The 71,025-nt window shown below is 45.2% G+C and overlaps 5 protein-coding genes across 7 annotated transcripts; 3 read left to right on the plus strand and 2 right to left on the minus strand.

Moving 5' to 3' along the window:
* Positions 1-7,317: 7,317 nt before the first annotated feature.
* On the plus strand, positions 7,318-8,073 carry LOC147970335 (uncharacterized). The gene is made up of 2 exons (XM_087523405.1): positions 7,318-7,336; positions 7,430-8,073. Exons 1-2 carry the CDS (start codon positions 7,318-7,320, stop codon positions 8,071-8,073), a joined length of 663 nt encoding a protein of 220 aa, XP_087379531.1.
* Positions 8,074-28,070: 19,997 nt separating this feature from the next.
* LOC125507940 (uncharacterized) lies at positions 28,071-33,082 on the plus strand. Its single transcript, XM_048672472.2, has 13 exons — positions 28,071-28,416; positions 28,536-28,672; positions 29,290-29,328; positions 29,415-29,507; positions 29,614-29,730; positions 30,297-30,392; positions 30,999-31,112; positions 31,292-31,345; positions 31,773-31,820; positions 31,942-32,092; positions 32,238-32,403; positions 32,490-32,559; positions 32,643-33,082. Exons 2-13 carry the CDS (start codon positions 28,604-28,606, stop codon positions 32,898-32,900), a joined length of 1,275 nt encoding a protein of 424 aa, XP_048528429.1. The 5' UTR covers positions 28,071-28,416; positions 28,536-28,603; the 3' UTR covers positions 32,901-33,082.
* Positions 33,083-33,660: 578 nt separating this feature from the next.
* LOC147970336 (uncharacterized) lies at positions 33,661-34,303 on the minus strand. Its single transcript, XM_087525551.1, has one exon. The coding sequence runs from the start codon at positions 34,212-34,214 to the stop codon at positions 33,939-33,941; it is 276 nt and encodes a 91-aa protein (XP_087381677.1). The 5' UTR covers positions 34,215-34,303; the 3' UTR covers positions 33,661-33,938.
* Positions 34,304-47,403: 13,100 nt separating this feature from the next.
* On the plus strand, positions 47,404-48,485 carry LOC125555669 (HVA22-like protein e). Its single transcript, XM_048718544.2, has 3 exons — positions 47,404-47,596; positions 47,707-47,856; positions 47,962-48,485. Exons 1-3 carry the CDS (start codon positions 47,550-47,552, stop codon positions 48,221-48,223), a joined length of 459 nt encoding a protein of 152 aa, XP_048574501.1. The 5' UTR covers positions 47,404-47,549; the 3' UTR covers positions 48,224-48,485.
* Positions 48,486-51,189: 2,704 nt separating this feature from the next.
* On the minus strand, positions 51,190-57,004 carry LOC125507941 (RAF-like serine/threonine-protein kinase 20). Of its 3 annotated transcripts, XM_048672474.2 has the most exons (9): positions 56,641-56,997; positions 53,709-56,337; positions 53,542-53,625; positions 53,236-53,388; positions 52,567-52,730; positions 52,338-52,485; positions 52,100-52,222; positions 51,930-52,017; positions 51,190-51,777 (listed from the first exon to the last, which is right to left on the minus strand). In XM_048672474.2, exons 2-9 carry the CDS (start codon positions 56,145-56,147, stop codon positions 51,593-51,595), a joined length of 3,384 nt encoding a protein of 1,127 aa, XP_048528431.1. In that variant the 5' UTR covers positions 56,148-56,337; positions 56,641-56,997; the 3' UTR covers positions 51,190-51,592. The 3 variants fall into 3 exon arrangements, 1 of the variants encoding a protein (XP_048528431.1); XR_007283150.2 differs by lacking the exon at positions 52,338-52,485 and having other exon boundaries at positions 51,614-51,777; positions 56,641-57,003; XR_007283151.2 differs by lacking the exon at positions 51,190-51,777 and having other exon boundaries at positions 51,989-52,017; positions 52,338-52,495; positions 56,641-57,004.
* Positions 57,005-71,025: the final 14,021 nt, after the last annotated feature.

Raw genomic sequence — 71,025 nt, forward strand, 5'->3', positions numbered from 1 at the left:
TAGTACCACATACTTGTGGCACTGCAATTTGAGTCATATTGGTATAAAACACATGAAGAAGCTCCATGTTGATAGATCTTTGGACTCACTTGATTTTGAATCACTTGAGACATGCAATTCATACCGCATGGGCAAGATGACTGAAAGGCCTCGTTTTTCAGTAAGATGGAACAAGAAAGCAGCTTGTTGGAAGTAATACATCTTGATGTGTACAGTCCAATGAGTGCCGAGGCATGTAGTGGATATCGTTGTGTTCTTACTTCACAGATGATTTGAGTATATTTACTTGATGAATCACGAGTCTGAATTATTGAAAGGTTTAAGTAATTTCAGGGTGAAGTTGAAAGATCGTCGTGACAAAAGGATAAAATATCTATGATATGATCATAGATATGAATATCTGAATTACGAGTTTGGCACAGAATTAAGACATTGTGGAAATGGTTTCACAGCTGATACAGCCTGGAACACCATAGTGTGATGGTGTGTCCGAACATCATAACTGCACCCTATTGGATATGATGCATACCATGATGTCTATTATCAAATTACCACTATAGTTTATGGGTTAGGCATTAGAGACAACCACATTCACTTTAAATAGGGCACCACGCAATTCCGTTTGAGTCGACACCATATGAACTATGGTTTAGAGAAACCTAAGCTGTCTTTTCTTAAAAGTTTGGGGCTGCGACGCTTATGTGAAAAAGTTTCAGGCTGATAAGCTCGAACCCAAAGCGGATAAATGCATCTTCATAGGATACCCAAAATAGTTGGGTATACCTCCTGTCTCAGATTCGAAAGCAATAGGGATTGTTTCTCGAATCGGGTCCTTTCTCGAGGAAAAGTTTCTCTCGAAAGAATTGAGTGGGAGGATGGTGGAGACTTGATGAGGTTATTGAACCGTCACTTCAACTAATGTGTAGCGGGGCACAGGGAGTTGTTCCTGTGGCACTTACACCAATTGAAGTGGAAGCTTATGATAGTGATCATGAAACTTCGGATCAAGTCACTACCAAACCTCGTAGGGCGACAAGGATGCATACTACTTCAGAGTGGTACGTAATACTGTCTTGGAAGTCATGTTGCTAGACAACAATGAACCTACGAGCTATGGAGAAGCGATGGTGGGCCTGAATTCCGAAAAATGGCTCGAGGCCATAAAATCCGAGAGAGGATCCATGTATGAAAACAAAGTGTAGACTTTGGAAGAACTACTTGATGGTCGTAAGGCTGTTGGGTACATATGGATTTTAAAAGGAAGACGAACCATGATGGTAAGTATCACCATTAGGAAAGCTCGACTTGTCGTTAAGATTTTTTCCGACAAGTTCAAGGAGTTGACTACGATGAGGCTTTCTCACTCGTAGTGATGCTAAGAGTCTGTTGGAATTATATTAGCAGGTACTGCATTATTTATGAAATCTTGCAGATAGGATGTCAAAATATTGTTTCCTTGATGATTTTCTTGAGGAAAGGTTGTATGTGATACAACCAGAAGATTTTGTCAATCCTGAAAGATGCTAACAAGTATTCAAAGCTCCAGCAATCCTTCTAAGGACTGGAGTAAGAATCTCGGAGTTGGAATGTACGCTTTGATGAGATGATCAAAGATTTGGGTTTGTACAAAGTTTATGAGAAACTTGTATTTCCAAAGAAGTGAGTGGGAGCACTATATAATTTTTGATGAGTATATGTTGTGAACATATTGTTGATCAGAAATGATGTAGAATTTCTGGAAAGCATATAGGGTCATTTGAAAGGTGTTTTTCAATGGAAAACCTGGATTAAGCTACTTGAACATTAAGCATCAAGATCTATAAGGATAGATCAAAAACGCTTAATGGTACTTTCAAATGAGCACATACCTTCACATGATCTTGAAGGTGTTCAAGATGGATCAGCCAAAGAAGGAGTTCTTGCCTAAGTTGTAAGGTATGAAGTTAAGACTTAAAGCTCGACCACGGCAGAAGAAAGAGGAAGGACGAAGGTCGTCCCCTATGCTTTTGTCATAGGCTCTATACGGTATGCCATGCTAAGTACCGCACCTGATGTGTGCCTTGCCACATGTCTGGCAAGAGGGTACAAAGATGATCTAGGAGTAGATCACCAGATAGCGGTCAAAATTATCCTTAGAGGAATAAGGATATGTTTCTCGGTTATGGAGGTGATAAAGAGTTCGATGTAAAGAGTTACATCGATGCAAGCTTAACACCTATCCGGATAGCTCTGAGTAGAGATACCAGATTCGTATAGTAGAACAGTTATTTGAAATGGCTCCAAATATAGCGTAGTAGCTGCATCCGCAAGATGACATACATACGGATCTGAATGATGCAGACCCGTAGACTACAACCTCTCTCACAAGCATAACATGATCAAACCCAGAACTCATTGAGTGTTAATCACATAGTGATGTGAACTAGATTATTGACTCTAGTAAGCTCTTTGGATGTTGGTCACATGGCGATGTGACCTGTGAGTGTTAATCACATGGCGATGTGAACTAGATTATTGACTCTAGTGCAAGTGGGAGACTGTTGGAAATATGCCCTAGAGGCAATAATAAACTGGTTATTATTATATTTCCTTGTTCATGATAATCGTTTATTATCCATGCTATAATTGTATTGATAGGAAACTCAGATACATGTGTGGATACATAGACAACACCATGTCCCTAGTAAGCCTCTAGTTGACTAGCTCGTTGATCAATAGATGGTTACGGTTTCCTGACCATGGACATTGGATTTCGTTGATAACGGGATCACATCATTAGGAGAATTATGTGATGGACAAGACCCAATCCTAAGCCTAGCACAAAGATCGTGTAGTTCGTATGCTAAAGCTTTTCTAATGTCAAGTATCATTTACTTAGACCATGAGATTGTGCAACTCCCAGATACCGTAGGAATGCTTTGGGTGTACCAAACGTCACAACGTAACTGGGTGGCTATAAAGGTACACTACGTGTCGTGGAATTGTCACGGCAGATGTCCTCTTGCAAGGACTTAGTCGTGGAGCCATCGCAACTAGGAAGCTTAAAGGGGTTAATCGGGACAAAGGACACGAGAGGTTTATACTAGTTCAGCCCCTTACGGTGAAGGAAAGCCTACGTCTAGTTGGGTTGGTATTGCTTGAGGTTTCGGTGACCAGGGAGCGAGATACGCTATGCCTGGCTCTCGATCAGTTGTTTTCTTTCCCTTAAGCCACCGACGGGTCGTCCCCTTATATAAACGGGCTGACGCCCTGCGGCCTACAGAGTCCCGGCCGGCTCATAGACAGTCTCCGACTCGGTGACTAGTTAATTCTACCTTATGATACAAGTCATGCCATCATGGCGGTTTACCACTATGGGCCTTAAGTCGCCTGTGGGCTTTAGACCCTTTATTGAACCGCCATCTTCATGCTTGATCTTGGGCTTCTTCTGATGAGTCCCTCTTTGCGTAACCCGGCCCCTCCTGGGCGGCTTACACAAATAGTTATATCCCCAACATTAGGCCCCAGATTGATTTGAACCGGTTCATGTCAATCTTAAAATACCTTAAGAAACAAGCCTTTAGTCTTCTTGTCTGCGCAAAGGTTTTAACCCGCCATGACGTCATCTTCTGGATCCGTGTTAACCCGTCGTGACATCATCTTCAATTAAATTCATATTTTACTCCATCATATCTTCCAACGGATCTTTTCCTTTACTGACCATTCCGAAAAACGAGGTGTCAGGGTCACTGGATAATGATGTTCGGTCCCCTCGTTTCTCGCGCCGTCTCAGTCGGCCCTTCCTTATAAATAGGTGCGACCTAGGTCTTTCCCATTCTCCTTCCTCGGTTGTCTTCCTCCTCGCACTGTTTCTCTGCCGCTCGAGCTCTGCCGCCGCCGCTGCCGCAGATTTCCTCGTCTTCTCCAACTCAGGCCGCTGCATCAACCTGACTTGACCAGAGAAACGCGACGGAGCCCTGCAAAAGCTCTGCATCCGTAAGTCCTTTTCCTTCCCTGCTTTTAGAACTGCATTGCGGCCTCCCGAGTTCGTCGGTGTTCATCGCCGCCCGTTGCAAACCCTTGATAGTTTTCCTCCTCAGTGCTCCTTTTTGATCTTTAGACAGTTAGAACTACTACAGCGGCTGTTCCGCACCCATCTTGAATAGAAATAGATCTCATTTCCCTTGTTTAAAGGCCTCTTTCGAGTGTATGAACTTCTCTGCACTGGTTTTAGGTCTAGAAATTTTTCTTTTCAGAACGATCGTTTGATCCAAAATAATAGCTGCAACTTGTGAAACCTGTTTGTTCCACACTTAGCCAAAAAAACGGCATATGTCGACTCTGTTTCAGCCATAGTAGTTCATGTGACCGGTTTAAGATAATACTGACTGTCAGCACTGCCTGCTTTTGGCGACTTAAGACAATTTTCATCATCGTTAATACTTGCAGCTGTTTAAACATTATCACACAACCACCTGTATTATCATTAGGCCCCTACTTAAGCCGCCATCTCAGACAACCCAATAATACTTATTCTCCGGGTTATAATAAACCGGAAAATTTCCTTTATCTTGTTGTAGGCTTCAATTTACTCAATGGCACCCAAAGCTATTAAACCTCCGATTACCTGCAACTGGGTCCCATCCATTGTTACGGAGAGCAAACTGACAGAGTTTGTGAAGTCCGGCCATCTGCCCAAGAAGGACGTCATGTCTTATCGTGCTCCTGACCCATCTGAAGAGAAACCTCAACCCAAGGAAGGGGAGGTGATCATTTTTACCAATCACATGAGCCGGGGATTTGCTCCTCCCGGTTCAAAATTCTTTAGAGACGTTTTGCGCTTCTTTGACTTAAGACCTCAAGACATCGGGCCCAACTCCGTGTCAAATATCTGCAACTTTCAAGTTTTCTGTGAGGTTTACCTTGGAGAAGAACCCATCCTACTCCTGTTCAAGGAATTGTTCTATTTGAACCGGCAGAATGAACGGGCCAACGGGCCCAGTCTGGAGCTTGGTGGCATATCAATTCAAAGGCGGAGAGACTGCCTGTTCCCTTATGCTGAATTGCCGAGTCATCCAAAGGACTGGAACCAGACATGGTTCTACTGCCAAGATACTTCTCCGGCTGGCGAAAATCCACTGCCCGGCTTCCGTGCATTGCGCCTTGAACCTACTCACCCGCTGCCGGATAAGTTGACAGCTATTGAACGCCTGCCACTCACCCCCAAAATCAAGAGGATTAAAGCTCTTTTAGGGAACGGCTTAGATGGCATTGACTTGGTCAGAGTCTGGATTGCTTGGAGAATAATTCCGTTAAGCCGCCGCCCCGGCTTAATGTGTAATTATTCAGGCGAGAAGAATGACCCTCAACGTCATAACCCTGACGACTTACCAGATGACTTAGTGGAAGCTACAACTCAGTCCTTGTTGAAAGAGGGCATAGTGAATAGTAATGCCTTCGGCTTACTACCTTTTTGCCAGAAGAACCCGGCCCCTGCAGTAAGTTTCCAGCCATCGGGTTATGTTTTATCATGTTAGGCTGTATTCTTACGCATAACCAGTTATAACCTTTTACAGGAAAATGATAGCTTCTGGAACATGCAATATGATCATGAGGTAGCCAAGAAAGCCAGGGCGGCCAAGAGAGCCGAAAAGAAAACCACCAAGCCCACCACCTCAAGGAAAAGGAAGCCAAGCGCCTCTGAGCTGTTTCAGCTTGATGATACTGATGATAATGAGGAAGAGGTAACCTTTGAAATTCCCTTTCTCCTTTATTTCTACCTTACTGATGCTAACCTTCTTTCAGGAAGACACGGGCAACAGCCAACCCGTCGAGGAAGAGGTAATTGTAATCTCCTCCGACTCCGAGCTTCAGCCGCGTCAGAAAATTTGAAGAGTAACCCAGAAAGTAAGATTTTCACATCCTTTGGCTTACCAAGATCCTGACTTTCTTTTGAAGCAACAGAATTATGAGAGCCAGAGGCAGACCCGGACCAGCAAAGACGCGGAACTCTCCTCCGGCTTACCTGATGTGACCAGGAAATGCCAGACTGAGGTTATCTCCGATTTACACCTTCTTTTTCCTTTGGCAGGCTTCATTTGTTAGCCTCTCAATTATTCTGACTCTAACTATCAGGATATTTCACCTTCCTCCGGTGAGTCTATGCAGTCCAACATGCCAGCCTTCAAAACTGCTCCCGGGTAATACAAACTTGTTGTACCTTATGCTTTATTTTACTCATATTTGTTGTATTTAACTTGTCTACCTTTTCCACAGTGTGCAAGTAAAGCCCAGCAAAAGGGCAAAAAAGAATAAGCCGCCCCAAGAGCCGGTTGTGACTGAACCGGAGTTGGGCACGGCTACTCCTGATGCCTCTGCTCACGAGCCGCCGCCTCAACCGTCTCATGATGTTCCTATATCTTCCTCTGACCCGCCTACTGAACAAACCCTCAACGATTCTGGTAACCCGGAGGCTCCTAGCCCCGCCAAGGCAAATGATCAGGAAGTTGAAATTCTCAAGACTCAGTTTGTTGAGCCGGCACAGCCGTCTGCACTTGCCAAGTGTTCTAAAAAGGAATTGGTGGAACGCCGGAAGGCCAAGCTGGATGTCGCTGACTATACTCATTTGAGTATTGGAGAGATTGTCTCCGGCTATATCAATCAAGTACAAAGCAGCCGTGACCTGAAAATTGACATGGTGAAGCAGATACAGCAAAAATCTAAGGTATAACTTATACTAGCTTACTTTCAATCATACTTACTGTACCAGCCCCCAAGTCTATTGCTTATGAATAAATATGCTGTAGACTTAGAAAAATTGTTAGATCTACTTATCCGGCTTAAAGAAAAAATAATTGAACCGGGTGTAACACAATACCTTTAACTTGCGATATACATTAGCCCCCAAGTGCCAAAAATCTTTGCTTGCAAGGTATTTGGGACTTAATATTCAAGACCGGCTTAATAATTTAGAAAGCTTCGGTATACATTAGCCCCCAAGTGTCAAGTATCTTTGCTTGCAAAGTGCTTGGGACTTAATAATACTTACCGTAACTTTTACTACTATCTGGTGCAATGCAGGCCACCATAAGTAAATTTGAATTGGAGATTGCTGATTTGAAGAGTTGCCTGGCAACCCAGGAAAGTGAAATTGAAAAGGCCAACTCCAAATTTGAATTCAGCGTCTCTGAACAAGAGAAGTTGAAGCAAAATTTTCAATCAGAGAAGAAAACTTGGGCTGATGAAAAGGCCGCACTGGTGACCCGGGCCGAGACAGCAGAGGCATCGCTTGCGGAAGCAACGGCTGAACTGTCCGACTTAAAGCGCCAGATATCTCGCATGGTTTCAGCAATCTTCGGTGAGTGACTTATCCAAACCTTAAACACTGCAAAACTCCTTGAATGACCATTTCAGTTGTCTCCTCTGGCTCACCTTATGTTTAATAACGCAGGCCCCAGGAACACAAATCTTAAGCAGAACATGGTGATCAAGCTGAAGGCGGTTTATACTCTGGTGGAACAACTCTACACCGGGTCACAACGTGCTCTGGCCGTTGTGGCTTTATCAAACGATGTTCCTTATCTCCTGCAAGATGTGCTGAAGCGGCTTGCTGTGCTACCTCAGCAAATCCAAGAGTTAAGACGAGTATCTGCAAGAGCCGGAGCTATAGCCGCATTGAGCCGGGCCAAGGCGTGGCTTCCAGAACTAGACCCCGCTGACATTGCTCTTGGGTATCCAAGTTTAAAGGAAGATGGCACCGTATTTAATGATAAGGATTTCACCGCCTGTGTGAAGGATATACGTCCGGTGGCTACTCTTATTGGGAACGATACTGACCTCACCAAGTGGCAGCCGGGTTACGACAAGGAGAACCGGAGAATCCCCATGCCACATTACGACGATGTCAGCTTGATCCCTCCAACCCGTAAGCACACCTTTGCTCCTGAAGTCGACCCAACCGGTTTAATAGATGATGAAGCTGAGTTTGAAGCCTTGAGTGGCATTGACTGGGCCTCATCATCCTTCCAGGACAAAGCAGCCGGCGGAGAGATGGAGAAGGATAACCCGGGGGCTTCAAGTCAACCCCAAGAGTAGCTTGTCAGGCACCACCTGCTTATGTCATCGTAGAAAACAATGCATCATTCAGAATCGGGGAGTCTTGTAACAAAGTAAAAGATACCTTGAGTTTTGCTGTGCCTTTACGCATGCTTATGGCCCTTAATACTTGCATAAGCCGCCGCCATTATTCTCTTTGTAGTTTGTATGAATCTTTTATGTCCTTTGCAAAAATACCTTGCATTGCCCTGTAGTGCTCACAGCTGTTTTTTCCGGCTTATATAAACCAACCCCTGAGGGTAAACTTAACTCCTGAAAACTGGCACATATAAGTTCACCTGGTTCTTAACAACCTGATGTAACTAACATTAATTTTGGAAGACTGTAATGTATTCCATTGTATTTTCAAGAGGGTCACAAGATACCTAATGTTGGCACTTGTAAAATATGATGAACAAAATTCAAGGGTTTCTGATTCGAATACGATCAGTGACCCATTCCAAAGGGGTTGAGCTAAGATTCGGATACGATCTGTTAGCCCCCAGTGGCTGTGGCGATGCCAATCAAGTGGGTATCGACAGCTATGTTCTCTTTGGTTCGAATACGACCTATGTTTGAACAGGAAGCCCCCAAGTAACCATAAGAGTTGTTTAATGACGCTGATTCGAATACGATCCACGTCAGACCCAAAAGGAGTTAAGCTATGATTCAGATATGATCAAGAAACCCCCAAGTGGGTTTGGCAGTATGCCGATCAAACGGGTATCGACAGCTATGTTCTCTTTGGTTCGAATACGACCTATGTTTGAACAGGAAGCCCCCAAGTGATCAACGGCTAGATTCAGATATGATCATAAGCCGGACCAAAGGAAAGCCGGATTCAGATATGATCCGCTTCTCCTTGGTTATCTCCACCACCTGTCAAGGAAAAACACATAATCCTTTTTTGGGAGTGGAAAAAAGGACAGAGGTCCTGCTTTATTGCTTTATATAATATACATAGTATAAGTATATACACATTAGAGCTGACGGCTCAAGTATAATAAGGCCGAAGATGGGCGATATTCCACGGCCGACGGGTCTCCTCCTCCGACTTACGTGAGTCTTTATGCTCTCGAACGTCGATAAGGTAGTATGATCCATTGTTCAGATTCTTGCTGACCACAAAGGGTCCTTCCCAAGGAGGGGATAGCTTGTGTATGTTAGATTGATCCTGGATGAGTCGGAGCACTAAGTCGCCTTCCTGAAAGGTTCTGGATTTAACCCGGTGGTTGTGGTAGCGACGCAGGTCTTGTTGGTAAATCACCGAGCGGGTTATTGCCAAGTCTCGCTCTTCATCCAACAGGTCAAGTGCATCTTGCCGAGCTTTTTCATTGTCTTCCTCAACATAAGCCGCCACACGGGGTGAATCGTGACGGATGTCACTTGGCAGGACCGCCTCTGCTCCATACACCATAAAGAAAGGCGTGTAACCCGTAGATCTGTTAGGGGTAGTATTGATGCTCCAGAGTACAGAAGATAACTCCTCCACCCAACAACCCGGCGTCCGCTGTAAAGGGACCAAGAGCCGGGGCTTGATACCCTTCAAGATTTCTTGATTGGCTCGTTCTGCTTGGCCATTTGATTGAGGGTGAGCTACAGCTGAAACGTCAAGCCGGATATGCTCTCGTTGACAGAACTCTTCCATAGCTCCTTTGGAAAGGTTAGTACCATTATCAGTTATGATGCTGTGTGGAAAACCAAAGCGAAAAATCACCTTTTTCATAAACTGGACTGCTGTGGCTGCATCACACTTACTGACTGGCTCCGCCTCCACCCACTTTGTGAACTTGTCAACTGCCACCAAGAGGTGAGTCTTTTTATCCTTAGATCTCTTGAAAGGCCCGACCATATCAAGCCCCCAGACTGCAAACGGCTAGGTAATTGGAATCATCCTTAACTCTTGAGCCGGCACATGGGCTCGTCGTGAGAATTTCTGACATCCGTCACATTTACTGACTAGGTCTTCCACATCAGCATGAGCCGTCAGCCAATAGAACCCATGACGGAAGGCTTTGGCCACAAGAGATTTTGAGCCGGCGTGATGACCACAATCACCTTCATGAATTTAACGAAGGATCTCCTGACCCTCTGCAGGTGACACGCGACGTTGAATCACTCCAGTGACGCTGTAATGATGTAACTCGCCATTGACAATTGTCATGGACTTGGACCGCCGGACGATTTGTCTTGCCAAGGTCTCGTCCTCTGGCAACTCTCCCCGGGTCATGTAAGCCAAATAAGGCACTGTCCAATCCGGGGTAACGTGGAGAGCCGCCACCAGCTGTGCCTCCGGGTCTGGTATTGCCAGATCTTCTTCTGTAGGTAACTTAACAGAAGGATTATGCAAAACATCAAGAAAGGTGTTAGGCGGCACCGGCTTACACTGAGACCCCAGCCGGCTTAAGGCATCCGCCGCCTCATTCTTCCTTCGATCAATGTGTTCCACTACGTAACCCTTGAAATATCCAGCCACAGCATCGACTTCACGACGGTAAGCCGCCATGAGGGGATCTTTAGAGTCCCACTTGCCTGACACCTGTTGAGCCACAAGGTCTGAGTCTCCTAAGCATCTTACCCGGCTCAAGTTCATCTCTTTGGCCATCCGGAGACCATGGAGCAGGGCCTCATACTCAGCTGCATTGTTAGTGCAAGGAAACATAAGCCGGAGCACATAACAAAATTTGTCACCCCGAGGGGAAGTTAATACAACTCCGGCCCCCGAGCCTTCCAACTGTCTGGACCCATCAAAGTGAATAATCCAATAAGTGTTATCAGGCTTCTCCTCAGGTGCCTGTAGCTCTGTCCAGTCGTTGATGAAATCCACCAAAGCTTGGGACTTAATGGCAGTGCGCGGCGCGTACTTCAGACCATGAGGCCCGAGCTCGATGGCCCATTTGGCGACTCATCCTGTAGCCTCTCTGTTCTGAATAATGTCTCCCAAGGGGGCAGAACTTACCACAGTGATAGGGTGACCTTGGAAGTATTGCTTCAGCTTCCGGCTTGCCATGAACACCCCGTAAACAAGTTTCTGCCAATGAGGATATCTTTTCTTTGACTCGATGAGTACCTCACTGACATAATAAACCGGCCGTTGAACCGGGTGTTCCTTACCAGCCTCCTCGCGCTCTACCACAATCGCCACACTGACGGCTCGTGAATTAGCAACCACATATAACAGCAAAGGCTCTTTGTCAGTGGGAGCCGCAAGAACCGGCGGTTCAGATAACTGCCTCTTCAAATCCTCAAAAGCAGCATTAGCGGCATCACTCCAGACAAAGGTGTCTGCCTTCTTCATTAATTGGTACAGCGGTAGGGCCTTCTCACCTAACCGGCTTATGAACCGGCTCAAAGCGGCAACACGACCCGCCAATCGCTGAACATCATTAATACATGCCGGTTTAGCCAAAGAAGTGATTGCCTTAATCTTCTCCGGATTAGCCTCGATGCCCCTGTTTGAGACCAAGAATCCCAAAAGCTTGCCTGCAGGCACACCAAATACACACTTCTCCGGGTTAAGCATCATTTTGTAAACCCGGAGATTGTCAAAGGTTTCTCTGAGATCAGATATCAAGGTTTCCGCCTCTCTGGATTTCACTACTATGTCATCCACATAAGCATGAACATTGCGCCCAATCTGATCGTGAAGACAATTCTGTACACATCATTGATAAGTCGCCTGGGCACTCTTGAGCCCAAACAGCATAGACACATAGCAGAAGGCTCCGAACGGGGTGATGAAGGCCGTTTTCTCCTGGTCCTTAACTGCCATCTTGATCTGATGATAGCCAGAATAAGCATCCAAAAAACTCAAACGCGCACAACCTGTCGTAGCATCAATGATTTGATCAATACGGGGGAGAGCAAAAGGATCAGCCGGACAAGCCCTATTTAGGTCCGTGTAATCCACACACATTCGCCAGGTGCCATTTTTCTGAGTACGAGCATCGGGTTAGCCAACCATTCTGGGTGAAAAACTTCAACAATAAACCCAGCCGCCAAGAGCCGGGCGACCTCTTCTCCTATAGCTTTTCGTCGCTCTTCATTGAATCGCCGCAGAAATTGCCTGACCGGCTTATACTTCGGATCAATATTAAGAGTGTGCTCAGCGAGTTCTCTCGGTACACCCGGCATGTTAGAAGGTTTCCATGCAAAGATGTCCCGGTTCTCACGGATGAACTCGATGAGCGCGCTTTCCTATTTAGGATCCAAGTTGGCACTGATGCTGAATTGCTTAGATGAATCGCCTGGAGTGAAATCAACAAGCTTAGTCTCTGCAGCCGATTTAAACTTCATGGTCGGGTCATGCTCCGTAGTCGGCTTCTTGAGAGAAGTCATATCTGCAGGGTCAACGTTATCTTGATAAAATTTGAGCTCCTCCGCTGCACAAACAGACTCGGCATAAGCCGCATCGCACTCTTCACACTCCAGGGCCACCTTTCGGCTTCCATGCACAGTGATGGTACCCTTGTAACCCGGCATCTTGAGCTGTAGATACACATAACACGGCCGTGCCATGAATTTGGCATAGGCTGGCCGCCCGAACAAAGCGTGATATGGACTCTTGATTTTGACCACCTCAAAAGTTAACGTTTCCGCCCTAGAATCATGCTCGTCTCCGAAGGCCACCTCTAGCTCAATCTTCCCCACAGGATACGCCGACTTACCGGGCACCACTCCATAGAAGACGGTGTTGGAAGTCTTTAAATTCTTGTCAGTTAAGCCCATGCGCCGAAAGGTCTCGTAATAGAGGATGTTGATGCTGCTACCTCCATCCATGAGCACTTTAGTAAACTTATAACCACCAACTTGCGGTGCCACCACTAGGGCCAGTTGACCCGGATTATCAACCCGGGGAGGGTGATCCTCCCTACTCCAGACAATAGGCTGTTCCGACCACCTCAAGTAACGAGGGACTGCCGGTTCAACAGAATTCACAGCCCTCTTATGAACTTTCTGATCACGTTTACACAAACTTGTGGTGAACACGTGATACTGCCCACTGCTTAACTGTTTCGGATGGCTCTGATAACCCGACTGCTGCTGCTGCTGACCTCCTTGATCAGACTGCTATTGATTATAACCACCCTGGCTTCCCTGAAAACCGGATCCTGAACCACCGCCCGGGCCATGAAAGCCGCCGGCTCTTGAACCGTCGCCTGGGCCTTGATTGCCATCAAATGTGTTAGAATTCTTGAAAGCTTTCATGATTGCACAATCCTTCCATAAATGAGTCGCTGGTCGTTCCCGGGTACCGTGTTTCGGGCAGGGTTCATTGAGTAGTTGCTCGAGAGACAGACCTGACCCACCAAACCGGGGTGGCTTTCCCTTGCGCTTCTGATTGTTACCCTGTGCATTGGCCACAAATTCCGGGTTACTGTCTGCCTTACGCTTATTACCTCCTTGACTCGTCGGGTTATGCTGCTGACCCTTTCCATTGCCGTTCTTCTTTCCCTTCCCTGTCTTTTCCTCATCAGACGCGGGATCCTTGGTACTATCAGAATCGGCATACTTGACTAAAGCCGCCATCAGCGTCCCCATATCGTTGCAATCACGCTTAAGGCGCCCCAGCTTCTGTCTCAGAGGTTCAAAGCGGCAATTCTTCTCCAGCATGAGAACTGCTGAGCCGGCATCCATCTTGTCAGACGAATGTATTATATCCTTGACCCGGCGCACCCAATGAGTCGTAGATTCACCTTCTTCCTGCTTACAATTTGTCATATCCACAATTGACATAGACTGCTTGCAAGTATCTTTGAAGTTCTGGATGAAACGGGCTTTTAGCTCCGCCCATGAACTAATGGAGTTGGGTGGCAAACCCTTTAACCAAGAACGGGCTGTTCCGTCCAGCATCATGGTGAAATATTTAGCCATCGCCTCATCACTAACCTCTAGCAGCTCCATAGCCATCTCATAACTTTCAATCCATGCCCCAGGCTGTAAATCGGCAGTATAATTCGGCACCTTCTGAGGCCCCTTGAAATCCTTGGGCAGACGTACATTATGTAAAGCCGGTACCAGACAAGGAACTCCTCCGGTTCTAGTAGCAACCCCCGCTTCAACGGAAGTCGTCGGGTAAGCCGGTGAGTTCTGTTGGGCTGCTAGCTGAGCCGCCCGCTCGTCCTCCTGACGTATCCGATCCTGAACCGGGTTATGCCCGTCGGGCTGGTTCCGGCGCTGAGCGTTACTTGACAAGGCCTCTGATTCCATGTTCCTACTATAACTCGGGCTCCGATTTTGATGAGGCGGAGCTAACCAGGGCGGAGGAGTCGAGTGAATCCTATCCCGGCTGTAGGAGTAGGTCTCTTGCTGAGCCAGGGCTGTTTGGACAAGTTCTCTGATCTTCCGGGTTTCCACCGCTGTCGGATCATTCCCATCTACCGGGAGAGCCGCCAAGCGTGCTGATGCTGCAATTAAGTTCTCCATGGGGTTGGAGAAGTGACCCTACAGTATTGGCACGTAATTGGGCGGTGCCATATTGTCGTGAGGCGGTGCCATCCCCTGAGGCCAGACTGGACCTCCCGCTCCGGATGTAATAAGCTGATTCGCACCTGGCGGGTTACTTGGGCCGGCCCCAGGTGTAGTAAAGAGATTCCGAGGATCATAATTCTGAGGTAAACGGGACTGAGTTTTCAGATGTCTCCTCCTCATTACCTCATTAGATGCGTTCAGGCTCAACGTGAGCTGCAAGGCCTCTGCCCGAAGTTGCTGCGCCCGTACGTCCAAAGCCGCCCGCTCTGCTGCTAATCTAGCGTCCTCAGCTGCTAAGGTTTCTTTGACCCGGGCGATCTCGTCGCGAACCTGTGCCACCTCCGCCTCATGCTCAGATTGGTTCGGAGGGATGACTGTAACAGTTAACAAAGTCGTAAGCTTATCCATGAGATCCATCAACACCTGAGCCGGTGAGTGCACAGGGCCTCTCGCCCCGGCTGCTCCTAACCCGGACATTATCGCCGCTGAAGCCGTAGAATTTTGGCCGGGTTGAGTACCAGCCATGAAGACTCCTGCCCGGTTTGGCGACTCTGAGAGGTCCGGAATAGTGCTGCCATCGGAACAGCCCCCAAGCACGCCATCTTGAACTTGATATAGCAAATCTGTTGAGCCGGCGGATGAATTATCGTCAGAGAGGACGGCCGGCTCACCATCACCTTCCGATCCTTCAGGAAGTTCACCTCCATGGATGCAACCCACAAAGGCACGCTTCACGACGGGTTGAGCTCGGGCGGGTTTCGCACGCTGAGCCGTCTCGACGAGGTCGGTGCAGCTGTCCGGCTCAGGGCCCGGCTCACCAATCCGGCCGATGAAGACGTGAATTCCGCCAAAGGGGACCTGGTAGCCGTACTCAATTGAACTGGCGTCAGGGCCCCAGCCTTTGTCGTCGATGTAGATCTTGCCGCGACGACTCTTGGTCATCCGGCCAACTGCGTATCCCTCGAGCCCTTCGAAGCTGCCCTTCAAGAACTCGAATCCACCGTGCACTGGCCCCACGGTGGGCGCCAACTGTCGTGGAATTGTCACGACAGATGTCCTCTTGCAAGGACTTAGTCGTGGAGCCATCGCAACTAGGAAGCTTAAAGGGGTTAATCGGGACAAAGGACACAAGAGGTTTATACTAGTTCAGCCCCTTACGGTGAAGGAAGGCCTACGTCTAGTTGGGTTGGTATTGCTTGAGGTTTCGGTGACCAGGGAGCGAGATACGCTATGCCTGGCTCTCGATCAGTTGTTTTCTTTCCCTTAAGCCGCCGACGGGTCGTCCCCTTATATACACGGGCTGACGCCCTGCGGCCTACAGAGTCCCGGCCGGCTCATAGACAGTCTCCGGCTCGGTGACTAGTTAATTCTACCTTATGATACAAGTCATGCCATCATGGCGGTTTACCACTATGGGCCTTAATTCGCCTGTGGGCTTTAGACCCTTTATTGAACCGCCATCTTCATGCTTGATCTTGGGCTTCTTCTGATGAGTCCCTCTTTGCGTAACCCGGCCCCTCCTGAGCGGCTTACACAAATAGTTATATCCCCAACACTACGGGTATCTCCGAAAGTGCCTGTTGAGTTGGCAAGAATTGAGACTGGGATTTGTCACTCCGTGTGAAGGAGAGGTATCTCTGGGCCCACTCGGTAGGACATCATCATAATGTGCACAATATGACCAAGGAGTTGATCAGGGGATGATGTGTTACGGAACGAGTAAAGAGACTTGCCGGTAACGAGATTGAACAAGGTATCGGATACCGACGATCGAATCTCGGGCAAGTACAATACCGCTGGACAAAGGGAATTGTATACGGGATTGATTGAATCCTCGACATCGTGGTTCATCCGATGAGATCATCGTGGAACATGTGGGAGCCAACACGGGTATCCAGATCCCGCTGTTGGTTATTGGCCAGAGAGTTGTCTCGGTCATGTCTGCATGGTTCCCGAACCCGTAGGGTCTACACACCTAAGGTTCGGTGGCGCTAGAGTTGTTATGGGAAATAGTATGTGGTTACCGAAGGTTGTTCAGAGTCCCGGATGAGATCCCAGACATGACAAGGAGCTCGGGAATGGTCCGGAGGTGAATATCGGTATATTGGACGAAGGGTATTGGAGTCCGGAATTGTTCCAGGGGTACCAGGTGATGACCAGCGTGTCCGAAAGGGGTTTCGGAGGCCCCGGCAAGCGTTGGGGGGCCTTATGGGCCAAGGGGAGAGGGCACATCAGCCCACTAAGGGGCTGAGCGCCCCTCCCACCCCATCTCACATAACTAGGAGAGGTGGGGGCGCCACCCCTAGGGCAGCCACCCCTCCCGGCTTGGGGGCAAGTTTCCTAGGGGGCGGGGGCGCCCAAACCCATCTAGGGTTTCCCCTGTGGCCGCCGCCCCTCCCCTAGGGAACCCTAGGGTGCCTCCCCCTCCTCCCTTCCCCCTATATATAGTGAGGGAGAGAGAGGGCAGCCGCACCCTTCCCCTGGCGCAGCCCTCTTCCTCCTCCAACACCTCATCCTCCTCCGTAGTGCTTGGCGAAGCCCTGCCGGAGAACCACGAGCTCCATCACCACCACGCCGTCGTGCTATCGGAGTTTTCCCTCAACTTCTCCTCTCACCTTGCTGGATCAAGAAGGAGGAGACGTCTCCCAACCGTACGTGTCTTGAACGCGGAGGTGCTGTCCGTTCGGCGCTAGGATCATCGGTGATTTGGATCACGACGAGTACGACTCCATCAACCCCGTTCACTTGAACGCTTCCGCTTAGCGATCTACAAGGGTATGTTGATGCACTCTCCTTCCCCTCGTTGCTAGATTACTCCATAGATTGATCTTGGTGATGCGTAGAAAATTTTGAATTTCTGCTACGATCCCCAACAATTTTTTGTAGTTTGCAAAAACACCCAATTAATGCTCGTGTTTTCCTTTAAAAAATATGTTTACAAATGCATTAATTGCAATGCATGCATGCATAAAGTGCATGCATTGGTCAGTTTTCTCTTAATACTTGCATGCAATGATGTAATGCACCTTGAAGTCTGAACATGTGATGGGGAACAACCAAATTGAGCCTTATAAAATGAAAAAACTAAAATTTTGAGATAAGCCCTATAAACCGGAAAGGAGGGAGTAGCTAAGTTACTACAACCACCTCTCTCCTCATTAACTCATTGCCACATAAGCAAATTTGCTGAGTTGGACTCGATGTTACTACTGAAGTTACTCTCACTGTGTCTAGTCTATGCAAGCTAGGCAGCAGGACGTTCACGTAGCTCCACCATTCGAACATGTACGGCGACGGCGGCGGCCAACTAATAACGAACGCATGACATCAATGCATACAACTTCTAATTATCTGGCACCGACTGCTCCGATTAGTTTTCTCCTCCATCCGAAGCTCTTTTTCTATTTATCTTAATTAGAAGATGATAAATCATGATGAGATGCTCTTTTAGTTCACAGAAAATGCCTCTAATTTTAATTTTTTAATGTGAGATTTTCATCAGTTATGCAATAGTGTTTCAGGGTCTGGCTACACAATTAGCTGCATAGGATCATCTTATGTGCATGTATCTGTTGTGCCATCGTAAGCATTTGTTTATCCAAAAGTCCAAAAGTACCAATGAGCATTTTCTATAAAGAATTTTTACATCGCTCTTTGCTCTATGTGTATGTGTGTATATAAAAGAAGCAGCTACGAATTTTTGGATTGTGTTATTGTGCAGAAATTTTGAGCTATTATGCATAATTTATTTCTCTACAGAATGTGGTATTGAGGATTGTGCTTCTTTTACTTAAATGTTGTAGGTAAAACAAGTACTCTCTCTGTAAACTAATATAAGAGTGTTTAGATAACTAAGTAGTTATCTATGTTGGGGAATGTAGCAGAATTTTAAAATTTTCTACGCATCACCAAGATCTATCTATGGAGTCATCTAGCAACGAGGGAGAGAGGAGTGCATCTACATACCCTTGTAGATCATGAGCGGAAGCGTTCAAGCGAACGGGGTTGATGGAGTCATACTCGTCGTGATCCAAATCACCGAAGATCCTAGCGCCGAACGGACGGCACCTCCGTGTTCAACACACGTACGGAGCGAGGACGTCTCCCGCGCCTTGATCCAGCAAGGAGGAGGGAGAGGTTGAGGAAGAGGGCTCCAACAGCAGCACGACGGCGTGGTGGTGGTGAAGCTGCAGTACTCTGGCAGGGCTTCGCCAAGCTCTTACGGAGGAGGAGAGGTGTTCGGGAGGGGAGGGGTCGCGCCTTGGATGTTCTGTGCAGCCCTCCCCTTGCCCCTCTATTTATAGGGGAAGGAGGAAGGGGGCCGGCCCCCTCTAGATGAGATCTAGAGGGGGGCGGCGGCCAAGGGGAGGGGGCTTGCCACCCAAGCAAGGGGGGCGCCCCCTTTAGGGTTCCCCCCCCCAACCCTAGGCGCATGGGACCAAGGGGGGATGCGGCCAGCCCATGTAGGGCTGGTTCCCTTTCCTCTACAGCCCATTAGGCCCTCCGAGAGAGGTGGCCCCTCCTAGTGGACCCCCAGAACCCCTCCGGTGGTCCCGGTATAATACCGATATGCCCCCGAACCTTTCCGGTGACCGTATGAAAACTTCCTACATATAAATCTTCACCTCCGAACCATTCCGGAACTCCTCGTGACGTCCAGGATCTCATCCGGGACTCTGAACAACATTCGGTAATCACATACAAGTCTTCCTAACAACCCTAGCGTCACCGAACCTTAAGTGTGTAGACCCTACGGGTTCGGGAGACATGCAGACATGACCGAGACGACTCTCCGGTCAATAACCAACAGCGGGATCTGGATACCCATGTTGGCTCCCACATGCTCCTCAATGATCTCATCGGATGAACCATGATGTCGATGATTCAATCAATCCGTATACAATTCCCTTTGTCAATCGGTACGTTACTTGCCCGAGACTCGATCGTCGGTATCCCAATACCTTGTTCAGTCTCGTTACCGACAAGTCACTTTACTCGTACCATAATGCATGATCCCGTGATCAACCACTTGATCACATTGAGCTCATTATGATGATGCATTACCGAGTGGGCCCAGAGATACCTCTCCGTCATACGGAGTGACAAATCCCAGTCTCGATTCGTGCCAACCCAACAGACACTTTCGGAGATACCTGTAATGTACCTTTATAGTCACCCAGTTACGTTGTGATGTTTGGCACACCCAAGGCACTCCTACGGTGTCCGGGAGTTGCACAATCTCATGGTCTAAGGAAATGATACTTGACATTCAAAAAAGCTACAGCAAACGAACTACACGATCTTTGAGCTATGCTTAGGATTGGGTCTTGTCCATCACATCATTCTCCTAATGATGTGATCCCGTTATCAATGACATCCAATGTCCATAGTCAGGAAACCATGACTATCTTTTGATCAACGAGCTAGTCAACTAGAGGCTCACTAGGGACGTGTTGTGGTCTATGTATTCACACATGTATTACGATTTCCGGATAACACAATTATAGCATGAACAATAGACAATTATCATGAACAAAGAAATATAATAATAACCATTTTATTATTGCCTCTAGGGCATATTTCCAACAGTCTCGCACTTGCACTAGAGTCAATATTCTAGTTACATTGTGATGAATCGAACACCCATGCAGTTCTGGTGTTGATCATGTTTTGCTCTAGGGAGAGGTTTAGTCAACGAATCTGCTACATTCAGGTCCGTATATACTTTACAAATCTCTATGTCTCCATTTTGAACACTTTCACGAATGGAGTTGAAGCGACGCTTGATATGCCTGGTCTTCCTGTGAAACCTGGGCTCCTTGGCAAGGGCAATAGCTCCAGTGTTGTCACAGAAGGGAGTCATCGAGCCCGACGCATTGGGTATGACTCCTAGGTCGGTAATGAACTCCTTCACCCAGACTGCTTCTTGTGCTGCCTCCGAGGCTGCCATGTACTCCGCTTCACATGTAGATCCCGCCACAACGCTTTGCTTGCAACTGCACCAGCTTACTGCCCTACCATTCAAAATATACAAGTATCCGGTTTGTGACTTAGAGTCATCCAGATCTGTGTCGAAGCTAGCATCGACGTAACCCTTTACGATGAGCTCTTTGTCACCTCCATAAACGAGAAACATATCCTTAGTACTCTTCAGGTACTTCAGGATATTCTTGACCGCTGTCCAGTGTTCCATGCCAGGATTACTTTGGTACCTTCCACCAACCTTACGACAAGGTTTACATCTGGTCTGGTACACAGCATAGCATACATGATAGACCCTATGGCCGAGGCATAGGGGACGACACTCATCTTTTCTCTATCTTCTGTCGTGGTCAGGCATTGAGCCGTGCTCAATCTCGTACCTTGCAATACAGGCAAGAACCCCTTCTTTGACTGATCCATTTTAAACTTCTTCAATATCTTGTCAAGGTACGTATTCTGTGAAAGACCAATGAGGCGTCTCGATCTATCTCTATAGATCTTGATGCCTAATATATAAGCAGCTTCTCCAAGGTCCTTCATTGAAAAACACTTATTCAAGTAGGCCTTTATGCTTTCCAAGAATTCTATATCATTTCCCATCAACAGTATGTCATCCACATACAATATGAGAAATGCTACACAGCTCCCACTCACTTTCTTGTAAATGCAGGCTTCTCCATAAGTCTGCATAAACCCAAACGCTTTGATCATCTCATCAAAACGAATGTTCCAACTCCGAGATGCTTGCACCAGCCCATAAATCGAGCGTTGGAGCTTGCACACCTTGTCAGCATTCTTAGGATCGACAAAACCTTCTGGCTGCATCATATACAATTCTTCCTTAAGGAAACCATTAAGGAATGCCGTTTTGACGTCCATTTGCCATATCTCATAATCATAGAATGCGGCAATTGCTAACATGATTCGGACGGACTTCAGCTTCGCTACGGGTGAGAAAGTCTCATCGTAGTCAACCCCTTGAACTTGTCGATAACCCTTAGCGACAAGCCGAGCTTTATAGATGGTCACATTACCATCCGCGTTTGTCTTCTTCTCAAAGATTCATTTATTTTCTATGGCTCGCCGATCAACGGGCAAGTCAGTCAAAGTCCATACTTCGTTTTCATACATGGATCCTATCTCGGATTTCATGGCTTCCAGCCATTTGTCGGAATCTGGGACCGCCATCGCTTCTTCATAGTTTGAAGGTTCACCGTTGTCTAAGAACATGATTTCCAAGACAGGGTTGCCGTACCACTCTGGTGCGGAACGTGTCCTTGTGGACCTACGAAGTTCAGTAGCAACTTGATCTGAAGTTTCATGATCATCATCATCAACTTCCTCTCTAGTCGGTGCAGGCACCTCAGGAACATTTTCTTGAGCTGCGCCACTTACCAGTTCAAGAGGTAATACTTCATCAAGTTCTACCTTCCTCCCACTTATTTCTTTCGAGAGAAACTCTTTCTCTAGAAAGGACCCATTCTTGGCAACAAAGATCTTGCCTTCGGATCTGAGGTAGAAGGTATACTCAACAGTTTCTTTAGGGTATCCTATGAAGACGCATTTTTCCGACTTGGGTTCGAGCTTTTCAGGTTGAAGTTTCTTGACATAAGCATCGCATCCCCAAACTTTTAGAAACGACAGCTTAGGTTTCTTCCCAAACCATAATTCATACGGTGTCGTCTCAACAGATTTTGACGGAGCCCTATTTAAAGTGAATGCGGCAGTCTCTAAAGCATAGCCCCAAAATGACAGCGGTAAATCGGTAAGAGACATCATAGATCGCACCATATCTAATAGAGTGCGATTACGACGTTCGGACACACCATTACGCTGAGGTGTTCCAGGCGGCATGAGTTGTGAAACTATTCCACATTTTCTTAAGTGTGTGCCAAATTCGTGACTCAAGTATTCTCCCCCACGATCTGATCGCAAGAACTTGATTTTCCTGTCACGTTGATTCTCAACCTCACTCTAAAATTCTTTGAACTTTTCAAAGGTCTCAGACTTGTGTTTCATTAAGTAGACATACCCATATCTACTCAAGTCATCAGTGAGGGTGAGAACATAACGATAGCCACCACGAGCCTCAACACTCATTGGACCGCACACATCAGTATGTATGATTTCCAATAAGTTGGTTGCTCGCTCCATTGTTCTTGAGAACGGAGTCATGGTCATTTTACCCATGAGGCATGGTTCGCATGTGTCAAATGATTCGTAATCAAGATACTCTAAAAGTCCATCTGCATGGAGCTTCTTCATGCGTTTGACACATATGTGACCAAGGCGGCAGTGCCACAAGTATGTGGGACTATCATTATCAACCTTACATATTTTGGTATTCACACTATAAATATGTGTAGCATTACGCTCGAGATTCATTAAGAATAAACCATTTACCATCGGAGCATGACCATAAAACATATCTCTCATATAAATAGAACAACCATTATTCTCGGATTTAAATGAGTAGCCATCTCGAATTAAACGAGATCCTGATACAATGTTCATGCTCAAAGATGGCACTAAATAACAATTATTGAGGTTTAAAACTAATCCCGTAGGTAAATGTAGAGGTAGCGTGCGGACGACGATCACATCGACCTTGGAACCATTCCCGACGCGCATCATCACCTCGTCCTTCGCCAGTCTCCGCTTATTCCGCAGCTCCTGCTTTGAGTTACAAATGTGAGCAACCGCACCGGTATCAAATACCCAGGAGCTACTACGAGTACTGGTAAGGTACACATCAATTACATGTATATCACATATACCTTTCGTGTTGCCGGCCTTCTTGTCCGCTAAGTATTTGGGGCAGTTCTGCTTCCAGTGACCACTTCCCTTGCAATAAAAACACTCAGTCTCGGGCTTGGGTCCATTCTTTGGCTTCTTCCCAGCAGCTTGCTTACCGGGCGCGGCAACTCCCTTGCCGTCCTTCTTAAAGTTCTTCTTACCCTTGCCTTTCTTGAACTTAGTGGTTTTATTCACCATCAACACTTGATGTTCCTTTTTGACTTCTACCTCTGCTGATTTCAGCATTGAATATACCTCGGGAATGGTCTTTTCGATCCCCTGCATATTGAAGTTCATCACAAAGCTCTTGTAGCTCGGTGGAAGCGACTGAAGGATTCTGTCAATGACCGCGTCATCCAGGAGATTAACTCCCAACTGAGTCAAGCGGTTATGCAACCCAGACATTTTGAGTATGTGCTCACTGACAGAACTATTTTCCTCCATCTTACAGCTGAAGAACTTGTCGGAGAATTCATATCTCTCGACCCGGGCATGAGCTTGAAAAACCATTTTCAGCTCTTCAAACATCTCATATGCTCCGTGTCTCTCAAAACGCTTTTGGAGCCCCGGTTCTAAGCTGTAAAGCATGCCTCACTGAATGAGGGAGTAATCATCAACACGTGACTGCCAAGCGTTCATAACGTCTTGGTTCTGTGGGACGGGTGCGTCACCTAGCGGTGCTTCTAGGACATAATCTTTCTTGGCAGCTATGAGGATGATCCTCAGGTTCTGGACCCAGTCCGTATAGTTGCTGCCATCGTCTTTCAGCTTGGTTTTCTCTAGGAACGCGTTGAAGTTGAGGACAACGTGGGCCATTTGATCTACAAGACATATTGTAAAAATTTTAGACTAAGTTCATGATAATTAAGTTCATCTAATCAAATTATTCAATGAACTCCCACTCAGATAGACATCCCTCCAGTCATCTAAGTATAATATGATCCGAGTTAACTAGGCCGTGTCCGATCATCACGTGAGACGGACTAGTTAACATCGGTGAACATCTTCATGTTGATCGTATCTTCTATACGACTCATGCTCGACCTTTCGGTCTTCTGTGTTCCGAGGCCATGTCTGTACATGCTAGGCTTGTCAAGTCAACCTAAGTGTATTGCGTGTGTAAATCTGGCTTACACCCGTTGTATTCGAACGTTAGAATCTATCACACCCGATCATCACGTGGTGCTTCGAAACAACGAACCTTCGCAACGGTGCACAGTTAGGGGGAACACTTTCTTGAAATTATTACGAGGGATCATCTTATTTAAGCTACCGTCGTTCTAAGCAAATAAGATGTAAAACATGATAAACATCACATGCAATCAAACAGTGACATGATATGGCCAATATCATTTGCTCCTTTTGATCTCCATCTTCGAGGCTCCATGATCATCGTTATCACCGGCATGACACCATGATCTCCATCATCGTGTCTTCTTGAAGTTGTCTCGTCATCTATTACTTCTACTACTATGGCTAACGCTTTAGCAATAAAGTAAAGTAATTACATGACGTTTATGTTGACACGCAGGTCATAAATAAATAAAGACAACCCCTATGGCTCCTGCCAGTTGTCATACTCATCGACATGCAAGTCGTGATTCCTATTACAAGAACATGATCATCTCATACATCACATATATCATTCATCACATCCTTTGGCCATATCACATCACAAAACACTTGCTGCAAAAACAAGTTAGACGTCCTCTAATTGTTGTTGCAAGTTTTTTTTACGTGGCTGCTATAGGATTCTAGCAAGACCGTTTCTTACCTACGCCAAAACCACAACGTGAATTGCCAATTTCTATTTACCCTTCATAAGGACCATGTTCATCGAATCCGATCCGACTAAAGTGGGAGAGACAGACACCCGCCAGCCACCTTATGCAACTAGTGCATGTCAGTCGGTGGAACCAGTCTCGGTAAGCGTACGTGTAAGGTCGGTCCGGGCCGCTTCATCCCACGATGCCGCCGAATCAAGATAAGACTAGTAACGGCAAGCAAATTGACAATATCGACGCCCACAACTACTTTGTGTTCTACTCGTGCATAGAAACTACACATAGACCTAGCTCATGATGCCACTGTTGGGGAATGTAGCAGAATTTTAAAATTTTCTACGTATCACCAAGATCTATCTATGGAGTCATCTAGCAACGAGGGAGAGAGGAGTGCATCTACATAGCCTTGTAGATCACGAGCGGAAGCGTTCAAGAGAACGGGGTTGATGGAGTCGTACTCGTCGTGATCCAAATCACCGAAGATCCTAGCGCCGAACGGACGGCACCTCCGCGTTCAACACACGTACGGAGCGAGGACGTCTCCCGCGCCTTGATCCAGCAAGGAGGAGGGAGAGGTTGAGGAAGAGGGCTCCAACAGCAGCACGACAGCGTGGTGGTGGTGAAGCTGCAGTACTCCGGCAGGACTTCGCCAAGCTCTTACGGAGGAGGAGAGGTGTTGGGGAGGGGAGGGGCTGCGCCTTGGATGTTCTGTGCAGCCCTCCCCTTGCCCCTCTATTTATAGGGGAAGGAGGAAGGGGGTCGGCCCCCTCTAGATGAGATCTAGAGGAGGGGGGCGGCGGCCAAGGGGAGGGGGCTTGCCCCCCAAGCAAGGGGGGGCGCCCCCTTTAGGGTTTCCTCCCCAACCCTAGGCGCATGGGCCCAAGGGGGGATGCAGCCAGCCCATGTAGGGCTGGTTCCCTTTCCTCTACAGCCCATTAGGCCCTCTGAGAGAGGTGGCCCCTCCCGGTGGACCCCCGGAACCCCTCCGGTGGCCCTGGTACAATACCGATATGCCCCCGAACCTTTCCGGTGACCGTATGACAACTTCCTACATATAAATCTTCACCTTCGGACCATTCCGGAACTCCTCGTGACGTCCGGGATCTCATCCGGGACTCCGAACAACATTCGGTAATCATATACAAGTCTTCCTAACAACCCTAGCGTCACCGAACCTTAAGTGTGTAGACCCTACGGGTTCGGAAGACATGCAGACATGACCGAGATGACTCTCCGATCAATAACCAACAGCGGGATCTGGATACCCATGTTGGCTCCCACATGCTCCTCGATGATCTCATTGGATGAACCACGATGTCGAGGATTCAATCAATCCGTATACAATTCCCTTTGTCAATCGGTATGTTACTTGCCCGAGACTCGATCGTCGGTATCCCAATACCTTGTTCACTCTCGTTACCGGCAAGTCACTTTACTCGTACCATAATGCATGATCCCGTGATCAACCACTTGATCACATTGAGCTCATTATGATGATGCATTACCGAGTGGACCCAGAGATACCTCTCCGTCATACGGAGTGACAAATCCCAGTCTCGATTTGTGCCAACCCAACAGACACTTTCGAAGATACCTGTAATGTACCTTTATAGTCACCCAGTTACGTTGTGACGTTTGGCACACCCAAGGCACTCCTACGGTGTCCGGGAGTTGCACAATCTCATGGTCTAAGGAAATGATACTTAACATTCAGAAAAGCTACAGCAAACGAACTACACGATCTTTGAGCTATGCTTAGAATTGGGTCTTGTCCATCACATCATTCTCCTAATGATGTGATCCCGTTATCAATGACATCTAATGTCCATAGTCAGGAAACCATGACTATCTTTTGATCAACGAGCTAGTCAACTAGAGGCTCACTAAGGACGTGTTGTGGTCTATGTATTCACACATGTATTACGATTTCCGGATAACACAATTATAGCATGAACAATAAATAATTATCATGAACAAAGAAATATAATAATAACCATTTTATTATTGCCTCTAGGGCATATTTCCAACAATCTAAACACTCTTATATTAGTTTACAGAGGGAGTACATGTCTAACAGTTTGCCCATAACAAAGCAGCCCTTACAATGGAATCGAATGCTTGTGACTGTGTGAGCATCGACGACGGTGGGCATGGGAGTTTTTGATAGAAGATTTGGAGCACTAGCACGTAGCTAGCCCTTGAGTGAGCTGTCAATGGCAATGCAAGGGTGCTCGATTATGAAGCCGGTGTTGTTCATAGATTTACATCGAAGTCGTTAGGTGAGGGGGGGGGTGTCAACCAACGAACTCGAGTACATCGGGTTGGGTCGAGTGTGTAGTAAGTTGCTCAGATAGCCTCTCAATGTAGTTTCCCTTCAAAATTGAAATTGCCACCTCTTATCCATTAGAGATAATTCTATAGTTAATGTTGATCAGTCAAATTAATTTACTCGGACTCATACCCCTCTCGAGCTCACACCACGATTCTCAAATGATCCATCATTTTTTGTTAGTAGCAACCATTCTTTCACGACACTGTTCCTTGACCCGGCCAATCTTGATTGACAGGAATCATTATTTTTTCCCGTTGCAACGCACGGGCATTTGTGCTAATATAAGGTAATTCATGGTCAGAATCTGATGAACATTTATTAACACAATCATATTATTATTAACAGATAAATCACAAACTAACGTACTAGAACATTTATATCCTATTAGAACGCACATACATTGTTCTAGTACTATTAAATCTCGAGCGAGAAAAAGATCGCACCAAGCACGTCACTGTAAGCGCCCGTTCGCGGCGGAATCTAGATCCGCCGGAAGTACCATCCCCATATGCCCTACACCGCAGGACGCCGGACGTGTCAACTCCCACGTTCCTTCCGTCTTCCAAGCCAAAGAACAGCAACAGATCATCACGGAATAAAGCACTCCTCTACCACCACCACCACCAGTGCTAAAGTCGATAGAAAATTCAGAGATCCCCCGTGGTTCGCCTACACGTCAAGCTCCAAGTCGGCGCCTCCCTCCCTCACCTTCCGCGCGCCCCTTTCTCCCCTTTCTCCCCTTCCTACGGCTTCTCCTCCCCCTCTTCAGTCTTCACCCCTGCCCACCCTCGCAGATCTCGCCATTCCCTGCCACGCCGCCGCCCGCCCGCCCGCGCGCCCCGTTCCGGCGGAAAGCCTCCACCTCTCCCGCAGCCTCCCCGGAGAGCTGGAGGGGCCTGCGCCAATCCGACGGACGGCACGGCTCCTCCCTCCTCCCCTGCTGCCCCGGCCGGCCGCGATACGGGCTGTCGATCCTCGGTGAGCGCCTCTGCTCGATCCGATCAGCTTCGGCTCTCGTGGACTCCGTCGCCTGCCAGCCTGCCTGCTATTGCGCTGATGCAGCAGCGAGGCTGATTCTGTTCTGCTGCCGTGCGCAGGGTTCGTTCGAAGACGCAGGCGCCTGTGCGACCGAGTGCGCGCGCGGAGGGTCAGGGCCGGCGCCGAGATGAAGGGCGTGTCGGCGATCCCCGCCGTGGCGATCATCCCTTCGCCGCTCTTCCTCTGGCGGGTCAAGGTAGCCTTCGCAGCATTTCGACGGGCGCTACATGCCTAATTTACTTTCTGATGTGTCGCAAGTGTGCTGCGTGCGGCCGCCGTTATGCGCATTGTTTGCAGCGGATGCCATGTTTGTAAGGAAATTAAGTGACAAGCCAACGCATCTGACGCCCCCCTCTCGATTGCGTAAACTTTGTAATAGTGACAAAAATCATGCCATGTGTAAATCTCTACTACTCTAGGATATGCCTTTGTTTTACATGATGATACTTGAACAGTTGAACACGTGAACACTACTTTGATGTTAGCGTCTCGATATTTGATAGTATTTCTCAGTACATGTCTAGGAAAAGCCTTCTAGCTTAGTCACAGAAGATAAAGTGGCCTTTTAGCATCACCATTTTGAGTTGGAGCTGCTGCTTCTTTTTACTTATTTACCCTGTAATTTACTCCAAGAGACACTAACATATTTACCTGTCCATATCTAATTCTATTCTGTGGCATCATGTATTTTATTGCTCCTTTATTCTGTAACCACTAACCAATTGTACTCAAATTACCCTGTTCTCTTGATTCCTCATCTGCCTGATCTACATTTTACTTCTCAAATTGCTTACGAGTATGTCCCTTTTCCAGGTTATATTGTTTCTCCTATGGGGTTTGTGCTGTTGCAAGGTCAGTGTTACTCAATCAATAGCTTTTGTAATGTACGAATTCAGCTTCATGTGGTTTGTTAATCGTTTATGCTCTTGGAACTGCAGATAGGGTGGGACTCGGTTATGAGAATGAGTGTTGATCTGCGAGACTTATTTTTATACGAGGCTTTCTTATACTATAATCCTCTCCTTCTAGTGGTGGGTTTCTTTTTGTTGTTGTACATGTGGCATACTCAACTCTTAATAACCGTGTATGCAAAATAATTAGTCATGCATGTAACTGTGCTTTGTGTTCCTATTGTAGGCACTGATGATTTGGTTATGGGGAGTAAATTTGTGGGTTTTCGCACAATCATCAGTAAATTATGCGAAGGTGTTTGATCTTTCACAGACACATTTATCACACCGAGAAATATGGAGGGTATGCCTATTTATCTTGTTTGCGATATCCATTTCATCTCCTGTTTGAATGCATTTACATTGACATGCCTATCCATAGCCTATAAGCTTTATGGAGTATTGATCCATATAGCGTTTGCTGCATACAGTTTTAAGCAATGTCTACGGCATATGGTTGTTACGGTAGCGCGAAATTTATGGATGGTGGTGTTAAGCTCTCAACAATACTTGTAGTTCCCAGTCCATTATATTTTTGTAGTACAACTATACATAACATTTCTAAGCAACCGTGTTTATCTTGCTTTCCAATGTAAGTAATATATATATAATCCCCACTTTAGTGTCTGGATGAACATGCGTCACCAGAATATTTATTTTGAGAATAGGTTAGTCTGTGCCTATTGCACTTTCTAAAGTCGAGTACTGATGGGCTGGTGTTTTGAAGTTGGCTCTCTTTTCTTTAAACTGTATCGTGTTTTTGTCCTGTCCATTTCTTTTATGCTGACATAATATTGTATAATTTTTCATGTTACATGTACTCTGGCATATTATTCTGCTTAAGTAACACTTATTTTCCTCCATTGGCAGTGTGCTACTTGGCTGACTTTAGTTGTTCCAACAAGTATGACAGCTTACCTATATCTGTATTCACATGGTGAAGTGTCTCTTGCTGCATCTCAACCAGTGTAATATCTTGAGCTCATTAAGTTGTTAATTCTATGATTTGCTCATGGGACCTTTTGTTCTGTACATTACTCTTGGTTATACTTGTGGTGGTGCTTATCAGTTATCAGTAATCAAGTTCGGACATAAATATCCCCAGAGCTCTCCCAAGGAACAGTATAATGATAAGATAATTGTTGACATACTAAAATGGATGTCTCATTGTGTATCTCTGACTCTGTTGTGTTAATTGATGAATTGAAACATACATCCTGTCGCAAGATCAGAACAGTAGTATATTCATTATACATTTTGCTAGCAGCGAATGTTAATGCAATTGCCACTTTTACCTTAAAGTTATACCTATTCTCCTGTAATCGAATAAGTGGAACTGCCCATCTTAGTACAATACTATTATATGTTAACCATCAATTGATGTACGTGCACACATAGATACGGATGGTTTCTTTGTAACACTGAAGGGCTCTAAAGTTCTGCATGATGCACAATCCACTTACTCCCGCTTCCCCTTAGGAACAATAAACCATGCAATTTATTCTACTCTGATGCATTATTACTTTTTAAATGCTGGGTTATGAATTGACATATCATTCTGCCTGTCTGCAGGTCCTTTTGTATGCTATCCTTCTGATGATCCTCCTTTCTCCTTTTGATATGTTTTATTTATCATCACGCTTTTTCTTTCTGAGGACCATGTGGCGTATAGCACTTCCATTACAAGTAAGTTGTAAAAAAAATCAGTAATGTTAGATAGGTTTTGCTTTTAGCTATGCTATAGACAAAACAAATTATTTTGGTCTGTGGTGGCTATTATATATACCTGATTGTCCTTGCTTGCGGAGCCAGTAAATCTGATCAAATAACATTTTGAATTGATTTAATGTACTCTTGTTCCGCAGGCAATTACATTCCCTGACTTCTTTATGGCGGATATTTTTACATCCATGTCAAAGGTATGCAGTCATTTTTGGTAAACAATTGGAGACAGTTTGCAGTCATTTATTTAAAGTGTTTGCTGCCCATTGCTTTGTTTTAACTAATTACTGCTATAGATAGTATGACATGGTTTTTTTGTTTAATACTCTTTCCGTCCCAAAATAAGTGTCTCAACCTTAGTACAACTTTGTACTAGAGTTAGTACATAATTGAGACACTTATTTTGGGACGGAGGGAGTATGTACTATATTATTTTCTGTTCTCATGTTGGCTGTAATATACTGTAGTTTATGTAAGAAAAATTATCTCCTAACTACGTGAGCATCTGCAATGTACTATTTCCTAGTTTTGTAGAGAACTGTTTCTAGCTTCTAGACTGTCCTGAGTGGACATTTTCAGTTTGATCTTTCTAATATGTTGCTCAATTGATGCATTTGTTTGCAGGTGTTTTCAGATTTGGAACGTTCAGGTTGTCGCATGGTCCATCGTCAGGTTAATCTCTCCGTTTCTCTTGTTCTATGCACATATTGTCTTCTGCAGTATCCATACTGCTTGGTTTACTTGACGATTGCAAAGTATTGCAAAAAGTAATCGTTATTATGATATTTTACAGGTCGCGACAATTGCTTGGTTTGAAGCAGATTCAATTTGTGGTAGCCACTCTGTAGCTATTCCTCTAGTTCTGGTACTCCCTTATTTGTGTCGTTTCTTCCAGTGTCTTCGACAGTACAAGGATACAAAGGAGAAAACTTGTCTTCTCAATGGTATTTAATCACCACCATATTGCAGCTCTAATTGTTTATTTCTTATACATGTTTAGAATCCTAGAAATAGAACAAGTTGTAGCTTGTGATCATATGTTTTGTACCTATTTCTGGACACTTACCAACATCTTTGTACCAAATCCAGCACTCAAGTACTCGACAGCAGTCCCTGTGATCTTTTTATCAGCTCTCAAGTATCATGTATTTCCCGACGTATGGATTAGCTTTTACCGCCCTCTGTGGCTTATTTCCAGTGTTGTGAATTCACTGTATTCCTTCTACTGGGATATAAAGCGTGATTGGGATTTGAGGTGCCGTTCTCTACAAAAGTTTCTTTTCTACTCTGTCCTTACGTATCAATTGTTGGTTGCTAACAAGACTTTCTCTATAATTGCAGCATTTTAACCAGGATTTTCATGTTCAAAAACCCAAGTGCATGGAGCAATCTTCTTTACGGGCGTAGCTGGGTATACACTCTTAACACATACATGGTTTTAGCTAGTACACCTTGTTAATTTTCTGAACTAATCCTTACATGATTGCTCTACAGGTATTTTATTGGGTGTTAGGTAGCAATCTCATTCTCCGGTGTACATGGACATACAAGCTTTCGGCGCATCTTCGGCACAACTACCTGACAGTGTTTGCGATAACAGCTCTGGAAATGGTGAGGCGGTTCCAGTGGGTCTTTTTCCGCGTCGAGAATGAGTGGAACAAGATGACAGCCAAGCAAAATTTTGAATTGTCATCTGATATGCCGCCTTCAGAATCAGATAGGCTACTGGATTCTAACAGCCATAAAGTCTAACCCTACACTCAAAACAATCTTATAGCATGGTCCGTATGAGGTTCTCTCTCGTAATATCTCTAGAACTCGGAAGGCCAATTGTACAAGATAGATTTCCACACGAAATGAAGTTGTTGGCACATGTGCCATATGTAACACTCTTGAATCCAGACAAATGATAGTGATACCAAAAATTTTTATGATTTGGCACCTTTACAAAGATAATCTGCTTAGCTGATCTGCATATCAACAATCTGAGTTTGATGCTTTATCCTTTTGTTTCTGTTCAACTTGCAACTGTTCAGATGCATCTGTAATCATCTTGTGCAACAGTACAACAACTAGTGCTCATGCACAAGTGCAATGGGTGTGAATTGTATTTGTTTGCGTCATCGCAAAGTTTGGTAAGTTGCACTTGAACAGCACATTGTCAAGAAAGTCATGATTATCTCGTCTTGTTTATCATATCATTGGCTGAAGCAGACGAGATTGATTGTCACAAGCAGAGTATTTCCTGCTGCCAGATAATGGCTGGGCCCGGATGAAGTAACGGTTACCCATTGGAACAGTCTAGAAACAACTTAGTTTAATGGCTGTGGTTTCTCCAATCAATCTATATACCCACCCACAGGGTTTCTTAAGCAAGTTGCAACTTGGATAATGGAATCGAAACCAAAATGGAGCCCTTGTCTGGGACAAAGGAGGGAGCTGATTTTTATTCTTGCCATTACACCTGACATTATTACTCCTAGGTAAATAATTTGAACAGAAACAGACTCGGTTACTCCTTTGCATCCATGCAATAATTAAGGGACTTACACACTGAATTAGTAGTAGTACCACTCCTACACAAATACACAAACACACAAACACAAGTATACTACTAGTACAGTGGTACCATAAAAAGAAAAGCATGGGACACATCAATGCTCATCGAATTCGCAGCCGCCCGTGGTCACCGTCGAACGTGCGTGTGCGAGGCAGCAGCGGTACACGAGGCAGAGTGTGCGCCACGGAGAGGGAGGAGATCCAGAAGGTCCGGGGGGTTTCCGCGCGCGGCTACGGAGACGTGAAGGCGTCCTCCTGCTCCGGCGCCGTGGGCTGCTGCTGCTGCAGGACGAGGAGCGAGCGCAGCGTGTCCCGGAGGCGGTTGGCGCGCCTCCGGTGGCGGATGCGGCGGAGCACGGCGTCCTTCTCCAGCGGCCCCGCGCCGGGCCCGGGCCTGTGCAGGTACAGCCGGCTCGTCACCCGCACCGCCGCCGCGTCCCCCTCGTCTTCTTGCGCCGCCGCCGGGGGCGGAGACGAAGGGGGGCTCTTGGACACCCTGGAGGCCATGGCAAGATCGATCGGACTTCTTCTTGAGAGCTTCGTGTGCGGAGCTGAGTGAGCGAGCGATGGATGGGCGAGTGAGGGGAGTGTGAAAGGTGGCGAGGCAGGGGCCATTTATAGGCGGTGTCGGGGAGCTAAATTATTGATTTTAGTACCCCGGGTTGCTGTTTATTACGGAAACGGGTAGCCGGAGGACATGGTTTCACGTGTCAGCGCCGCCTTTTTGTCTTTGTTTTTTCCTCTCGCACGCACTGCTCACGCACAGATGGTGATGGGAGATTTTTCTTTTTTGAGGGGTGTCGATGACGACCCGAAATTAAAATTTGGGTTTGTGCCCTAACTTTGCCGGTTTCGGTCTGAAATCAACTAGCTCAGCCGCAGTTTCTAGAGAGAGAGAGAGAGGGGGACGGTAAAGAAGATTAGTAGTGGCGCAAGTCCTCTGAAATTGACTAGGAGTGACAGTGAAAGGTTAGAATCTGTTCTCCGTGAGCCAGCGACCAGTTGGGTGAGAACACATTTCAGCTGCCACGCCAGGAAAACACCACCTTTGATTCGGGCGACGCCACTTCACACTCACAGTTTGCCGTGGCTGCCTAAGAAAGTTGTACACTAGGCTTGGTAATTAAAAGACTTGGACTGTATTAGTTTGGTCAAGCTAATTAATTTGGAGACGCTTGTGAGCACTGAGCACGCAAGAACTAAGCTAAGCTAGAACTACACCTGAAGTTTCAGTTAAGAGGTAACAGCACCTCAGGTATCCTAACTTGCACACAATGTGATGATTTAGTCTCAAACTTGCAAAACTTGACTCCATCATACCCCGACTTGCACCTCATGTGATGATTTAGTCCCAGGCCAATCACAACTCGACAATTGGCTGCTAGGTGGCTAAACCGGTCAGCGCACGCACTTTTGCATAAAACCCCCGCCGTTTCCTTTAATCAACCCGCACTCACCTCCACCTGAATTAAATGTTGTTGTGTGAAAAAAATGGGAAATCTTTATTCTGAAAACTGTCAGCGAGTCAACTGTGAGTTTTAAGATCAAGTCATTTGGATGAGAACATTCATAAACTTGGGTGTTTGTAGCTTGCTGAGATATATAGTTATCTATTGGTGTTCATAGTATGTTCATTGACTGAAAAATAGGTTCAGTGAGTGCTTATTGAGTTATGTATTGCACTGTTCATCTACCATGTAAAAAGAAACGAGGGAGTTTGTTGTGAGTTGACATATATAGCAATCTTTTGGTGTTCACAGTATGTTTATTGACTGAAAATAGGTTCAGTGCAGTGCTTATTGAGTTATGTATTGCGATGTTCATCTGCCCAGTGAAAAAAACTAGGTTCTTGTACTTTTGCTCTGAAAAAATAAGAATTTTTAAGATCAAGGCATTTAGATGAAAACATCCATGAAGTTGGGATTATGTTGCTTGTAGACATATAATATAATCTTTGGTGTTCACAGTATGTTCATTGACTGACAAAAAATTTTTAGTTCAGTGCTCATTAAGCTATGTATTGCTCACTGTTCATCTGCTATGTCTAGAAAGCAAGGGAATACCTTTGCTCTGAAAACCGTGAGCGAGTCAAATGTTTCCATGGACTTGGAGCTCTCAAGAATGGCCCGATGCAGGAGGCAGACCAACGACACGTACTGCCCACGGTTGAGCGAATCCCCGACAAACAGCATGCGCTTGCCCCGCAGCATCTCCAGCATCAGAGTCGCATTGAAGCTACATTTTCAGGTGTGAGGATGGGGTACATAGCATATGAAGATCAATATTGTATTAAAGCAATAATAACCACTGAAAACCATAGCTTGATAAAGCAGTTTAACATTTTCTCGATTGTGGTTCAACTGCAACACTCATGCAGCTGGCGCTTTGCTATACAACACTGGTGGGTTCAGTTCTCAGTTCTGAGAGTGACTGAGATTGTTGTGTAACAGTCAGACTCGAGCAATATTAACCGAGCAGTACGGACAACAGATTCAGCGCCACATGTTTTTGAAATAGAAGTTCAGTGCCACATTGTATCGAGTGTGACCGCTGACCGTGTCCGATATATTGCCTACGCCGCTGTCGGTGAACATTCAGACTAAGTTTTGCAACAAAACAGAAGCCGAAACTCTTGCAGATGGTCCCGCAAATCATGAACCAGAAACTATTGCGGTGCATAGCACAAAGATCAATATATAGTCATAACAACCACCAAAATCCACAGCCTGATAAAACAGTTTAACATCTTTTAGGTGGAGGTGAGTGCGGGTTGATTAAAGGAAACGGCAGGGGTTTTTGTGTAAAAGTGCGTGTGCTGACCGGTCCAGCCATCTGACAGCTAATTGTCGAGCTGTGATTGACCTGAGACTAAATCATCACATGAGGTGCAAGTTGGGATATGATGGAGTCAAGTTTTACAAGTTTAGGACTAAATCATTACATCTCATTACATTATGTGCAAGTTAGGATACCTGAGGTGCTATTACCTCTTCAGTTAAAGAGATGCATTAGTATAGTAAATTAATTAGAATCGAATCATGGTTGCAAGTACAGTACCCCTAGTAGTAGTAGCAGCAGCATTTGTCGGGACCTGGACACGTAGCAAAGTAGCGCCGGAAAGCCACCGTCCAAGCTTGGATCTGCACGGTAAATAACGAATAAACGCGTTTTGCCTCGGCTGGTCGGTGAGTGCAGCAGGGCGCGTGCTGTCGCCGCGGTGAAACTCGCGGAAGACGACGCGGTAAAATGGAATCAGGTGCACGCACGCAGCAGCACCGGCAGCAGCCTATCCTATCCGTTCTGACCGGGAGGCTCATCTGACTCGAAAAAAAGTGTGCTAAACATGAATAAATGAACGAATGAATGTATGCCACGTGGCATGTGCATGTTGCTGCTGCTGCTGCCCGTGGTGGGTTAGCCACCGACCAGAGTGGCAGCCCAGAGTTTTCAACTCAGAATTTGAACTTTTCTACAGTAGGTTTCAGCTCCTTTCAAACGGGCCGAGCCTTGGTGCTGACACGGGCCGGGCAGTGTTGAATTTACGGCCTTTTCACGTTTGTGTGGGATGGTCAGATTATGGGTGATGTTGCTGGGCCAGTGCTATAGAGCACGGGTATCCAAAGTCCGCTCTCAACTCATCTTTTTTGTGACCCAGTTCATAACAGAGCTGGACCAGGTCAATTGAGACGCATCTGAACAAAGATAAGGCAGAAAAGTTTAGGAAAAAAGTTGAGGATGGACAGTATGGAGAGAGCTCCTCCTTGGCGCCTTTAGTGCCCGTTACCCAAGCCAGCGCCCGCTGAGTCGCTTGCATGGGCCTGGCCCAGCAACGTTCGCCGGCTGCCATTGCTCGTTCGCTGGCTGCTGCTGCTCGTTCGCTGGCTGCTGCCATCTCTCGATCGTGGGCTCCTGCCGTTCGCTCGCTAGCTGCGTCGCTTGCTAAAAAAAAGCTGCCTGCTCGATCACTTTTTTTGGTTCGCTAAAAAAAATGCTACAGTATGTACTGGTTTTCTTGGAAAAATGAACTGGTTTGCTACAGTATGTACTCCGGTCTTTTGAAAAAAGTTCATCGAATTCCGAAAAAGTTCACCGAATTCGAAAAAAAGTTCAACGAGTTCGAAGAAAGTTCATCAAATTCGGAAAAAGTTCACCATATCCAGAAAAAAGTTCACTGAATTCAAAAAAAGTTCATAGAATTCAGAAAAAAGTTCATCGAATTCCGAAAAAGTTCACCAAATACGAAAAAAGTTCAACGAGTTCGAAAAAAAGTTCATCAAATTCGGAAAAAGTTCACCGTATTCAGAAAAAAGTTCACCGAATTCAAAAAAAGTCCACAGAATTTGGAAAAGTCCACCGTATTCAGAAAAAAGTTCACCGAATTCAAAAAAAGTTCACAGAATTCAGAAAAAAGTTCATCGAATTCCGAAAAAGTTCACCAAATACGAAAAAAAGTTCAACGAGTACGAAAAAACGTTCATCAAATTCGGAAAAAGTTCACCGTATTCAGAAAAAGTTCACCGAATTCAAAAAAAGTTCGCCGAATTTGAAAAAAGTTCATCGAATTTGGAAAAAGTTAATCAAATTTGAAAAATGTTCATTAGATTTAAAAAACATTCATCAAATTTTCGAAAAAATCATCAAATTCAAGAAATTGTCATCGATTTGCAGAAATATTCATGAAGGAAAAAAGTTTCACGAATTTAAAAAAAAGAAAGAAAAATAGAAAAGAAAAGGAAATAAAGGAAGGGAAAACAAGCAAATAATCACATGAAAGGATTTGGTGGGTTGGTTGTGGCGTCTTACTCTAAACCAACTGGTCGCGGGTTTGAGACCCTGCTCTGGCGCACCTTTTTGCAGTTTTAGAAAACAGAAAAAACAAGTCAAAACTGGGCCGACCCAACGTGGCGAGGGGAGTATGCGCCCGTTAGCGAAAACGCCTGTAACGGGCGCTTAAGGCGCCGAATAGGAACCAGCCAGTATGGAGGTGCAGGAAAGTAATGGTGCGAGTGGTGGTTTGCTTTTGTTTTGGCGGAGACCATTGACAATTCAACTCAGAGATAAAGATAAGAATTTCATAGATGTAACCGTGGGTGATGTCACGGATGAGATATGGAGGTTTACAGGGTTTTATGGTGAGCCGAAGTGGGAAGACAAGCATTTATCATGGACATGCTTACGTGATCTACATCAACGAATAAACCCCCTTGTGGATGATAGCTGGTGACTTTAATGAGATATTATACTCTCATGAAACGGAGGGCGGTGCATCGAGGCCGATGCACATGATGCAAAAATTCCGAGATGCTCTTGTTGATTGCAAATTGGAGGACCTGGGATGTAATGGTGATCTATATACTTGGAGAAGGAGGAGGCTCAGAGAACGACTCGACAGAGCAGTGTGTAATGGATAGTTCCATGGGCTCTTTCCTGATGCAAAGGTCACTAATGCGGCTCATACAAAGTCTGATCACAGAGCAATATTTATTAATACCGAGGGAGATGTGGAGGTGGACCACCGGCGAGCCCATTAGAAGTTTTTTTAATCAAGATGGCTACAGGAAGAGAATGTAATGCAAATTGTGTCTGAAGCTTGGGACCAATCTAACCCATCGGCACCAATTGCAGAACACATAGCTAGAGTCCACGCCACCATGCATGAATGGGATAGCTCAATCCTTAAGGCGCCCCATCGACGATTAAAGGAGCTCAAGGCGGAGTTGGAGTTGGAGTTGCTGCGGTCAGGCCCTCTCACTGACGAGTCGGGAGAGAGGCAGCGAGTTTTGCTAATGGAGATAGAAGAAAATTTGGAGAAGGAAGAGATCTACTGGGTTCAACTATCAGCCGTGCAAACTGGCTTAAATTCGGTGATCGAAACACTAATTTTTTTCATAATTTTGCGTCGGCTAGAAAGAAAAGAAATTACACCAAACGCTTGCTTGATGATTATGGAGTATGGAGAGAGGACAATGAAGCTATGCGTACCTTGATTATTGAGTACTTTCAGCATCTTTTTTCTGCAGAAGTTGATGTACCAGCAATGAATGTAATTAATAAAGTTAAAAGGTGTGTTACGGATTATATGAACGACTCTCTTATGGCATCATACACAGAAGAGGAGGTTAGGAAGGCCCTTTTCAGGATAGGTGATTTGAAAGCACTGGGACCAGACGGATTACATGCTATCTTCTATAAAAAGTTTTGGCACTTGCTCGGAGGAGATCTAACGAAGGAGGTTCTAGCGGTTGTCAATACAGGTACAATCCCGGAAGGTTGGAACTCCACTACTATTGTTTTGATACCCAAAGTGGACAACCTAGAGAAAATCACCCAATTCAGGCATATCAGCTTATGTAATGTGGTATATAAGGTAATCTCAAAAATGCTCGCGACACGTCTGAAGGTATTTCTTCCAGATGTCATCAGTGAGACTTAGAGTGTGTTTGTTTCAGGGTGCATTATTGATAACCCACAAATATAGGGGATCAATTGTAGCCTCTTTTGATAAGTAAGAGTGTCGAACCCAACGAGGAGCTAAAGGTAGAACAAATATTCCCTTAAGTTTTATTGACCACCGATACAACTCTACGCACGCTTAACGTTTGCTTTACCTAGAACAAGTATAAAACTAGAAGTACTTTGTGGGTGTTTTGGATAGGTTTGAAAGAATATAAAGTGCACGTAAATAAAAAGTAGGGGCTGTTTAGATAAAGAAGCAATAAAGTTAGTATAGCGAGTGCGGAAAAGTGGTGGTAGGAGTTGCGAAATTGTCCCTAAGCAATTCCCTACTTTACTAGACCGATAGCAAGTTTTATGTGGGAGATGCCACTGCTAGCATGTCATCCCTGACTTGGAATTCTATGCACTTATGATTGGTACTATTAGCAAGCATCCACAACTACTAACGTTCATTAAGGTAAAACCCAACCATAGCATTAAGATATATTGGTCCCCCTTCAATCCTGTATGCATCAATTTCCATGCTAGGTTGAAGTTTCTGTCACTCTTGCCCTCCAATACATAGTCCTATCAACATACAACTAACCCTATGGTGTGATCCACGCGCGTGCTCATATGATGGGCACCAAAAGACAGCAACATAACCACAAGCAATTTACACTAATCATATTAATTCACCAATCACCGATAGGACAACGAAAATCTACTCAAACATCATAGGATAGCAACACATCATTGGATAATAATATGAAGCATAAAGCACCATGTTCAAGTAGAGGGTACATCGGGTTGCGGGAGAGTGGACCGCTGTAGATAGAGGGGGGAAGGTGATGGAGATGTTGGTGAAGATGATGGAGGTGTTGATGAAGATCACGGTGATGATGATGGCCCCGGCGGCGTTCCGGCGCCACCGAAAGAGAGGGGGAGAGAGCCCCCTTCTTCTTCTTCATTGCCCTTCTCCCTAGATGGGAGAAGGGTTTCCCCTCTGGTCCATGGCCTCCATGCGTGGGAGGGGCGAGAGCCCCTCCGAGATTGGATTTGTCTCTCTGTTTCTACGTTCTGGGATTCTGCCCTTTCACCGTTTCTTATATATCCGGAGATCCGTAACTCCAATTGGATTGAAACCTTCGCCCCGATTTTTCTCCGAAAATTAGCTTTCTTGCGGCCAAAGAAGAGCAGCAACCGCCTTAGGGAGGGCCCACGAGGGTCAGGGGCGCGCCCAGGGGGGCAGGCCCGCCCCCTGCCTCGTGGCCCCCTCGGGTACCTTCTCGCGTTGATTCTTTTCCCATATTTCACAAATATTCCAAAAATATTCTCCGTCCGTTTTTATTCCGTTTGGATTCCGTCTGATATGAATTTTCTGCAAAACATAAAACATGCAACAAACAGGAACTGGCACTGGCACTGGATCAATATGTTAGTCCCAAATATAGTATAGAAAGTTGCCAAAAGTATATGAAAGTTGTAGAATATTGACATGGAACAATAAAAAATTATAGATACGATGAAGACGTATCAATTATCACTAATAATGTTATAGTGGCATATGAGTGTTTACATACGATGAAGAAAAGGAAGAAGGGGAAGTTTGGAACATGTGCGATCGAGGTAGATATGCACAAAGCATACGACCAAGTTGAGTGGGTATTTTTGAAGGCCATGTTGACTAAGTTGGGATTTCATGCTCAATGGATTCAAATGGTCATGTCTTGTGTAAGATCGGTTGAGTACAAGGTCCGCTTAACCTCAAATGGGACCTTGTTGTTTTCACCAACGAGAGGTTTGAGAAAAGGGGATCCCCTCTCCCCATATTTGTTTCTTTTATGTGCTGAAGGACTGTCTGCTCTTATTACCCATGAGAAGGAGGCTGGGAACTTGAATGGTGTGCAGGTGTGTAGAGACTCCCCAAAAATCTCTCATTTACTTTTTGCCGACGATTCTCTTATTCTCATGAGAGCAGATGCCCAAAATGCAAACACCCTACATGGAATATTAGATGAGTATTGTTCAGCCTCAGGCCAATTGGTGAGTGAAGCAAAATGCTCTATATTCTTCAGTCCTAACACAAATGTCGAGGTGAAGGCACAAGTGTGCCAAATTCTGAACATCATGACTGAGTCTATATCAGACAAATATTTGGATCTACCATCCATGATAGGGGTGGACCGTGTTGATTGTTTTAAACACATTGTAGAAAGAATTCAAGCAATGGTGAATGGATGGAAAGAGAGAACTCTCTCACATGGAGGTAAAAATAGTCACCACCTTGGTACTCGGCGAACAACTCGCCCACTTGGATCTTGTGTCGGCGGTTGGACCATCCACCGGCGCTGTTCTCAGACTAATCCATCACTGCCTCCGACGCCGAGTTTTCTAGGGTTGGGAAAGGGATGGCTCTCGTCTGCGTAGCGTTCCTGCCACATTACCCTTCCGCTTGATCCAGTGTGGTTGATTTTGATTTTGGACTGAATTCTTTGTACTAATGAGGTCCCTCTGAAAGAGTTTCATAATATATATCTCATGCACACAGCGGTAAGAAAAAAACTAGACTTTCGAAAACAATTTTTGGATGATCACTTGTCGATTTCATGGACAATGATTTGGTGAGGATAGGGATGACGCGGCTCGCCGCGGCTTCACCGGCAAAGACGAGGTCGACAGTTGAGTAGTGCGCGTGGAAGAGAAATATGAATCATGTGAGGTCGCAAAAATAGTGTCTGTTTTGACATGTTCTCTGCTCCAGAAAAAGAAAGATAGAGAAAAGACCCCTTACATTATGCATGCAGGCATGGCAGAGATTTATTCAAGACCAATATTTTTTTACCTTTTTTAGATAAATAATTTTTTACCTTTTTTCAGATAAATAATTTTTTACCTACTCCCTAACAAGTGTAGATTATCACATTTGAGAACATGTTTGAGCTACATTGGGTGGACATACTGGGCCATGGCCCACTCTTCTCTTACGATTTGATGTGAGCTCTGGCCCTCGCACCGCACGCATAGTGGGCTGGCCAAGGAGAAAAATATTCTTCTGCTCGTACCGCAAAAAAGACGCGTAATTCCTAGAAGCAGGATTCTAACTCTGCCCACTAAAGTATAACATTAGGCAAATAACCGCTAGGCCAATGTAACTTTGTTGTACTTCTTTAGTACAACATTAACATGTAGGAGTAATATACACCCAGTTTATTACGCGTATTATTTTATCATAAAAATGAAACAAATGGAAACAGAATTCACAAGAAAAAAAACGTGAACATGAAGAAAGTTCATAAATTTCGAAAGGTATGTACAAATTGGGAAAAGTTCATGAATTTGCGAAAAGTTTACGAATTTGAGAAAAAATCATTTTTTAAAAAAGTTCATTGAATTTAAAAAATGTCATCAATTTTGAGAAAATGTTCATCACATTTGAAAAAGTTCATCCATTTTAAAACGTACATTGAATTTTGAAAAAAGGTCAATTTTTTTAAAAAATCATCAAATTTGGAAAACGTTCATCACACTTGAAAAAAAGTTCATCGACTTTGAAAAGAGTTTCATCCACTATGAAAAAAGTTCATAAATTTTTAAAAGAACTTCATAGATCTTGAATAAAAGTCATCGATTTTTTTAAAAAGTTCACAAATTTGAAGAAAAAGTTCATGTATTTAGGAAAAGAAAAAACTGAACAAAACCATTCCAAGGAAAAAGAAAAGAGAAAAAAGGGAAAAAGTTGCACGAATTGAGGAGGATAACAGAGATAAAAGAAGTGAGTTGGCACAGTCGATCGAGATGGCCTAGTAGTTACTTTTCTATGCCCTGAATAGATAGGTCTTTGGTTTGAACCCCGCTGTCACACCCTTTTTTGTTCTTTACGAGAAAAGAAAGAAAAAGTTAAACAGGCCGGGCAAGCTCATAGGAGGGGGGGGGGGGGGGGGGGGGGATGTGCTTCAGGCGCCCATTTGTAAAATGGCCTATAACGGGCACCTGAAGCGCCAAATAGGATTTGCCGGATTTGATATTGATTTGGCCTGTTGGCAACAAATGGCTAGCTCATGGCCCACTATGTTGAACTGGCCCGTCCATAGTTTCATGTCACGCTTTGCCACTAGTCTATAGGATCTTGCAATAACTGTCAATCCATTCTCGTTATTTTCTTGCATAATGTTGTATCTGCCTTTTGGAATTAGTACATCTTGTTATAAGTTTTTGCATGAGAGGAAAATGTTGATGGTTCCTTCAACGCATCCATCTTTCTGATGCTAGACCAAACAAAGACACCGGTTCAGTTGTTTTTACTAGATGCTATCTCGCGTGTTGCTGCGGGGTTCGGATGCAAATGTTTTTTATACAATTTGGTTGTCTGGAATTTAGATATAAAACTAAAAACAATATTTCCCACATGATTGAAAGAAATATAACTAGTGGGATTGAATGATTGATGACGTGCATGTGTTTTGATTTGAGATGTGTGCATGTTGAGATAGAAATCAATAGTATTTCTTTTTCCATACTAGGATAATTAATGGTATGATGATGAGATGACATGTATGCATGTTGACAGAAATAAAAGTAGTGAGGATGAACTATTTAGATACATAGGATTTCGGACACATTTTTGCAAAAGGGATGCTGCCGAGTTTGCGGCATGTGTGTTCCTCTCAGCACCTGTGAATGTTTCCCGCAAAAAAAAAGTACCTGTGAATGTTATAGCTGTCGCTTGCACAATTATTTAGGAGAAGACGCCTTTACGTCCTTTTCCTTTTATTATCCTATAAATAAAGGTGGTAACTGCATCTGCTGCGGCTTCATTAAATGCGTTTTCTTGGTGTTGTGTAACGTTTCTACGTGGATGCATCTCAGTGGCGGATCTAGAACGACACCGGAGGGGGTGCCATGCTCAGTACTCTCTTATTTAAACACAGATACTTCGTACACACAAATTAGCCTAACTACTGCTACTAGTACCTTCGTCTAGGTATATACTCTCTTCATATCTTTATGTAATGTGTATTATTTTTGACACGGTGATCAAGACACATAAGTATAGATTATTTATGACAAAATTACCCTTGTCTAATTTGTTGATTAGCGACAAGTAAATCATTTTGGATAGGAAAAGAAAAGATACACACAATTAGCAGAAGGATAGTTCCCTTTTCTTTCTTCACAAGAAAAGATACATGCAATTCATGGAGAGATGCTTTCCTTTTTTTGAAGGGTCAAGACCGGAATTACGAAGAATTAGAACAAATACACCTTATATTGTTGAATTTTATAAAAAAAAGCAAATACATCTTATATAAAGAAACGAAAGAAGTAGTAAATATAATTTGCATTTTCACAGGCGGTGCCATGGGACCCCCATTGGATCAGCCACTAAGAGCATCTCCAATAGCCATCCAAAAACTGCTCCGCGCGCTTAAGAGCCTGTTCTGAATCTCTCCAGCTCCTGACTTCACAAATTACTAAAGAGAAGCCACCTCGAACGATTCAGCTTCTGGAAGCTAAATTCCCGAAGCTAAGATGGGCCGGCAGTGCAATTTTGCGAAGCAAGGGTTTCCCAGCTCCACGTTTTCAAGAATCTGGAGTTCCTCTTATTTACAAACAGATTGCCCCCGCTTAAGAAAACGGTTCGGTCCCCCATCTCCCTCTCCCTCTCAACAGACACGCACGAACAGCCAGGTCCCCTCTCCCTCTCGAATCCCTAGCGCCGCCGTCCCTCCGCCACGCCCGGCACACCCCGTCCCCGGCCGATTCCTATCCTAGGCCAACAGATCCGGCCTTTCCAGCGAGTTCCCTGCCGGTTCCCGTCCTCACCGCCGCAAGTACTACCGTCAGCGAGGAGTAGCGCCACCATAGGAAGGACGAGGTCATCCCCACGCCATTGACGCCGAGAAGGCGAGAACACCCCCCGCCCAGCCAGCAAGGAGGAGCATCCCAACGACAAAGCCACATGGCCCAAACCGCAAGGCGATCTCCTCCATCCTTCTCCCTCCCGATGGTGTACCCATGGTTGTTCATACTGTAGAGGATCTCAGCCCATCTGTCTCGCACAAAGTCTTCATTTGTCATCGCGATTTATTAATCCGTTGGAGCTTTTTTTTTGCGGGGATAAATATAATCCGTTGAAGCTTCAGTGGCGCCTGCTGTTTATAATCATCAGTAGACAACCCAGCAGGCCGCCACATGTGAAGGTGAAGCCCCTCCCAATGCGCGTGCTGCCCGCAAGCGCCGGGATGTGTGCTGATCTGCCCCCGCGCCGACCTGACGCCTTCTTTATGATCTCTCTCGGCGCCCGATGTCTGGGTGGCGCTGCGCGAGCGCGTAGTACGACTGCCGGTGGCCCCGTTGCTCTTTGTGCCCAACAAAGGTGGTCTGGACCCGCACAAAAAAGTGTTCTCATCACGGGTGGGGTGAGGTGAGCCGATGACTCGGTTTCCGGTGAACAATCCCCACTTTGTGCCCAACAAAAGCATTCTCATTTTCGCGGGTGGGGTGAGGCGAGCTGATAGCTCGGTTTCATCAGGTGAGCAATCTCCACCGAGCATTGTTTTGCTTGGTGCCAACTCCACTCTCCACATGTCTCTTCACTCACATTTGAACTACAATTTGTTAGAGAAACCCTGAGTTGATATCTCATTAAGAAGATGGCCTTTAGTTAGTAGGAGCAGCCTAGATGTACAACCAACTCACTAACCAAACCCTGAAAAATACTCCCTCCATTCCAAAATATAGTGCTCCCGCGTTTCCCGAGGTTCAACTTTGACCATAAATTTAACCAACGAGACCAACTACGGCGGGAGAAAAAATTATATAATTGAAAACTTCTTTCGAATACGAATTCACTGATATAATTTTTGCTCCCGCTGCAATCGATCTTGATAGTTAAATTTACGGTCAAAGTTGAAGCACGACCACTGCATTGTGGAATGGAGGGAGTAGTTAGTTATATATCGGCCGTCCTCCCAACGAATTGCAGGGAGAATCTGCCTCTCGGCCTCACTTTCGATTCCTAGATCTCTCCCAGTAGATCCAATCCAAAGAAAATAAAAAAAAACCTCCGGAGAAGATTTCGATGCATCACAAAGTAGGAGTATAGTACTCCCACCTGACCTGCCGACCTGGTCGTGGTCGGTGCTCCATCCTGTCGCCACGTGTACTGTCCCCCATCAAACGCGTAGACAAAAGAAGCCCCTCCTTCAGTGGCGCCGCGCCATGTGTCCTCCACTCCGCCCGGCCACGGCATTGTTATAAATCGACAGCTTTCCCCTCCCCCGGAACAACAACAACAACATCCAAAATCCAAACCCAAGCCAAGAACACACGCTGTTCTGAATCTGTCCGTCAGTCTCCGCTTCCACTGATTCGTCCAGCCGAGAAGAAGAAGAGCTGCAGAAGATGAGCAAGCTCTGGACCATCCTCACCCACCTCCACACCCTCGCAGGGTATGTTATGTGCAGCAGATTGATGAATTTGTTTTCCCTTCGGTTCTTGTTTGTGCAGTTCTTGCTGAGCTCAACTGACCATTTCATGCTCTTCTCTGCTGCTGCTGCAGGCCTGGCGTGATGCTCCTGTACCCGCTGTACGCGTCGGTGCAGGCGATGGAGAGCCCGTCGAAGCTGGACGACGAGCAGTGGCTGGCCTACTGGATCCTCTACTCCTTCGTCACGCTCGTCGAGATGGTCCTCGAGTCCCTCATCTACTGGTAATTAACCAGCAAGAAAATCAACCAAGCTCATGGCCGCTTTTCTTGATTTCTGCCATGGTTTTGATGTTAACCGTGGTGGCTTATTCTTCTTCTCACTCTCAGGATACCGATCTGGTACGAGCTGAAGCTGCTGTTCCTGGCGTGGCTGGCGCTGCCCAACTTCAGGGGAGCGGCCTTCATCTACGACAGGTTCGTCAGGGAGCAGCTCAGGAAGCACGGCCTCACCAACCACCCCGGCAGCGGCATCAGCAGCAGCAAGAAGGAGAACGGCGGCAAGTCGTCCTCGCCGTCGACGTCCCCCAAGGAGAAGGAGAACGCCAAGAGCAGGTTCCTCTCCTTCGGCGCTCCCAAGAAAGACCACTGAAGTAGATTGGGGCAGTAACCAGAGATCCCTGCGGCTAGCTTCTTGGCTTGTGGTGTTTTTCTGGTTTGTTTGAGATTTTAGCTTGTGGTCTTGGGAGTATTACATGCCTTGTCCAAAAAAGTTGTACTAGCACTCCATAGATGAGGCCCTCGGTTGCAGGCTAGCTAGATGGTGGCTTGTGGTGTTGTAGTATTATTACATATATCTGTCCAGAAAAATGTACCGAGATTGGAGCAGTAACCAGAGATTTCATCTCATCTCATCCCTCCGGCTAAGCTAGCTTGTGGTGTTCATTTCTGAGATTTAGCTAGCTGATTTGATGTGAAGCTTACACATTGGATGGATCAAGTTGAACTTTTCATAAGACGGCACATGTAAGGCCAGTAGGCCACTACCTCTGTACACTAATATACGGCATTTTTGCAGTACCGCAAAAACGTTATTTAAGAGGGAATAGTTGATTAGCTAAGAAAATATTTAGACCCAAAATAAACGATATACCGTCAATTCTTAGTGTAGAGGCAGTCAACTTCGTCACCGAAGTACGCTCTGAGATGCTTTAGGAAATTACACTAAAATGGCCAAATCCAGAACCGAAGTACACTCTGAGATGCTTTAGGAAATTGCACTAAAAATGGCCAAATCCAGAACCGAAGTACACTCCGAAATGCCCAGAAAATTACATTAAAAATGGCCAATTCTAGATTCAGTTGCACTGATAAAGCTGATTTCAAATAGCTGTTTGTTTCCAGACTCTAGATTCGACTCTGCCAGCTGATTTCAAATAGCTGGTTGTTTTCAGATTTCAGATTCGGCTTTACTGGGCAAAGTTGAATCTCGTCCCATACCAGAATCCAAACAAATACGACCTTAGACTTCCACTTGGACATACACCTTCAAACCATCTGCGTCCATCCGGACCGTGGATGTTATTAGCGCCGAACTGCAGGGTGGTTCTGACGCATTTTCTTTCACAAACCGAAAATAAGTATGAGGACTTTGCAGGAGTCCAGACCGATGATATGTCTGTTTCTCACAGCTTTGACCCACTCAAATCCTATCCCTTGCCCGCACGCGCTAGACTGTCAGTGCTCACATTCATGCTTGGCCAGAGCGGACGCGAGCGCTCACTGTCGCTAGCATTGAAGCGGTGTGACGACCGAAAGAGCACTGCCCACGCCGCTTTCTGATGTAGGCGACTGCTACGCGTTCAAACGACACGACTGCCGCCCGTCCGTCCGTCTGCCGCCCACGGTAATGACACGCGGTTGTCGAGGCGTCTACTCTGGCGCCACCCGTCCATCCCTTTGTCGCCCACCATTGCTATATAAATTGCTGCCCGGCCATAACCGCAGTCATCTACCTTCGATCCCTCTTCGCACCACTCCCATCATGGATTCCTCCCCCGCCAAAGCTCTATGGGACGACTGATGCTGGACCAAAATAAGGAGATGGCCGCCATTGCTGCCGGTTGGTCGACTAACAGGCAGCCGGAGGACGACGACGTCCCAATGGAGGATGCGGCCGACGATGAGTCGGCGCCACCCACCTTGTTCATGCCACCCTCCTCCTCCTCCGTGCCACCCTCGCCAGTGCATTGCATCATGACCATCGACGAGGCACGTGCCAATTACATGGACATGGTGCGGGAGGAGCAGTTCCGAAAGGCGCAGGCCGACACCGCCTACAACCACCAACTCTTTCCGGAGCACCTACAGGCGGAGGAGAAGCTCGCCGCCGGCAGGGCGATCGCGCTGGATGCGGACGTGGCGGAGCAGGAGGCGCTGCTCGAGTCCTACCGCTCCTCCTGCGAGATCTGCCTCGCCCGCTGGCAGTACCGCCAGTGGGCGGCGGAGGTGGCGGTCACCTACAAGGAGTGCGATGGACCTGGTGTTCGGCGAGAACGACGACGAGGACGACATCACCGGCTCCGCCGAGGCCGTGCCCCTCCATGACGACCACATAGCCGGCACGTCCGTGGGCGCCGCCGATAACGAGGAAGAGTAGTGCACGGTAGGTCGCCGCCGCTCTTGTCCCAGGAAGGCCACTGCTCCTCCCCTCCCGTTGACGCCAAGCTTGGTGGCATGAGCATCGACGGCTAATTAGTCGCTTGGCGGCGACGTGAAGGCGGACAACTTCAGCTCCTGGGGCTCCGGAGGCGAAGGCGGAGCTGGAGAGTGCCGAGGCAGAGCTGAAGAAGGCGAAGTTTCAGTTCTCGGGGCTCATGGCCAGACACGGGGAACGGCACCGACAATCATATATTAGGTTAATTAACTATACCTCCAGAGTTGGACATGTAATGAAATCCATCATGTTTATATGAAATCCGGCTGTGTTTGAATGAATTTCGTTCGATTAGTTTGAATTGATGTCAAAATATATGCGACTACGGTTGGATGGCGGCCTCCTGCATTCGTGTCCACGGACTGGTCCGTCTGTGCGCGAACGGATACAGGAGAAAATTTGTGGGTTGCTGTTGGAGATTCCCTAAGAGCATCTCCAACCTTGACTCCCGAATCAGGCTATCCGTCCAGTGAGGACCAGTTTGTGTTGCAAGAGCTGGCCATCCAAACCGAACCATAAATGCACCGTCACATTTTGAATGGAATTTAACAAAAATAAACAAATTTGATGTAAATTTAAACAAATAGAATGAATTTCATTCAAACTTGAATAATTTTTACATGAAGCCCAATGATATTTCGCAGGGTGAACTAAAAGAACCTAAACTGCCACATACTTGATGGCGACCTCATATGCCATGCCAGGCTACCCGTGCTTGATCGGCATAATAACTATACATATTAGGCAACTATTGTTGTAAATGCTCTAACAAAGTTTATGTTCCCTGCAAAGAAAAAAAAGCAAAGTTTGTGTACTGGTCCGTTCCTTATGCGAATTGATGTAACTAAACTAAACTTGTAGAACAAGATTCTATACTAGAAGTGCAATTACCTCTTGATCAGTTAAGCAAAAACCTCGACTTTATTTCTAAATTTATAAAGGTTCAAAAGTGGCAGTATGTTTTTTGCCAGTTCATCTGCTATATAATTACAATGCTCATACTTTTACAACCAAAGCCCCCAAAATAGAAGCTTGAGTGGTCTGGCAGACCATCACAAGTTTCGCAAACTACACAAAAAATTGCAAGAAACGTGACCGACGCTACAAAAGCCTGCGGTACATGTTAACTCAGATACATACATACTTCAGAAACCCTATAAAATAGTCAAAAAAATAAGCATAGATACATCAAACAGAATACAGTGTGACCATAAATACAGGTATGCTATATACTCGTCTATGCACAAAAGGAGCCCGTGGGGATCAGCCAGCTATCTTTTGCTGGTTGATGGCATGTAAGCTTCATCAGCTTCCTGGGGCCTGTGCCCTTGACTGAAGCATCGCTGACATGGCTCGTAACCTATCCGTGACCTCAGTGAATGAGGGGCGGATATCGGGATTGGCCGACCAACATTGCTCCATCAGTATTCGCCATTCGGGGTCACAGGTTTCAGGTACTGGAGGCCGGAGAGAGTTGTTGACGATACCCCCTTCTCACAGTTAAAGTATGCAAAGTTACTTAGGATTCAATGCTGACTGACTATTAGATGATATGGGGGCACGAATTGACAAAGGATTCTGTGCTTCGACAATTAGTCAATACTGAATCGTAATAAAAACAAGACATGGTTATAAGTATTACCTATGATAGCGCCGCAATGCATATTTGCGTATGGTTCCTCACCGGTCAAGATTTCCCATAATGCTATCCCGAAAGAGAACACGTCCACCTACATGTGTCAATAGATACATATCAGGCAAATGATGGTTGCACATGCAAATGATGATGTGGAGTCTGATGAAAGGTGTTACCTTCTCAGACACTTTGCTGCTGCTACCGTTCAACAGCTCCGGTGCCATCCACGGAAGGGTGCCTCGTACACCACCAGAAACCAAAGTGTTGCGCTTAATTCTCGATAATCCAAAGTCTCCAACCTGAGAATAGTTACACATTACTAATGGAAAGGTCCATGACATCAGAACTAAAGGGAAGACAAGGCTGCTGCTATCTGATAACACACCCCAGCACCTCACGTGGATCTAAAACTACCTTGCAGATTGGCCTCTGAGGATCTCTCAAATTAACAAGTAAATTGTCGCATTTCAAATCAAAATGGACTATGCTTTTCGAGTGCAGATATTCCATCCCAAATGCAGCATCCATTGCAATGATGAGCTTTTTCCGAAGATCAAGCGATCTGCTGAGATCTAGTAAATAGTGACATAACAACAACATTGTGCAGAGTGGAAAACACCGAACAGAAACATACAAAACTCACCTATCCTTCCTTAGAAGAACATTCCTTAGTGAACCATTCACCATAAATTCTGCCACAGTTGCTAATGTTCCTCCAGTTCCATCAGGAACCACACCATAGAAAGCAACAACATTTGGATGATGCAGCTTTGAAAGAATTTGCGCCTCCCTCCAAAAGTCTTTGGTCTGTACAAAAATGCAAGTTGGCATTTATATCTAATGAAGATAATATGAATGTCTTCTATCAACCATGTTTCAATTTCAAAATTTCGATTACTAGTCAGGCTGCTTAAACATGCAGCAACAAGGAAAGCAATCATGCTTCACATGCACAAACCCTACTTTTATAACCAACAAGATTCTGTTAGGTACTACTACCTCTGACCCAAAATGTAGGTCTTTTATAGAGTTGGGCACAAGAATTAAGGATCTGATAAAATGAAAATGCTGCCGTTCATCTATTTCTGCGTATTTTTTTTATTTCCTCCAAATAGAGTTACAAAGCCAATTCTTGATGAAATTAACGAGGGGCTGAATAGGAACAGCATAAGCAGAAGTGCAGTATAGAAAGACCTAAATTTTGGACAAAATTGAAAGGCTAAAAGGGCCTACATTTTGGATTGGTGGTAGGTTGGTTGTTGCTGAATTTCCTAAATGACTAGAAAGGAGTAATGGATATACGATTACTCACAAGTTTCTCTTGTTCAGATGATCTCCCAGCGAAACAGCTTTTCTTGATACGTTTGATAGCAACATCACTTCCTCGCCATTTTCCATGGTAAACAGTTCCAAACGTGCCAGATCCCAGTTCACGTAGCTCCTCGAGGTCAGCATTTCTTATGATCTGACCATACAAAAGTCAGAACAATCCAATGCTGTTATGACTTGCTTATTATAGACAAATCCACTATGGAGATGTTCTTTTATGAAACAAATAGACATCTTAGCTGGAAGAAAACTATAATTACTAAACAAATTTAGAGTGCTAGAACTGCACCTGCAAGCCATACATGCTGGCTTCAAGTTCGGCAATCTCAGCATCACTAATGGTGCCATCTGCAGCTGCTTTATTACCATGGTCCTAACATTTGGAATGAAAAACACAATATGCTCAACCATTCTTTAGGCATGAATAGCATGCTAAATATATAGGATAGGTTATACCTCATTAGCTAACTCTGGCCCATCGCTCTTAGCATCATCATCCTTCTCCGATGAATTAATTGCATGGTGCTGTTCTTCAGCTGCTATTTCAACCTGAGGAATTGGTCTGGATGACGGAATGCTTGAAGGCATATTATCAGTCACATCCTCAACTATAACACGTGCCTCCATTTGAAAATCATTATGCATTCTGCCCCTCAGATTCATGTCCTCATTATTGATGGTTGCACGATCAAATCCAATTACTCCTACATCACTGCAGATGATATTGTGCTGATTAAAAACAGGAACATCTCTCTGTGAAAGACCATCCTTGAAGGTGCCATTGTTAAACATGTTTCCGGTCAGATCAGCATTACTTAGTCCAATAGGCGAAGAGGTAGCCAAACCAGAGCTGTGCACCAAAAACTGGTCGAAATTTTCATTTTGATACACAGGGGATGCTCCATTTGCTACTGATCTTTGTGGCGCAAAAGCTTCAAAAGGGTCAATAGGCAACAGTATATGGGGTCCAGGAGCAACTTTATCATTACCATGCACACAGCCAGCTGTTCCATAATCTGTAGAGACACGCCCTGAGTTCATTTTCTCTACATGAGATCCACGATCTGAATTCGCTGTTTGAGATCCATTAGGGAATCCATGAAGAAAGCGTGAATGAGAATTATCAGTAGCATGCATTGACGTCAAACCTGAGCTTTCTAGAGCATCCAACTCACCTGAGGACAACCTTGCACACGGTGTCTGGTGCAAAGTGAACCTCGTGTCAACAAAAGTGCACTGGGGAGCAACACTTGGACCGGCACTGTTCTCCGGATGATATATCTTCCTCTGTTGAACAACAGGACCACTATCATGACCTGTTTGCACCATATTACTAGACAAACTGTCTTGTTGGTAATATACAGCTGCCTCAAAACTGGCTCCACCAGGAACTCCTTGATCATACCGCTGGTCAGTATGACTAGAAACAAGGTAATTAGGTTCATCCACACGAGCAATCTGAGGTGGCTTAGCACATAGAAGATCTGGCCTAGTCCCGCTTATTGTTCTCTCCAGCGCATTAGCTTGACACATTGTCTGGGAAAATGAAGGGGGTATGTAGGAATCAAAAGTTAAAGACAAATTGGATGCAGGTTGTTCAGTGCGATCATTTAGGAAAGGATCAGAGAAGGCATGCGGCATGCCATGAATTTGACCAGTGTATTCATGCATACCAGATAGCCAACTAGCAGCCTCCGGATGCACGCACACCTTTTCAGAATAGAAGGGCATTTCCATCGGAGTAGACTTATCATAGCTTGTATGTGAACTCACGTAACTCTCGTTTCGAGGTATACCCAAATCTTTTGCCTGCCTTTGAATTTGAATATTGTGCATGGTTGATCCAGTTCCAACACCTGTGTCTGCATCGCTTTGAGTCTTATCTTGATGGTCTGGAAGCATGGTTTTCAAATGTGATCCATTGCTAACTTCATATTTGTGTTCATGTTCTTGATTCGTTGTTAGTTTGTCTGCAGACATCCGCAGCCTAGACTGATTCAAAGACATCCTCTGTCGATTTAAGCCTGGGGAGGAAGTTGCTGCTGACTCAGCCACCATTTGTTGTGAGTATGGAGCAAGAAAAAACTGAGAGGAAGACTCGTTTAAGGCTGTTCCAGCCAAAGCTTTACCTCCACTTTCTATATCTGTTTGACATGCAGTTGAGTCTCTGCAGGGGAGTAGGGAACTATCCAACTGTTGGCTCAACTGGCTCACCAAATTGTTGCCGCTGGTGCTCTGCTTCAGTTGTGAGAGATTGTTCACAGCAACAACAAAATGATATTCTGGCTCACTTTCTAAACTTCTTGCACTTAACGATGTCTCCTCACAATCATTTGGGGAGACAAGAAACATCCGAAGTCTCGGTGAGCCATTGGCCTTTTCAAGACTGTAGTATTCTTCCATCATATTCTGAAGATCCTCTTCACATGAAAGAGAAATCAGAGCATCAAGGTCCTCATCAGGAAGCTGATACTTGATGGTATGAGGCTGGTTGTAGAGCGAGAGGGTTTTATGCACAAGCTCCTTCCATGAGAAGTTTCTGGGTATCGATATGAGACGTGTTTCCCCACCTACATATCTGAGCACCCCGTCACTAGGCCTAGGGAGGATTTTCCCACCAAAGCTACACATGAACTTGACTTTTCCAGCATGTGGGCTTTCGCAGGGAGAAGACATATCTTGTAGACTGTCACTTGAATACTCAGCTGGTTTGAGTCCATTCTCAGAGCGTATGGTCCTCGTGCGCACCAAATTTGCCGGATCCATATCACATTTCAGAGGCAAACCTGCAGTAAGGTTCCCAGAGTCAAACCTGCCAAGACCAAGAATCGTGGTGAGATCCTGATAGACCACATTCAAGTTCTTGTGGTTACTGGGCCCAACTTGGCTGTTCATCTGAAGCAAGACAAAGCAATGGTGGTTGCGCTGTAAGCTCCTCCTCCTCCTTCAACAGCGGAGGACTGGAGCTAATTGCTATATCTTGAAATGCCGAACTATTCATTCATCTCTTCTCTTTAAGACAAAGGCAGTGGTTTCCCCTAACGTAGACCGACCCTGGCTCCGCTCCTTCTCGAGCAAAGCGTAGCTGCCATGAATAAGAAAACAGGGTGAACATCTGTGATCTCTCTACCACCCCCCCAACAAAACAGACAAGAGAAGTCGAAATGAACTGCAAAAAATAAAAAATCGCTGTGTGCAATGTTCATAGGCGGTCGGTATTTTGGGCCGAAGAAGAACTAGTAATCAAATTAGCTCAGCTGGATTCGATAGCTGACAGCCACAAAAAAAATCTCAAAAAGATCCTCCCAATAACAGAACAGAACAGGACGCCTCAGCGATGTGTACCACTCCTACAGTACGAAAATCAAATCAAGCTAGGGTTCCTCACCGAGGGTTCAATCAGCGCGGGACCGCCTCCCCGCCGAGCGAGCGCGCCGGCGGCCGAGCAAGTGGGGCCCGCCCCGCCTCGCCTCGCCGGCGGTGAGGTCGGCGCGGCAAATGGGACGGGGGCGCCGGCGCCGATCTCGCCGACGGGGCGGGCCCAAGCGCATTAGCGGGTTGGCGCCGCGCGGGGGGAGGATCAAATCGCCTGGGAATTTGGTGGTGGGAGGGAGGAAAGGAAAGGGTGGGGAGAGAGAGTGGAACGCGGCAGCGAACGAAACGGAAGGAACGCCAAATAGGACACGGGGAAGGGGACGGAAAGCGGGTTCGTTCCCGGTTGCGCCCGATGCGGGGCGTGCTGTGGTCGGTTGGATGGATTTGCCGGCGGGGCCAGGTAATGTGATGTGTCTGTCTAGGTCGGCCGGCCAGCAGGGTTGCTGTTGGTTGGATCCCTGGCTGACTTCGCACATTATGTGCAACGAGGACGTGCGTTCGAAGGAACTGCCGCCAAAACAAGGGTGTGCCCAAGGAGAGGAGAGAGAAGTAAAGAAGAAGCGTTTGCCTTCTCTTTAGTTAGGTTAAGAAATGCGTCCATCGTCAAAGATGAAGACTGCCGACCCTTGGCCAAAACCGACAGGAACGTTGTCCTTTTCCTTTAGATTAGAAAGAAGAATATAACTATGTATGAACCCTTAGAATTACGATGATGTTATTTGGCAAACGTCAGCTGTAAGGGGATGGAAAGCGAACACCTTTTTCCTGACAGTTTTAGTTGCCTCGCGAGATCAAACGGTGGCAGTTTTAAATGAAAATGCTTTCTTGTGAAACCGTCGTATTGTTCTGAAGAAGTTGTCATCCCCTCACAGCTAAAATTGTCAACGAAATCATTCGAAATGCCACTCCTGCACAGCGAATGTTTGCCAGCTAAGAGGGTCCTAGATTACACGTCGGATACTCCTCAGTGACCACTAGCCTCATCCCATCAGTCATCGACGGCGTTGATATCACTCGAGGAACCGGCCGGGATCTGGGTGACGTCCCAAGAAAAGATGAGGCATTGAACCGCTGTGGAGAAGGGACAATCCTTGCATAGATGGGTTGCACTTTTCGAGGTCTCGTGCATATGCGGCAAAAAGATCATGTGGCCAACATCGCGCAGACAACCAAGAGAATAATTTGCACTTTGGCTCTAGGTCGGCCTTCCAGATCTTGGACGTGGCAACTTTGGGGAATGAGCCCTAGAATCGGGCCTGGTATGCCGAGTTGGAGGAGTATACCCCGGAGGAAGTCCAGATCTAGGAGATGGAGTCGGGGGTACTGGGGTCAAGGACTGGTATTTTAAAACTTGATATTCTCGGGGGGGTTTTTCTACTATTGTCATCGGTTCAATTTGCCTACTAATCACTAATAATTGCACAAATGTGAAAATCTCCCTATCTTAATGATTTTTTTGCAGATACAAATCTAATCTGTAGAAAATAAGGCCATATTTGGGAAGTACTTGAAGAGAGGATCAAATCCATAAAAAGAAGTTCGACAGAGGCGTCTCTGAAAGACAGGACAAAATGTGATACGAGCATGCATGCTCGTACAAATAATCATACCACCCGGAATCGACTCCAGAAAGTCAAATCAAGCAACATGCCGCTCTGAAACCTATTCCAGACGTCTACGCTATGTAAAGAAGAGGAAGGACTCTGGGTCGACCTCTTTGACTCTTCATCAACTCAATCACCCTGCGTGAGACATGGTGAAAGAAAGAGCAACAAAACTAAAGAGAGCGTTAACACATTGGACTTCAAATCCAAATTGTGCTAGCCGACAAAGGAAAAACATAATTTAACAGAGAAATATTAGTTCTGGCTGGTTGGTAAAAGGACTCTAAATCCTTTGGACAAAAGGACTAGAAATCCATTGAGTGCTAGTGGTTCCATTCCACAACGGAACAATGAATGAATGAAAGCCATGACCATGCCTCCAGTAGGACGATCGAGGAACCGGTCTTGGTGCTCCTGGTTCATGGAATCTTGACTGCATTGGGGAGACTAGATATTATTCTTCTGTAAGTCCATCCAATGAATATAGATTGAGGAGAAAACTAAAGAGAAAGATGGACAATACATTGACAATATCTGAATCAAATAAGAAAAAAAAACTAGTCTCATCAATCCCGATTGTGCGGGTATGAAGTAGAAAAATTCGTTCTGCGTTGCCATAGCCGTCATCTCCAAGCAATAGCCACCATCTCCATCTCCCACTAGATCTAAAAATTCCATCACAATCGATCATATTGTAAGAAGGTTAATTATTTACGCTTATAAGAGAAAATAAAACTGATCACGATGGGCACAAACTTAGAAACGGAGTATGAAACAATCCATACTTTTATGGTTTGGGAGTTCCACCTCTACTTGCTACAGGGAAAGAGATGTCATTTGACGCATAGGATAGGCATTTTTTCATTCAGTCTAGGCTAATGTTTTTCCTTTGAAATATGGAGGATTAACTCCTATCCTACATAGGAATAGGAATACATTCCTTTTTTTCTTTGAAATGTGAAAAATTGATTCATATCCTACATAGGAATAGGAATCCATTCCTACAAACCAGAAGGTCCCAAAAGAATTTTTCCTACAAAGTTCCTAGCCTTTAGAATTCCTATGAACCAAAGGAGGCCTAATTTTCCTTAGGGTCAGATGGTGGTCTTCCTTCTTATCATCTGCAGGCTTTTGGTCATTCTTCTAGTTGCATGCAATGGCCATGCCCGATCGAGAATGACACACACATCTCCATAATCTTGCCTTGTTGTTCAGAGACAAGTCTTATGGGAAATGTTGTATCCCCTCACAGATCAAGAAAATCTTTAATAAGGAAATAAATTCTACCATAAAGTACATTGACTCTCTGTTGGAGGTCATTACTCATCATCTAGTAGCATCATTACCTTCTCCAATAGTATGAACACAAGCCTTATAGATTGTTTCTAGTTCATTGATCTTTTCCTTAATCTCATCCGGAGTCAGCGCTTCCTTCTCACTTTTGAGATGCGAAGGCCCTAGAAGATATTTTGTAAAATATCCTTGCAGATTATACGTGTAAGGGTTTTGAGGATAGTATTCCCTTTTATCTTCCTTTTCTTCCTTCCTTTTTTCTTTGAGTCCCTCCTTGATTCTCATGTGCCTGGGTGTCTCCCAGCTTTCAGGGGCATGTCCCCGTAATCGGTAAGAGGTATGATCTTTATTGGTGATGGCTATACCTTCTCGTTGGAGGTCGCGGCGAACACGTCCTTTCATGCCATCATAACCGGTGCCTTCTTGGTCATGTAGATGAGTTTTTTCGGCAGAGGAGGCATAGAGTGAAGGAAACACTAGTACAGAAAAGCCTACTAACGGTGTTCGGAAAACGTCGTTGGTGGTGCCTATGTCCCACGCCTCTCGTATGACGCCACTGATGAGGTGTCACTAGCCGTGTCGGCTACCGACACTGCTTGTAGATAAACACTAGTGCCGTTGGGACCAAACATCACTAATAACTAACGAACCCGTGGCGTGGGCTACCAAATGCCACATATAAGTTCTCAATTAATGGCATCGCTTTCCTATACTTGCCCTTAGTAAATAATTTACTAGTGGCATGGCACTTCTTTGTCACGCCACTAGTAGTTGTTGGCAATACTAAACAAATATTGTACCGACGACTTTTGCCTAATTAATCCACATTCCCAAAAGGCACGTAGCATCACAAGTAGATTTCTAACTAGAGTTACATAAGAAGGAAGATATAACAAAACCCCCTAAAAGCATGTCGCAACATATAGCTAGTTTTTCAACTAAATCTAGGAAAAGGCAAACACATATATGTCATGTCATGCTACTCTTATGGCTCCTCGGCCAGGATGTTGACAACCAGCTTGATCTGAAGATCATCATGGGTGCTTGTCCTGAAACTGAAAAGAATGACTTTACTAACCTCAAGCCACTTCATATCGACAAAATCACTCTAGCCCTTTCCGAAGATGATGAGGCCATCATCACACTTCTGGTACTTGACCGGCCCAACACTGGCCTTCTTCATATGAATCCTAGCAAAACCATCTCTTGGAATCTTTAGGGTGTTGACAACTTTCACCGGTAATCTTCGTATGCACCATGATATAGATAGATAAATCATATATATGTGATGGATCTGTAAAAAAAGGACGTTCGATTACATCTATGAGTTGCATTAAAAAGGAAAATTACATATGAAAAGTGAAATACAAAATAAAGAGGTTACGGAAGTCAATATTCTTGCATTTATTGCTAGCTACATCAATGGAAAATATAAGAACAACAAAAGCATGTCATCGCCATCGTCTTTCCCTTTATGTTTAACTTTGTGAAGCAGTGCACATAAAAGGCACATGCATACCTGCTACTTCTTGAGCTTGCGTTGATTTTTTTCTTGAAGAGGAAAAGGTGATGCAGAAAAGTAGAGTAAGTATTTCCCTCAGTTTTGAGAACCAAGGTATCAATCCAGTAGGAGACAATGCGCAAGTCACCGAATACCTGCACAAACAAATACCAACTTGCACCCAATGCGATAAGGGGTTGTCAATCCCTTCATGATTATTTGCAAAGTGAGATCTGATAGAGATGGATAAATGGTAAAGTAATATTTTTGGTATTTTCGATTTATGGAACAAAAAGCAAAAGATTGCAAAAAAAAGTAAATAGGAAACTAAAATTGTAGATCGGAAACTTATATGATGGAAAATAGACCCGGGGGCCATAGGTTTCACTAGAGGCTTCTCTCAAGATAGAAAATATTATGGTGGGTGAACAAATTACTGCTGAGCAATTGATAGAAAAGCGCATAATTATGACGATATCTAAGACAATGAGCATGAATATAGGCATCACGCCCGTATCAAGTAGACCGACTCCTGCCTGCATCTACTACTATTTTTTTGGATCGACTCCTGCCTGCATCTAGAGTATTAAGTTCATAGAACAGAGTAATGCATTAAGTAAGATGACATGATGTAGCGGGATAAACTCAAGTAATATGATGAAAACCCCATCTTGTTATCCTCGATGACAACAATACAATATGTGTCGGTTCCCCTCTTCTGTCACTCGGATTGAGCACCACAAGATTGAACCCAAAGCTAAGCACTTCTCCCATTGCAAGAAAAACCAATCTAGTTGGCCAAACCAAATCGATAGTTCAAAGAGACTTGCAAAGATATCAAATCATGCATATAAGAATTCAAAGGAGATTCAAATAATATTCATAGATAAGCTGATCATAAATCCACAATTCTTCGGATCTCGGCAAACACACCGCAAAAGAGTATTACATCGGATGGATCTCCAAGAACATCGAGGAGAACATGGTATTGAGAATCAAAGAGAGAGAGAGAGAAGTGAAGGAAATATGCCCTAGAGGCAATAATAAAGTTGTTATTTATATTTCCTTATATCATGATAAATGTTTATTATTCATGCTAGAATTTTATTAACGGTAAACTTGATACATGTGTGAATACATAGACAAAATAGAGTGTCCCTAGTATGCCTCTACTTGACTAGCTTGTTAATCAAAGATGGTTAAGTTTCCTAACCATAGACATGTGTTGCCATTTGATGAACGGGATCACATCATTAGAGAATGATGTGATGGACAAGACCCATCCATTAGCTTAGCATCATGATCGTTAAGTTTTATTGCTATTGCTTTCTTCATGACTTATACATGTTCTTATGACTATGAGATTATGCAACTCCCGAATACCGGAGGAACACCTTGTGTGCTATCAAACGTCACAAGTAACTGGGTGATTATAAAGATGCTCTACGATGACCCACAGGTATAGGGGATCTATTGTAGTCCTTTCTATAAGTAAGAGTGTCGAACCCAATGAGGAGCAGAAGGAAAGGACAAGCAGTTTTCAGTAAGGTATTCTCTGCAAGCACTGAAATTATCGGTAACATATAGTTTTGTGATAAGGTAATTTGTAACGGGTAACAAGTAACAAAAGTAAACAAGGTGCAGCAAGGTGGGCCAATCCTCTTTGTAGCAAAGGACAAGCCTGGACAAACTCTTATATAAAGGAAAGCGCTCCCGCGGACACATGGGAATTATCGTCAAGCTAGTTTTCATCATGCTCATATGATTCATGTTCGTTACTTTGATAATTTGATATGTGGGTGGACCGGTGCTTGGGTACTTCCCTTCCTTGGACAAGCATCCCACTTATGATTAACCCCTCTTGCAAGCATCCACAACTACAAAAGAAGTATTAAGGTTGTCACGACCCGACCCGAATGGATCAAGTGCTCTGTGCTCAGGTGTCATCCCTGGATCAGTAATGCTGACACCACACAGTACATCGAAGGATTTATAGAAGAGTGGCAATCACACACTTATTACATCGTTGTCTCAAAGAGAACTTATTACAATAAATATGGCTTAAGGCCATCTAGTGTCGATAACAGCGGAAGACTTGGAAGATAGATGGGTCCATCAACTCCAACGGCATCACTGAGTATAGGGCCACGACCTAAAAACACCTTACTCGTCGTCTGAAAAGTCTGCAACATGAGAAGTTGCAGCCCGAAAACGGGTCAGCACATGGAATATGCTGGCAATGTAACACATAGAGAGTAATGGAATGAAACAACTATACTACATGCATATATGGCTGGTGGAAAGCTCTATGGTTACAGTTTTGCGTAAAGCCAGTTTTTCCCTACTGCAAAGGAATAAATTTATTTAACTGTCAAGGTGGTTGTGAAACATCGAGAATGGTTGACAGCATTCTCAATCCCAATTAGATGAACAATTAAAACCCAACAATATTAATTAGAAGTAACATGATGAGATTCACATGATGTTCAAGTACTAGATACTCAAGTTGTCCATAACCGGGGACACGGCTAATCATGATTAGTTTATACACTCTGCAGAGGTTTGCGCACTTTTCCCCACATGACTCGATCGCCTCCGTTTGTTTTCTCGCACTACACGGTGTTTGAGAAACGGATGACCGAGACATAGTCTTTCAGAAGCGCTAGCACCTTACATGTGGGGTAGACCGTACCACCTACAACCCCTACATCTGCTAGTCCACCCCGTAAGAGTTCGCACAACTTAGTCAACTATGCCAGAGCCCATAGTAGCATGTGGCTGCACACGGAAGTTTCTAGCATGAGAGATCTTATGATCCCTTTGAGCCTGGGTGGCGGTCCAAAATAAAACAGGCAAGTCCTGATAGACATCAGGTGCCTCAATCCACCCAGATGTGTGTTTAAGTTGCCACCTTAGATAAACCATTAAAATTTTCAACTCACATCTGTCATGGATATCACTCACCCAATCCACGTCTACTAGCATAGCATGGCATAATAAGCAAACGTAGAAGTAACTCCCAAAGGTTTCATAATAATACAGGTAATAGGTACTACCTGATCTACTTCCCATCCCACAGTTTAATTAGATCCTAATCAATGCAATGTGAGAGGATTGATCTAATGCAATAAAACTGGGTTGTAGAAAAGGTATGATCAAAGTGTTACTTGCCTTGCTGATGATCCGCGAGACCTAGGGTTTCGAAGTAACAAGCGGCGCAATCCGGGTGATCTATCACAGACAAACAACAAGCATACAATAAGTACTCATCTAATGCACAGGTAAAACTCGAACAAGAGAACGAACCAGAAAGTTCAACTTAAGAACTCCGGTTGCAAAGAAAGAACGAACCGAACAAAGAAACGGAAAACAAACGGCGGAAGAAAACAACTCGGTTCTAGCAAGTTGAAACTAGGTCAAATTTTACCGGGGCAAAAACTTGTTTAAGTTTGATTAGACGGAACGGCGGTTTCGCAACGAAACTCCAGGCGCTTGAATCACCTGATTCCGATAAACGAGCGAGAAGATAAACTAGAACGAAGATCGGATCTGAGATCACGATCGCGGAATAAATCCGACGAGAAGAAAAAGAAGAACGGTTAAACGAACGGGCGTCGTTAACCGGGGAAGAATCGGTGATCATGTTCGTTGAGACGAACGGTCCGAAAGAAGAACGAAAACCGATCTAGAAAACGAATCAGAAGAGAAGAAAAGAATCGGAACGATTAGAAGAAAACGATCCGAGGAAAAGAGACGCGGGGCAACCTCCGGCGAGGGGCTCCGGCGGCGTGGCGTAGGGCGGCGGCGTGGGCAAGGTGCGGCGGCGGCGCTAGGGCACAAGGGCGGCGGCGCGGGTGTGGGGTGCGGTGGAGGGCTTGGGGCTTGGGGTTTGATTTGATGGGTTTAGAGGGGGGGTGTTGGGGTATTTATATTGGGGAGGGGAGGGGGTTTACTTGGGGTAGGGGACAAGAAATAGAGTAGGAAAAAGAAAACGAAACAAAGGAAAGGGGGCTAAGAATCCTACTAGGATTCGGCCTAGAAGGATTCCTCCTGGGAATCGGTAGTGGAGGCGGCGGCTGGCGCCTGCCTAGCGCTGGCGCGCGCGACGGGGAGGCTGGGGCCTGGCCGGCTGGCTGGGCCTTGGCCCGGCTGGCCTGCTGGAAAGTTTTTTTTAAACTGGTTCGCGCGCAAAAAACAAAAGAAAAAGAAACTAAATGAACTCCAAAAAAACTAAAGTAAATTTTCCCCGACTCCTAAAAATGAGTCGAACAAAACAAACTTTTCTCCGGGCCTAAAATGCATTTTTTGAAAACATGCATTTTTCCCTATCCAAATGAAATGCAAATAAACTCCGGCAAAACCAAAATTGATCTATTTATTAAATCTTCATTTTTTTTCCTAAATTTGGGAAAGTCATATTATTCCCTCTCTCATATATTTTTGATATCGGAAAAATAATTGAAGATGAAATAAATAAATCAAATGATCCTCTTTCAAATTTGAGAAAACTCTCAAATATGAAAATAACGAAATCTCCAACTCTCTCCGAGGGTCCTTGAGTTGCGTGAAATTTCTAGGATCAACCAAAAATGCAAGAAAATATGATATGCACGATGATCTAGTGTATAACATTCCAAATTTGAAAATTTGGGATGTTACAAACCTACCCCCCTTACGATGAATCTCGCCCTCGAGATTCGGGTTGGCTAGAAAATAGGTGAGGGTGGTCCTTGAGCAAATCTTATTCTCTTTCCCAAGTGGCTTCATCCTCTGAGTGGTGGTTCCACTAAACTTTGCAAAACTTGATAACCTTGCCGCGAGTAACTCTACCGGCATAATCGAGAATCTTGACTGGCTTCTCCTCATATGTTAAGTCATCCTTCAACTGAATCGCTTCGAGTGGCACGGTATCTCTTAGCGGTACCTCCGCCATCTCGGCGTGACATTTCTTCAGCTGAGAGACATGGAATACATCATGAACTCCTGACAGTCCCTCTGGTAATTCCAACTTATAAGCGACTTCTCCCATACGTTGCAAGATCTTATACGGTCCAACGAAACGCGGTGCTAATTTTCCCTTAACTCCAAAGCGCTTAACTCCTCGAAGTGGGGATACTCGAAGATAAACTCTGTCTCCGGTTTCGTAGACTGTCTCCTTACGTTTAGAATCTGCGTAGCTCTTCTGCCTGGACTGGGCTACCTTGAGCCTATCGCGAATCAACTTAACTTTCCGTTCAGACTCCTTAATTAAATCTGGTCCAAAGAATTGACGGTCTCCAACTTCGTCCCATGACAACGGTGTCCTGCACCTCCTTCCGTATAAAGCTTCGAAAGGTGCCATCTTCAAACTGGTTTGGTAACTGTTGTTATAAGAAAACTCCGCATACGGCAAGTTATCGTCCCAACTAGATCCATAATCTAGTGCACAAGCTCTCAACATATCTTCCAAAATCTGATTGACTCTCTCGGTCTGTCCATCTGTCTGCGGATGAAAAGCTGTGCTGAACTCTAGTCTGGTTCCTAAAGTTTCATGCAACTGATTCCAAAACTTTGAGGTAAATTGGGTTCCTCTATCTGATACGATACTCCTCGGAACTCCATGCAAACAAATGATCCTAGTCATGTATATCTTCGCCAACTTAGCACTGGTGTAAGTGGTCTTAACTGGAATGAAATGTGCTACCTTTGTCATACGATCTACTACTACCCATATCGAGTCATAGCCTGCTTTCGTCCTGGGTAGTCCTGTGATAAAATCCATGCCTATCTTATCCCACTTCCACTCGGGTATCGGCAATGGTTGTAACAATCCTGCTGGCTTCTGATGCTCTGCCTTTACTCTTTGACATACGTCACAAACTGCTACATATGCTGCAATATCCTTCTTCATTCTGGTCCACCAGAATGTTTCCTTCAAATCCAAATACATCTTGGTATTCCCTGGGTGAATCGAATATGGTGAATCATGTGCCTCGTGCAAAATCAACTTCCTGATCTCCGGGTCATTTGACACATAAACACGGTCTTCAAACCATAAGGTATCGTGCTCATCCTCACGAAATCCCTTTGCTTTTCCTTCGCTCAATTTCTCTTTTATAGCAGCAATCTCCTTGTCAGATTTCTGAGCTTCTTTGATCTTATCCATCAATGTTGACTGAATCTCCAATGTTGCTACATAGCCTCTTGGAACTATTTCCAAACATAGCTCATGAAGGTTTTCTGCTAACTCCTTGGGTATTTTCCCCGTCATTAGAGTATTGACATGGCTCTTGTGGCTCAATGCGTCAGCTACCACATTAGCTTTTCCGGGATGGTAATGCAATCTCATGTCATAATCCTTGATGAGCTCCAACCATCTCCTTTGTCGGAGGTTCAACTCCTTCTGCGTGAAAATGTACTTCAAACTCTTGTGATCCGTGTACACCTCACAATGATTTCCAATGAGGAAATGTCTCCATGTTTTCAATGCATGCACTACAACTGCTAACTCCAAATCATGCGTGGCATAATTCAACTCATGAGGCTTCAGTTGCCGTGAAGCATACGAAACAACTCTTCCTTCCTGCATAAGCACTGCTCCAAGTCCTCGACGTGAAGCGTCGCAATACACCTCATAATCCTTGGTCTGATCTGGCAAAATCAATACTGGTGAGGTAACCAAACGTTTCTTCAACTCCTGGAAACTAGTCTCACATTCCTCAGTCCAATTGAACTTAGTATCCTTCTTCAACAACTCCGTCATAGGCTTTGCAATCTTTGAAAAGTTCTCAATGAATCTCCGGTAGTATCCTGCGAGTCCAAGAAAACTCCGGATCTCTCCAACTGTTGTTGGTGCTTCCCATTCGGTTACTGTCTCAACTTTTGTGGGGTCAAATGCTATACCCTCTCCAGATATAACGTGTCCGAGGAATCCAACTTCCTTCAACCAAAACTCACATTTGCTGAATTTTGCATATAACTGATGTTCCCTTAGTTTCTCCAAAACCAAACACAAATGTTCCTTATGCTCCTCTTCATTCTTTGAATAAACCAGGATGTCATCAATGAACACTACGATGAACTTATCCAAAAACTCCATAAACACTTTGTTCATCAGGTTCATAAAATAGGCAGGTGCGTTAGTCAATCCAAATGACATAACGGTATACTCATACAGTCCATATCTTGTGGTGAATGCTGTCTTAGGTATGTCCTGCTCTCGAATCTTCAATTGATGGTACCCTGATCGCAAATCGATCTTGGAAAACACTTTAGCTCCTTGCAATCGATCAAACAGATCGTTGATCATTGGTAGTGGGTACTTGTTCTTGATGGTTACTTCATTCAATCCTCGATAGTCTACAACCATCCTTAATGATCCATCCTTCTTTTCCACTAGAAGTACGGGTGATCCCCAAGGCGAAGAACTTGGGCGAATGTAACCTTTATCCAATAACTCCTTAATCTGATTCTTAATTTCCACCAAATCCTTTGCTGGCATCCGGTACAGTCGCTTCGATATTAGGCTTGTACCTGGCAATAACTCAATCAAAACTCATTGTCCCTATCCGGTGGCATGCCTGGCAATTCCTCAGGAAATACATCAGGAAAATCCTTTACCACTGGTACTTCCTCCTGCACAACTCCTGATAAGGAATTTACTTGTGTCCTGTTTGGCACATGCCGGGATACATACTTGATCCTTCTTCCTTCTGGTGTGGAAAGCAAAATTGTCTTACTGGCGCAATCGATGTTTCCTCCATACATCGACAGCCAATCCATACCAAGAATCACATCCAGACCTTGGGATTCCAGAATAATTAAATCCGTTGGGAAAACATGCCTTCCTATACTTAATGGCACTTGAAAACATCCTTGTCTGGCCATGTACTCTGCTCCTGGTGAGCTTACTAGCATAGGTGTTTTAAGAATCCTAGTGGGCATGCTATACTTTTCCACAAATCCCCTTGATATGTATGAATGTGATGCACCAGTATCAAAAAGAACGAGTGCAGTAAATGACTTAACCAAAAACTTACCTATTACTGCACCGGGCTGATCTTCAACCTCCTCCACATTAACGTGGTTCACCTGTCCCCTATTGAAAGGGTTCGGCTTCTTCCCAGAGCTTCCATTGCTATTTCCATTCTGGCCTTCAGGACATTCATTTGCATAATGTCCGGTCTTGGAACACTTGAAACAAGTGACTTGACTCAGATCTCTCTTGGTTGGGGTCGATGGGGTGGTCCGGTTCTGGCCGTTGCTTCCTCCATTCCCATTACCATTTTTGTGGCCATTATGGTTGTGCGAGCTACCTCCTCCATGGGTGTGATGAAACTGAAATCCCGGTTTAGGGGCAAAACAGGGCTTCTGCTGGGCTCCAGAGTTATACTTCCCCTGTCCATACTTCCTCCTACGGTTCTCAATCTGCTGTTGCTTCCCTTCAATCATGATGGCACGATCTACCAACTCCTGGTAGTTGTTGAAACTCGCTACCATCAACTGCATGCTTAGTTCATCATTCAATCCTTCCAGAAACTTCTCCTGCTTAGCTGCATCCGTAGCAACGTCATCTGGGCCATAACGTGCTAACTTGCTGAAGTCGTCAACGTACTGGCCAACTGTCCTTCCTCCTTGGCGTAAGTTGCGAAACTCACGCTTCTTCATGGCCATAGCTCCTGCTGAAACATGGGCAGTGCGGAAAGCTTGCTGAAACTGATCCCATGTGACAGTGTCAACTGGGTAAGTGGCTGTGAAATTCTCCCACCATGCTGCCGCGGGTCCGTCAAGCTGGTGAGCGGCAAACTTCACTTTCTCACCATCCGTGCATCCTACAGTGGTCAACTCCCTTCCTATCTTGCGGAGCCAATCGTCTGCTACTATCGGCTCGGTGCTACTGGAAAACACCGGCGGATTCAGCCTAAGAAAACGGGCTCAGTGGTCAACAGGTGGTGGTGGTGGTGGGTTGTTGTTGTTGTTCTGCTGGTTCTGGACTAACATCTGTATCAATTGATTCTGCTGCTGGATCAACTGAGTGAGCTCTGGTGGGAATCCATTATCACATCTCGGAGGCATCTGAGGGTTTAGAAAAGACGAGAATTGAGAATAGAGTGAGGTCTAAAGGGAAAACACTACCCCAATGCACATGAGCAAATGCACACAAAATCACTCCAATCAATCAAACAAGGGCTTACAATCGGTCTAAAACTATCGCAAAAGTGCTCGACTATAATGTTTACATGGGGGAAATACTACTACTATCTGGTGGTCATCTAGAAATTTGAACCGATGGAAGACTCCATGATATCTGCTCCAGCTTCATCTTCAAAGTCGGGTTCACTTGGATCCGAATTGGTGTCATCGATGATGATGTAGTTTTCCGGACATGCGACGTACTCGTCGTCCTCCTAGGATGCTAACTTCCTCTTGAGTTCTTCAATCTCCTGCTTAAGATCGCCATTGTGTCTCGCTAGAGCTACGATCTCGTCCATGTAGTCCTTGCGTGTAGACTTCAGTTCTCCTTCTAGCTCGATGATCCTTGCCTTTGCATTCTTCAACTCTATCATATCATTGCACATCCGGTTCTCGTGGCGTCGAATGTGCTGGTTTAACTCCTGGATGAAAGATGCAATGGATCTATCCTTCTTGGTGCTGACTAACTCCCATTGTTCATCTCGGCGTCCGCAAATCTGGTAGATAGTGTCCTTGAGGTCTTCTTGATAAACTTCTCCAATGCGTCCTATTGTGATATGGGCTGCCATGCTCTTTCCCAGACTCCAGGTTGGTGCATTGAAAACACTATCTATAGGCTTTGTGATTGGCGCGAATGTTCTTCCCGGAACATGAGCTTGAATCTTCCAGCGCTCCTCTTCAGGCAGAGTGGCGTTGAAGGTCCCGGTGAATCTTGGTAATCCAATGTTCAGGTACTTGGTGACTTCCTTCAGGTGAAATCCAAATGGTGTGCCTTCATCCGGTTGAGCGTACTTAATCTTCGCGTTCGTCATGCTAAAAGAGTAGAAAA

Source organism: Triticum urartu, chromosome 5A (assembly GCF_056163025.1).
Source record: "Triticum urartu cultivar PI428250 chromosome 5A, HENAU_Tu73, whole genome shotgun sequence".
NCBI classification, from domain to species: Eukaryota; Viridiplantae; Streptophyta; class Magnoliopsida; order Poales; family Poaceae; genus Triticum; species Triticum urartu.

Coding starts and splice junctions, on each gene's coding strand:
- LOC147970336 (XM_087525551.1), bottom strand. CDS start 34,214: ATGGCCTCCAGGGTGTCCAAGAGCCCCCCTTCGTCTCCGCCCCCGGCG.
- LOC125555669 (XM_048718544.2), top strand. CDS start 47,550: ATGAGCAAGCTCTGGACCATCCTCACCCACCTCCACACCCTCGCAGG. Junction 47,597..47,706: donor CACCTCCACACCCTCGCAGG/GTATGTTATGTG, acceptor CTGCTGCTGCAG/GCCTGGCGTGATGCTCCTGT. Junction 47,857..47,961: donor CTCGAGTCCCTCATCTACTG/GTAATTAACCAG, acceptor TCTCACTCTCAG/GATACCGATCTGGTACGAGC.
- LOC125507941 (XM_048672474.2), bottom strand. CDS start 56,147: ATGAACAGCCAAGTTGGGCCCAGTAACCACAAGAACTTGAATGTGGTC. Junction 52,223..52,337: donor CTCAGAGGCCAATCTGCAAG/GTAGTTTTAGAT, acceptor AACTATTCTCAG/GTTGGAGACTTTGGATTATC. Junction 52,018..52,099: donor GCAGCAAAGTGTCTGAGAAG/GTAACACCTTTC, acceptor TGACACATGTAG/GTGGACGTGTTCTCTTTCGG.
- LOC125507940 (XM_048672472.2), top strand. CDS start 28,604: ATGAAGGGCGTGTCGGCGATCCCCGCCGTGGCGATCATCCCTTCGCCG. Junction 28,673..29,289: donor TCTTCCTCTGGCGGGTCAAG/GTAGCCTTCGCA, acceptor TCCCTTTTCCAG/GTTATATTGTTTCTCCTATG. Junction 30,393..30,998: donor CTCTTGCTGCATCTCAACCA/GTGTAATATCTT, acceptor GCCTGTCTGCAG/GTCCTTTTGTATGCTATCCT.